Here is a 72,089-nt window from a genome sequence, read left to right as displayed (position 1 = left end):
CAACTTCCTCTAGTCTTGTACAATGAGTGTCCAGAATCTTTTTAATTTAGTCAACAGTTTCTTTAATTTCCATAAGATCATCCATTTTTTTATTTAGTCTTGCAATGTCTTCTTTATGCTCTTCTAGGGTCTTCTTGATCTCCTTTGTATCCCATACTATGATCTCATTGTTCATCTTTAGTTCTTTGAGTACCTCCTCTAGGTGCTGTGTCTCTTCTGATCTTTTGATTTGGGTGCTTGGGCTTGGGTTATCCATATCGTCTGGTTTTTTCATATGCTTTATAATTTTCTGTTGTTTTTGGCCTCGTGGCATTTGCTGAACTTGATGGGGTTCTTTTAGGATTTGTAGACCAATTGGAGTCCTTATCTCTAATTTATCAGATCAACAGCTTCGTGGAGTACACTTTCTCTAACTAACCAGCAGGTGGCGTCCACGAGCCACCTGTTCTCCACAAGCCAGTTCTCCCCTGCTTAGCCTTTGTGGTGAGTGTGGGAGTGAGTCTTGTGGGGTCCAATTGGTGTACCAAGCTTGCGTGTGTAGTTGGTGTTGCCTGCCCTGTATATGGGGCATGTTTCTGGGCAGTCAGGGAGGGGGGGTGGCCCTAACAATGAAATCTCCCTGGTGATCCTAGAGTTTTAAAGCTGCTGCAATAGTCTAATCCTTCAGTTCAGTCCTGCCACAGTTTGTCTCTGCCACTGACCCACAAGTCCTTGGTATTGGCGTATGGTTCCTGAGACTTGCAAGTGGGCCCCTCTTCCAGGCCGTGCACCCTGGGTCCTCTGTTGAGGGATGACTGTGCTATGTCCCAGTTGAGTGCCGTCCCCGCAGGGCAGTTCTGGGCTGCTGGGCTGTGTAGGGAGGCTCCCAGTCTGATGAAATGATGGCTGAATGGGGCTTTATTAATTCACACTGCTCCACCTTCCCAACTCTGGGACAATCAGCTGAGGTTGCAGGGAAGGCTAATGTCCACACCCAGTTTTGTGGTGTGTGCGTTATTTGAAGCACTTCCGTCACACTGGGTTGTCTGGGGCAGCTCTGGGCTATGGGGCTGGTGATGGGCAGGAGTGTTTCCTGTCCACCAGGATGATGGCTGTGAGCAGACACCCCCCTTTTCTTGGGAAGTTGTGGTGTTTAGTGTATTTTCTCAGCCACTGGATTATTGCCTTTTGTCTCAGAGCTCTCTTAGTTCTGCTCTTTACTTGACCTGCCCAAATTGCAAGTCTTTGAAGCTTTCTGTATTGGGCTTCTTAGAGTAATTGTTTTAGAAAAAGAAAAAAGGATTAAAAAAAAAAGAAAAGGGCCCTCCTCAGAGATCTAATGGGCCATTGAAATGCTAAGAGACAAAGCAGCCAGGGCCATTAAGGAAAGGTCCACAGGGCAGAGAGATCAGCTTTTCTTCGGGATTTGCATATGTGCCTCAGGGCCTGGGCTCTGCCCTTCCCCTTTCTATGTTCACCAGAACTCCAAAAATCCTCTGCTTTTATTTTGGAGTTTTTCATGTTGTTTTTTTTTCTATGCCTGTCTCCTCTCTGCTGGGCTGGCTGCTCTCAGATTCTCTGGTGTCTGGTCTCAGTCTATCTATGGTTGGAGTTTGGATCAGTAGAATGAGTTTCCGATAAGGGCTGCCACTGCAGTTCTCTCTTCTCCTTCCCGGAGCTGACAGCCCCTCCTCCCACGGGATCGAGCCTGGCACGGAGGGGCATGGGTCCCCTGGCCGCAAAAGCTTACAGATTTCACTGATCTCAGCAGTTCCATGTTTTCATGAGTGTTGTATGAAGTATGCCCAAAGTCAGATTGCTCTGTGGTGTCCAGTCCACACAGTTCCTGGCTTTCTACCTACTTTCCTGGAGGAGTAACTAAAACATACAGCTCACCAGTCCGCCATCTTGCCCCGCCTCCTTTCTGTCCATTTTAAAGAATTTTTTTCCATTTCCATTTAGAGCCACCAGATATAGGGCTTGGATATTAATTCCAATTGGGTATCTACAGTTGACAGTATCCAGCTATACTTGAGAATTCTCTGAGTTTTTGTTGTTGTTGTTCTTTGTCATGGCTACTTGCCAAAGTGTTTACTCTGAAAAAACAGTTCCCTGTGGAGCTTTATTCCCTGAAGAACTCTGGGCAAGCTTGTCTAAAGAGTTGGGGCATTTTAAACTTTAGGACATCTTAAACATTCCTACTATATTGTTTTATTCCTGTCAGGTTACTCTCATTCAAATGCAAAGAGTTTTGTATATATTTAATGGGATGCCATAAAAAAGGCATCTTTTAAATTTGAAACCATAAACCAAGTGTATGTATCAGAAATATTGATGAAACATGTATATGGATTAGGTACTATGAGATGTATGTTTTCTGCTATTTGATTTATAGTTCTTAAATTTTGTAGAAATGTAATCTTAACTTCCTAGTTTTATTATATCTTATTGTGAAAATATTTTAATTAGCAGCAAAATGCTCTCTCTGGCTTCCCACTTAAGTGGATATTTGTTTTAAAATGATATAATAATGTCTGGCTGCAATCTTGTTGTGACTTTCTGTGCATCTTTGTCTTCATCTTAGGGATTTCTTCATGGCTCTACCTCATTAGGAAGATGTTGCTTGCCAGATCTTTCAATGCAGTCTGTTATCCCTAAGATCCCTGCTCCTTGACTGGAACTTGTAAACTCATTTTACAGGGGGAGAGAGAGCAAAAAGCTTGCAAAGAAATTTGTAAGTCAATAAAACTTTTCTAATTTTGCATTGCTTCAGCTGTGGGAAGGATCATTTATTAGCAAGTTCAGACACACCCACAACTGGGACTGATTCCTTTGAAGTGAAATTAAGTCTTATATCTACCAGGAAATATACTTATTTCTTACCTAATTTTTACCTGCTTGAAATTAATCCTGAGGTTCAGCATGGAATGATTTTCTGACCAGTGAAAGGAGCCCCTGGGCCCTGTCATTCCAGGTCACCATTTTTGTCCCTTGCTACCTGTGGGAGTGGAGCTAATTGGTCTCCACTGTCTTTACCCCTTACAGTAATCACATTGTTGTGAATCTGATGGTTTCTTTGGGTCCCCCTGAGGGTCTTACCCTTCATGATGTATCTTCATTGTGCTTTCCCCATCCTGGAGCCTGAGGGTAGCCAAAATCTTTGTCAAGCATTTCTCCTAGATTAGCTTGAAGGTTTGTGAGATAAGTGACATGATGCTTTTGTTGTTTTTCATGAGTAGATTTCCAATTATGAAAATCCTTGAAGGGAATTTCTACAAGCTAACAATACTGGTTTACCTAATCCTTCTAGCCCTTGCAACTTGACAAATAACATCTGCACTCTGGCAAATAAAGGACTGAGTTACCTGCTCTGGTTTATTGAGCCATCTGGGAATAAATCTGTAAATTTACAGTAATCTTCTAATAATCACTCTAAAAACATAGGTAGCTTTTCTTCTGGATTTTTATTGACCTTACTTAAATTATTTTGTTAAGGCACTCCATTTCTTAGTCCCACAATTATGCATGCATTACAGTAATCTAATTTTGTCCTGTCAGCCTGTTCATTTGGGTTTCAGTAGCAGTCTAACTGTGGAATAGCTAGGTTTCCAGGAGCATACACTGGGTTTTCTGGATTATTATTCCTTAAAGAATTAGCATAATCATGAGCCTTTTCAATTACAGTTTTTATTTCTTCTGAGGTTGATAGCACATTTAATAAAGATTGTATATCAGACCAATTAGAATTATGCATTGCAAAAAAAATAAGTTAAACTGGTTTTCCATTTTTCAGAGATCATCTTGATAGCCGAGAATCCAACTTTTCCAATTGTATATATCTGAAGTGGAGAAAGGTGTATGCACCTACATATATCTGCTAGGTTGGCCTTTGTCATTTATTCCAGCTGGAAATTGCCAGGGAGGGAACTGTCCCTGACTTTGCCCTCCAGAGGTGGAGACATCCCACCTAAATGACATATCATTCTGTCCATACCAAGGGAGATTATTGGCATGAGGTGGTCATCCTCAGCTTTCCAGCAGAAGCCAGAGGGAGAAGAAGAGGAAGAGAAGGAAGTGGCAAAATTGTAGACTACACTGGGAAGGGAAAAGGGAGGGTAGTAATGACAGACTCAAGCAGGGAGGAGTTATAATAGGAGACACAAGCATCTGCACAGGAGTTTGGTGTGTTCCCCAACCTGGGGACAAGAAATCTTTGTCATTATTTTCTCAGCCTGGAATTCAAAAGCATCAACTACCTGGAGATTGGGAATCTCAGTCAGCAGTATTCTAACCTGGGGACTGGCACTTTTCTTTATCTCCTCTTGAGCCTAAAGCTCTAGAGAAGAGGCTAGGAACTTGGCTGGTGGGAAAAATACCAAGCCCAAAACATTTTCTCTGCTGCTTTTCATTCTGAGCTACAGTCATAAAACATTGAACATATAAAATTTCATCCAATTTGTTCATTCTATTACAAAATAAATCTTGCTGCAGAATAACATTATATTCTATTAATCCCTGGCTTGACCACTTGTGGCCATTCTCTAATTCATACCAAGGCCAAATTGCTTCACATTAATGTTTCAAGCTTCTCTTGCTCATGGGCTCATACCAGAATTGTTCCTAATGTTTAAAAATGCAATTTAAAGGTCCACCATTCTTATTTTCCTAGATTTTTTACTCATGTTGATTCCCATTTTTTCTTCTTTTTAAAATACTCTTTAGACAACTTTTGAGATAAAAGAGGCCAAGACAAAACACAAACTGAAAACTAACAAGACTAGGAACCAAATCTGAAACCTAGGTGCCAATCTTGAATGGCTTTTATTTGTGCCTAGGGCTTCAGCCTCCATAAACAGTTTGACAGAAATTTATGTGCCACTGAAGATGTAAATTATCAAATCCAATGCCTAGGCTTCCAAGTTTCAGCAACTTTCCTTTTGTCAGGGGATTCTCCCCTCCAATACCAAATTTCCAAGTGAGACAGGGTAGAACAGGGCAACAAGTCCTTGTTCTGTGGTCTTCTGTTTAGTTTGAAAGAGTTAATACAAAACGGCAAACTTCAGCTGCAAATTTCATGGGACAAGAATTTCCCCTAAAGCCCTGAAACCCCCACAAACCATTGAAACCTCCCCAACCATAAAAGCTTGTAAACTCATGGGCCCAAAGCAAACTATTAGTTATTTACAGAACACATAGGGTCATACAAATTATTAAATATCTGCCCAAAGACAAATTTTGGACACAGGACAGAAGTCCGCAGTTTCCAATAGCTATCTCCTCCTAGAACAAAGAAGTTACCTTGCTAATGCAAACCAAGTAAGCACCTGGTTAATAAAAACCTTGTAACTTCCTAGTGTTCAAAGGTTGCTATGGAAACTTCCCACCAGCAAAACCTTCCTACAAAACAAGCTAAACCACTCACAGTTGACACATGCTTCTCTCTTGAGCATGTCATAGTTATCTCTCTAACATGTTCTATCTCTTTCTTCTCAATAAACATTATTACTCATTCTTACTGGCCTCTCTCATCTCTGAATTCCTTCCATGGTTAGAATCCTGGACCTGGAATAAAATTCTGCCTGGTAGGTGGCCAGTAACATATTCTGGTAAGCCAAGCCAGGAGGGGACTCCTGAAGATTGCAGGTGCTTCCAGGATTCCATTTCCACTGATTTCAAGTAAGTAAACACCCTGAGGTATGACACTTGACACTGATGCTTTCCACACAACTTAGCCATGACTCTTGATCATTCATCTCCTTGGTGTTACATCCCTCTGTGCTTGTTTGAATCTATTGTTTCCCCCACAAAAGCCATGTTCTTAATCTGATCTTGTGAGTGCAGACCTATTTTGTGTATGAAGTTTTCATTACATTATCTCCATGGACATGTGAACCTGCCCATTCAAGGTGGATCTTCATTAGTTTACTGGAGTACTTAAGAGAGCCAGTACAGACTCAGAGACTTGGAGAAGCTGAGAGAGACATTTCAGAGGGAAGATAAGATATGTAATCCAGAATTCACCTCCAGGAGAAGCTAAGAGAGATACCTGGAGATGCAGACAGAAAGATGTCAGAGAGAAGCTGAGAGAGACATTTTGAAGAAAATAACTGAAACCAGAAGCTAAACCTTGGAGAGAATGTTGAGCAGAGCCAGCCGTATCCCTGCTCATGTGACAGAGGAATCCTAGATGCCACAGGCATTTCCTCAGAGAAAGTATCTACATCTTGATGTTTTATTTTGGACATTTTCTTGGCCTTACAACAGTACATTTGCAACTTAATAAATCCCCTTTATAAAAGCCAATCCATTTCTGGTGCTTTAGCAAACTGTAACACCCTCTTAATTCTTGCTTTTCTTATGGGTGCTTGCTAGCTAAAACTTGGGTCACTCCAAACTGTAGGTATTTGCCACCCTATCTCTCTAACTTATGAATGGTCCTTATATTCCCCAGATAGAGGAAGTCTCCCTTACTATTTATCACCTCCCTCCTCTCCTGGACCAAAATCAGAGATATTTGCATATTCTTAAAAATTTCTGCCCTGCACTGCTGCCATCCATAGTGGACCTGCTTCCCAATATTTCTTTAAAGACATCAGCTTAAACCCTGACAAAACCTAAAAGGTTTTGCACCCCCTATCCTCCTCCTACTCTAAATTCTCTACTAAATCCCTCTTCACATTCATGCCCTAACTTCTTTTTAAACTCCAACATGCTTACACAATCTATCTCATTTTCTGTCCTCTGATGGAAATGCAGCTCCACACTTTTGCACTATAGATCTTGTTGTCTCTCCATCCTTTCCTTTGCTCCAAGGATCAATGACTTCTTTTGTTAGTGCTTATCTGCATACCTCCCCACCTGGCCTTAGACCATACTGGCTAGGAAAAAATGATTGTGGGTTTGTGTTCAGTTCATGGATAAGGAACTATGATGTCAGGTGTGGTGAGAACCCAATGTTTGGCAAAGCCTGATTATACGTCCTCTCCCAAGACATGAAGACTCTTTGAGGAGGCTCCTCTATCACCTTTTCTTTGGTTACTTATCTTTCCCTGGGCATTCTTTCCTCCAGGGAGCTTGAAAACATTTAAATCAATTCTCACCTGTTCTAGTCTGTTAATGTTTCACTGGAGGATGGCCAATAGCATCTGGAAAAACTCTGTTAGCTGGGAAGACAGGTGGCTGGTGTCTGCTCCAAGTTCTGGTTTCAAAATGGCTTTCTCACAGGGTTGTTCCTCTCTACCCTTCAGCCTCTCTCCAAAATGTCACTCAGTTGCTCTTGGGGCATTTGTCCTCTCTTAGTTTCTCTGGAGCAAAATTCTGCTTTCAAACACCATCTCCAAAATGTCTCTGTAAACTGCAGTTCCTCTCTCAGCTCCTGTGCATTCTCCAAAGTGTCTCTCTTGACAGCAAGTTTGCTCCTTCTGTCTGAGCTTATATAGTGCTCCAGTGAACTCATCAAAGCCCATGCTGAATGCACAGAGCCACACTGCCACAGAAAATATCCAATCAGAGTCATCACCCACAGTTAGGTGAGGCACATCTCCATGGAAATACTCAAAGAATTACAATCTAATCAACACTGGTATGTTTGCTCACACAAAATTACATCAAAGATAATGGCGTTTTGGGGGACATAGTATATTAAAACAGGCATATCTCCTAAAGGGCAATCCAGGTAACTGGAAAAGAATTTCCCTTTCTTGAGTTCTTTGGTTTCTGGCAAGTCCTCTCCACTCCTCTCAGTTGCTCATCCCCATGGGACCCTTCTCAGATTCTCTTCTCTATGAAGGAATTAAAGAGGTCAGACCAACTTCACTAAGCCCTTGACAGAGAGAGTTTCCTCTCCTTTGCTTCCCATTTCAGGTGCATTCTTTTCCCTTTCTGCCCCTCTCTCCTTCCTTTGCTGTTAGTCTTGCTCAACTCTTTCTTTGCAAAATAAATACAAAAACCAGGAAAAATGGGTAAAATATTAATATTTAGAAAGGCAAAGGAGAATTATTGTAAGAAATCTAATGCACACAAGCTTAAAGAAAAAACACAAAAACATCCTGATGAACACATTGGGAAAAAAATTGTACCTGGGTTTGTTCACTTCACCCTTCTTGTTTGTGTTATGTTGATGAAGATGGCTATTTCATTCTTTAAATAATATTTTTTTCTCCATTGTATTTGAAGTACCTATAATTTATTTAATATCCATTGTTTCATGCTCTACCCTTTCTTGAGTACCTGATATTTATGTGTATCATGAGTGTGCACTCACTGTTTACTATGTTGTACTTGCAGTAAACTGATCTCCAATGATTTCCTTTAGAAAACACTTCTGCCCTTAATTTTTACATTCTATACTGTTTTACTAAATATTAAGTGCCCTTTGAAAATGTTTGGGTTCATATGTTTTCTGGGGTGGGTGGGTTGGACAAAAGTGAAATGCATCTGTCACCATATCAGAAAGTTTGTTTTAAACTCACAGATCAAATATGCCTTAAGGAACTTTTCTCATTTAGATTTCAATGATAGGATCACCATTTTAATACACATCATTGGACATCTGCTTATTTGTAAATAGCCTATTGTTCATTTGGAAAAATAAACCAGTAAAAAAGAGTACATTCTTAATTTCCACATATTTGTGAATTTTACATTTCTCACTGTTCTTGATTTCTAACTTTATTCCATTGTGGTTGGAGAAATTCCTTTGTATGATTTCAATTTTTTTTAATTTATTGAGACATTTTCTAGCCCCATATATGATCTAACCTGGAGAATGATCCAGGTACACTATTCAAGAATGTGCACAATATTTTTGTTTGGTGAGTTGTTTTACATAAGTCCTTTAGGTCTAGCTGCTTTAAGGTATCATTCAAATCTTTTACTTCCTTATTGATCTTCTGACTAGATTTTCCATTATTGAGAGTGTTGTATTGTGTCCTACTATTAATGCAGTACCCTTAATTTATCCCTTCAATTCTATCAGTACAGAATTGATTTATATTAATTTATAATTTTGACATTTTCCTGTTTAATTTTCCCCTTTATCAGTATAAAATGATCACTTTGTGCCTTTTGACTATTTTTGACACAAAGCCTATTTTAGATAAGATTACTAGGGATATCCCAGCTCGTTTTTCTTTTCCTATTTGCATGGCATGCACTTTTTCCAGATTTTCACTTTTCTATTTTAATATTTTCATTGTAGAAAATAACATATATACATAGAAGTGATAACTTTCCGAGTGCAATTTAACAAGTAGTTAGAGAACAAATTTCAAAGAATATTATATGTTACAGTTCCACAGTTTCAGCTATTTCCTTATTGTGAAATATAACCATATACAAAAAAGTGATAGCTTTCATATTACAATTTAACAAATAGCTATAGAACAAACTTCAAAGGATGCTATGGGTTAATAGTTCCACCATCTCAATTCTTTCTTTTTAGCTATTCTAATACCTAGCAACTAAGAAAAAATTATATAAAGATTCAATATTCATAATCCTTTAATGAAAATGTGAGATATGGATGGATTATTATGAACATAACATAAGCTATAGGAACTTAAGGACCCCTTACTTTATAAGTCAAGCCCTCAGTCTTGAGGCTTGCTCAGGTGAAACTTATGGTTGTAAAGGGGAGGATAAGCCCACCTATAATTATGCTTAGGAGTCACTTCCAGAGAACTTTTGTTGCTCAAATGTAGAATTTCTCTCTGTAAGTGTAACTCTGTGAATAAAGTCATCACCCTTTGCCCAACATGGGGCAGGACTTATCAAATGAATGAGTCCTCCTGGTTACATGGGACACATATTCCAGGAATGAATCTGACCCTGGCATTAAGGGATTGAGAATGTTTTTTGACCAAAATTTGGAAAAGAAAGTCAACAAAATAAGGTTTCAGTGGTTAAGAGAATTCAAATAGAGTTAAGGGGCTCTCCTGGAGGTTACTCCTATGCAAGCTTCACCTAGATATGTCAAATGACCACAGTATGATAATCCCAAATAAGCAATAGTCTCAAAAACCTTAAAGAATATCCAGATCCCTGTCTGAGACTTTAAAAGCTTCACTCACTAGTTTATTCTTCAGAAACTTAAATCTTTTGGAGAACTCCTATGCCAGATAAGTCACCAAACCCAAAGGAAATTGCTTCTTCAAGAACATCAATTAGATGTGTCCCCTTTTCTCATAAAGTTGACACTCCTTTCACTTTAAATCTACCTGTATCTTTGAATGTAAGATGAGTCTTTTGAAGATAGCATATAGTTAGGTGAGGCTTTTTTATTCATTATGCCAATGTCTATCAATTGCCATCTCTTTTCTTTTAAAATATTTACCTTTAAAGACATTACTGATAATACAGTACTTTCTTCTGCCATTTTGCTATTTAGCCTCTGTGATTCTCATACTCTTGACCCTCAATTCTTCCATTAATGCTTACATTTATATTTATTTTTTTCTTGTGTGGTAACCATACTGTCTTTATATATGTGTGTGTGTGTGTGTGTGTGTATGTATATATATATATAATTATATACAAATAATATATATAATTTATTTTTATTGTGGTTACCATTGGGGAAAGATTTAACACCCTGAATATATAATATTTGGTTTGATACCAACTTAACTTCAATAGCATGAAATAATATATTTCTATACCACTATAACCCCAACTTTCTTTTACTTGTTACCACTTACCTCTGTATATTGTATGCCCAAAAAACATAATTTGTCATTACTTTTTATGCATTTGCATTTTAGTACCTGTAGAAAGTAAGAAGTGGACTTATGTACCATATAATACACTACAATAATACTTGCATTTTTTATTACCTAAGTGGTTAACTTTACTGCAGAACTGTATTTCTTTATGCCACCTTTAACTACTGTCTAGTGTCCTTTCCTTTACATCTGAAGAACTCCCTTTCTCATTGCTTAAAGAGAGGTTAACTGATGATGAACTCCCTCAGATGTTGTTTATCTGAGAAGGTCAGAATCTCTCCAACATTTTTGAAAGAAAATTTCACAAATATAAAATTCTTGACTGGTAGTTGTTATCTTTCAGCACTTTACATATTTCAGTCCACTACTTTCTTGTCTCTAAGGTTTCTGATGAGAAATCAGCACTCAATGTAATTGGTACTCCTTTTACATAAAATGGTTTTATCTCATAGATTTCAAACTCTCTCTTTGTTCTTTACCTACAATCATGTGAATAATTTAAGACAGGGCTTAATGTTCAACCTACTTGTTATTCTCTGGGCTTCTTGGATGAGATTGTTTTTACCTCTTGCTAATTATGGGAAATTATTATTTCTTTGAATATACCTTCTTCTACTTTCTTTCTCCTCCTTCTAAGCCTCCTATAATATTTATATTGATGCACTTAGTGGTGCTCCAGAGCTGTCTTAGGCTATTTTCACTTTTAGTAATTATTCTTCTTCCTGCTCCTCATCCTGGATAATCTCAATTGTCTTTACTTCTAGTTCACTGATCCTTTCTTTGCCAGTTCCAGACAGCTCTTGAAACAACCCTCCTGCACATTTTTTCATTTCTGTTATTGACGTTTCACTCAGTTTTTTAAACAATCCTGCATTTTTCATCTCAGTTAATGACATTGAAATAGTCTTCCATATCATTAGTTTTGTTTGGTTCTGTTTTTAAAAATATGTCTATCCATTTAATTAGACTCCCATATTGTTCACTCATTGTTTTACTGATATCCTCTAGTTCTTTCCCTGTACTTTCCTTCATCCACTTGAGCATTTTTAAGACCAGTTTTTTTAAAGTCTTTGTTCAGTGTGTTCACATTCTTGTCTTCTTCATCAGTGTTTTCTTTATTTTTGTCCTCTTCATTTAGGGAGGCTATCATTTCCTTCTTCTTTATTTGTCTTGCACTCTTTTATTGCACATGTAACTTTTAATGTGCATTTTAACATTTAAAAATATTAACTTTGGGATATATCTCCTCAGATGTCTATTTCCTAATTTTTAACCAGGTGGTGAGAAGATAGAAATTTTTCTGAGCTTAAGCCCTCCTATTAGGAAGGCCTTTCTGAGCTTCTGTGATGTCTTGGCCCTTTGTTTATTCATTTTACTGGAGTTGTCATGTTTAAAGAAGTTTGGTTGTCCTCTCTGTTTCCTAGGAGAGATTTCTCCCTCTCCTCAGTGTTTGAAGTTGGCATGTCTTTGCCTCAGACTGTCTGCTTCTCTAATTTCTTATACTCCTTTCATTGTCTCAAGTTGTTTCCTGTAGGGCAAATTCTGGGATGGAGGGAATGATAGAAATGACTTTCCCAAGTCAGACTTTACTAGCCAAAGCAAGCTCACGCACCTACAAAAGGGGCAAATATCAGTTCCCAGTGCCATGGTTAGGGTATCAGTAAGAGCACCAAGAGCTTCTGTGACTGCTATCTAAAGAGATTTTCTGGCTTGCCCCATAAATGTAGCACTTCAGCCAATGGTCCCCCAAAATGCTGAGGAAAAACACTATCTTAAGTTCTATGTTGCCACCAACTACTGTCTAGGGATGATTTAAACAATGGCTGGAACCCTCTGTGTCTAAGGCTTCTTGAAGCAAAGATTGCTCTCAGAGCTGGGCCCCCAGTGATCTGTATTTATTAATCAAAAACTGTGATCAATAATCAGCCATGCCTTCCCCTTGTCTTGGGGAAGAAGGTTTTATTTCCCTCTCTATCACTAAGTTAGCCAGGAGCTGGAACCTAGAGTGGTCTGCCATGAAATTAGAGGATGTATGCCAGTAGCAGCCACATTGAGAGAGCAATTTACTGTTCTTTACCATAATTTATCAGACTCTTCCTCTTGATCTTCTCTAGATGCTGCCCAATGTTCTTCTCATCTCTGGAGTTTCAAAAGAGTTGTTTCAGCCTGCTTAATAGTTGTTTTGGAAGAAGGATTGAGTGCTGGAGCTCCCTATTCCACTATCTTCCCACAATCCCTCTCATTTTATTTGATATCAACTGAACTACAGTATCAAACACAAAAATTTTTCCTATACCCCATTATCCCCTGGCTTTTTGTTCTACTTGTTACATATTATATCACTACGCATTACATGCCCTATACTATAGAACTGTCATTATTTTAAGCATTTGCTTTTAAGAACATGTGCAAATGAAAAGTGAAGCTATAATATATATATCTTTTTATTATATATATAATTACAGCAAGATTTATAATAACCCATTGTTACCTTTACCAGAAGTCTTTATTCCTTTATGCTGCATTGATCCACTTTCTAGTATCCATTTCTTTCAGTCTGAAGAACTCCATGTAGCATTGTTTGTTGGGGAGGCCAAGGGTGATTATCTACCTTAGCTTTTGTTTAGGAATTTCTCCATTTCTTCCTCATTTTTCAGAAGTCTTTCCAAAAATAAACTTCTTGGTTTAAACTCTTTTCCTTCAGCACTTAAATATTTCTTCCAACTGCCTTCTTGCCTTATTGCTTCTGATGAGAAATTGGCTCTTAATTTTATTGGGACTGCATTTTACGTAACATGATGATTTTTTCTTACAGCTTTCAGAATTCTCTCCTTGTTCTTGCATTCTACACTTTGCATTCAGTCTGGGCATATTTCCCTTAAAATTTATCCTGTTTAGTGTTCACTGGGCTTTGTGAATATGTCATCATGTTTTTCATTAAAGTTGATAACTTTTTGGCCGTTATATCTTTGACTATAACTCCTGTCCCTTTCCCTCTCTCTTCCGAGATTTCCACTTTGAAGGTTTCCCACAGTCTCCTAGGTGTTGTTCTCTTTTTTACCATCTTTATTCTTTTTCCATTTCAGCCTGAATCACTTCAATCACATCATCTTCAAATTCACCATTTCTTTTCTCTATCCAACATCTGGCCTTTTTCTTTCATGATTTCTGAAAGTTTATCTTGTTCCTTCCAATGGGTCATAATTTGTTGTGTCTTTGCCTTGTAAATCTTTGTTGAACACAGTATACTGTAATGTTGTAATGTTTTAACTCAGGGATTTTATCCCTGGTCTCTTTGTTTCTCACATTGTATCCAGCTAGTGATATGAAAAATACTTCCTTGAGTGTCAGGAGATAGCAAAAACAAACAAACAAAATAAAAATATGTTTTCCCTTTATTTGAAAACAGACTCTGTGTTGACTGGACCTGTCCTTCAGAGTTTAACTGTCTTATCAAGAATATAAGCTTGAGGCAAAATTATATCTTCATCTTCTTTTCTGAGGCTATGTCTTGTCCTGGGTATGGGTTCTGGATTTAGAATTGGAATGCCTTCTCTATCCCTGTGAAATAGACTTTCTCTTTTTTAAGATGATCTATTTTTTGTCTTCAAACAGGGAATATTTTGCCCCAGGCCACAATGAATTGACTGTTTCCTTCACTTTTTACCAAGATGTTTTGCCTATATTACAAGGTCTGAGAGAATGAGACTGAAATGTGGGTCCTGGGGCAGACTTTCACCCAGCCACTGGATTTATTGGTACTGACATACATGCCCCCTGTATGCAATATTAGTATAAGAGTTTCTATGCATTTTCCAAAACATAACCAGGTACCTGCAATGGAAGCACAGGGAAGGGGTTCAGGGAGAGGCCAGCTTGTGCTACAAATTTTATGATGCATTTTCTTGATTCAGTAATTATGTAGTTGCTGCAATCCCTTGACTTGTGTCTGGAGTTTTGAAGGAGATGACTATAAAAGTTTTGAATAGTTTTTCAAAAGGTTTGTGAGCAGACAGAATTCTGGAGTATCTTATGCTACCATCTTGGCTGCCTAGAAGCAATTATATTAATATTAAATGCACTAAAATATTTTAAGGATGTAAATTTTATCCCTTATAAAAATCACTAGCAATGGAATGAGATATGTTTAAAAACGACCAGTAGAATGAATCAAACTTAATATTAAATATTTTACTAAATAAAAAGACCCAGGACAGAAGAATCAGAATTTCAAAATGCATGACATCAGTTGAAAAGAGCAAAGAGTAATCATTCTAAGTATAAGTGGGCTAAATATTTCAATTAAATAGGCATATTAATGGACTTTACTAAAAAGTAGGACCCAACTCTGTGATGCTTATTAGAAATAAGTGACTAGTACTAGGATGTACAAATATACATCTGTAAACAGAAGCATTTGGATACTTTGGGTAAAGTCCTACTGTTAGGGAAAGTAGACATCTGTATTCCAGAGATATGAAGTATTGTATAATAAAAGTAGAGATTTTTTTTTTTCAGAAAATCATAAAGATCTTTATTAGAGCTTCAGAACAAATAAAAAATGGACACAATTAAAGGGAGAAATAGAATTTGTTTTTAACTGAGTAAATAATTGTCAGGAATAAAGTTCCAATTTTGTTGAAGTATAGGACAAAGAAATCACCTATCTATTCTGTTTCCTACTTCTGTCAAAATTACTATTCTGTTAGAGATGATGTATTAAAATTCCACAAATACATTTTCAGCAAAAACAGCTTAGACATAAAATTAGTATTGGTAATATTTCTTCATCACTTACTTAAGCTACTTTAAAGTACAAATAGCGACTTTGAAAACCTGATTTAAATCCTGAAAAGAAAATCTCCTTCACAGTGATTATTCAAGGAGTAAGCAGACCCCATTGACATAGAATATCCTAAACCCCAAGGTCACAAACTATGAAATAAACTGATGCTGGCTTTTTTAATCTCTAAATAAGCTTTTTCAATATCACTGAGTTTTTGATAAAAACAATTTTACTCCCAAAAGTTCATAAAAATATGATATAATATTTTTAAAATTCTTTTTCCATGCCATCAAATTCTCTCCTGAAATGCTGCAATGTGAAAAGTTTTGCTCAACAAGTTGCTTCCAAATCTACATGAACATTGATTTCATGCTCATTAATTAATGCAAGATTCACAAGGATGCATTTATGATGGTTAATAGAGGAAGTTTTTGCATCATTAAATTAATTTTAAAATGCTTACTCTATCAGCACAGATTTTACTTTGTTTTCTCACATTTCCTTTAATAAAATAAAATCCAATATATTAAAATAATAAACAAGTTGCCTATTGTTATGACTAAATACAACAATACATCCACTGGGTAGATGAATTAGGTGACACTGACAAACCTGACTAGAGAAACTCCACCATGTTTTCTCTGAAATGTCTCAAAAATGCCAATGCCTTCATTGCTCAGATGTGGCCCTCTCTCTCTAGCTAAGCCAACTTGAAAGGGGAAATCGCTGCCCTCCCCCCTATGTGGGATCAGACACCCAGGGGAGTGAATCTCCCTGGCAATGTGGAATATGACTCCCGGGGAGGAATGTAGACCTGGCATCGTGGGACAGAGAACATCTTCTTGACCAAAAGGGGGATGTGAAAGGAAATGAAATAAGCTTCAGTGGCAGAGAGATTCCAAAAGGAGCTGAGAGGTCACTCTGGTGGGCACTCTTATGCACAATTTAGACAACCCTTTTTAGGTTCTCAAGAATTGGGGTAGCTGGTGGTGGATGCCTGAAACTATCAAATTACAACCCAGAACCCATGAATCTCGAAGGCAGTTGTATAAAAATGTAGCTTATGAGGGGTAACAATGGGATTGGGAAAGCCATAAGGACCACACTCCACTTTGTCTAGTTTATGGATGGATGAGTAGAAAAATAGGGGAAGGAAACAAACAAACAAACAGACAAAGGTACCCAGTGTTCTCTTTTACTTCAATTGCTCTTTTTCACTTTAATTATTGTTCTTGTTATTTGTGTGTGTGTGCTAATGAAGGTGTGAGGGATTGATTTAGGTGATGAATGTACAACTATGTAATGGTACTGTGAACAATCAAATGTACGATTTGTTTTGTATGACTGCATGGTATGTGAATATATCTCAGTAAAATGAAGATTAAAAAAAAATGCCCATGCATCAGCTAGTGCACACTCCTAGAAAGAAGTTAATTGTGCTGCACCAGCTATTGAAAAATACATGAAATTGTGGGTTTTACAAAAGTCTAATATAATATAGGTGTATTAGAAATATTTAATAATAAAATCAGGTTATTACTGAAAATACAGTGGGATAAAATTATATACACAAAAAGTATACCTATAAATAAGCTTTATAGGCACAAAGGAAAATAATTGGAACAAAATACCTCTAAAGGTTAACATTTATGAATGAGCTTCAATTTCTTCTTTGAATTTTGTTGTATTCTAATTTTTGTGTAAAGAACAATGATTACTCTTGTGATAGTCACCCAATTAAATTAAAAAATGTTTCATTTTGAAAAATGTGCTATTTCATCCCTGGTGGTTAACAATCTAGTCTTTAAGCTACAGATTAATTATTTTTTCTATAAATACCTTCCTTTAACCCAGTCATGAATTAGAACATCACAAAGGAATACCAAAAAATGCTCCTCAACATTATGTGGCTACTAGGGGGAGACAACTGTCTGCAACAAACCTAGCACAGATGTATTATTGCTAAAATATTTATATCTGGAATCATGTCAAGCAATCTTCCTTGGAAATTGGTCCCAGAGATCACTAAATGATACATTATCAGCAATCTTCACTAGAAAAGGTGCTCTGGCATTGATAATGATATGGTAAAGACAAGGTACAATCTGCTTGCGTTCAGAGTAGCTCTGTGGTATACTAGTGAGACATGTTTTCCTGGTATAATCTGCTTGTGTTCAGAGTAGCTCTGTGGTATACTAGTGAGACATGTTTTCCTGGTGAACTTTGCATTTTACCAGGACCTGAACAAAAATTTTATGCTGATTTATTTTACCTCAGAAAAGTGCACATAAACTAAAAATGCATGCACACACAAAAAACAGAAACAAGCTATCTAAATGGAAACATATTACATCACAGAAATTTTAGGCTTCTTAAAAAGTTTACATATTTTATTTTTCTGACAAACTTGAGGTTGACAAATTTCTAGACAGACAAGCCATAAGAAGTTTTTCACTAACTTTGGCTCATGCTAAGTGTTAATCTCAACATTAGAGTGTTTTAGTTTGTCTAAAAAAGGGGGGCTATTATTAGAATGGTGTGCACATACATATACATATCATGTAGGCCTAACGTAAGTATTGCCAGAATTTCTAGAAATGGAAATATAGAATTGAGGAAATCAGAGTCATTAATCACTGTACATATGTTGGAAATATACTTAAGGAGGATATTTGATTTTTAATTTATGATCTGTCATTTGTATTAAATAATTCTACATACCATAGAACAGTAAATAATGCATGGATGTCTCTATCATAGGTTGTTATGTATATGGTATTTTTTCCTGTTTTCCTGAAATTAATTTTAAGTAGGAAAATAGGAAGGATCTCTGTACACAAACTGAGTAGAATCACACTTAATTGTTTTGACTCTAGATGAGTTAACTTCTTTGCTGTTATTTTCATCTAAAATAGTGTACAAAAGTAATTCCTATGTTATAATATTTTCATGTGGATAAATATGTTAAAAATGTCAAAATCATTATAATTATGCAATACCTATGAGTATTATGTAATGCCCAAATGATGATTTATACCTAATTTATAGTTAGAAGGCAAGTAAGTCTTTTTTCAGTCATATTTTGGAAACCATTCTTTTATCATGAATTTCTAGAATCACAAATCTATTAATCTAAAAATATGATACATCATTCCTATAAAGAAAAACTCTTTTGAAGACATTCAACTAAGTATTACTTTGATTTCTCAACAGTTTACAACAGTTGAATGCTATTATGGGAAGCAGGAATAGCGCAAAAGTGCCTGACTTCATCCTTATGGGATTGACAACTCTGAAGAGATCTGGCAGGTCCTCTTGATGTTATTTCTCCTGATATACCTGACTACCAGACTGGGGAATGCAGGGATGATACTGATATTTCACTTGGATCTCCAGCTTCACACCCCCATGCATTTTTTCCTCAGTCAGCTGTCATTCCATGACCTCAGTTACTCAATGGACATCACACCTAAAACCTTATAAAACTTACTGACTTAAATGAGTATATGTCATTCATGGGCTGCTTCACCCAGATGTATTTTTTTGTCATCTTGTGTTTCACTAAATTTTTCTTTCTCTCTTCAATGACCTATGACCAAAATGTAGTGATCTGCAAACCTCTAAACTTCTCAGTTGTTACATCCAAGATTCTGCCACACCCTCCTCACTGGGTCCTAGGTGATTGACTTTACTGAATCCTTGGTCGTTGTTCTTTGCAAGAACAGTTTGTATTTCTGCAAACCCAATGTAATCTATCATTTTTTTTCCTGTGCCAACTCCAATTTTATTACTGTCCTACATGGACACTTGTGACACTGAAATCATGATATTCATCATGCAAGTTGGAATGTTTCTGTGTCTCTTATCACAATCTCTGTGCCCTGTGAGTCCATTCTGTCTGCTCTCCTGAAAATTAATTCTAATTCAGGAAAGTGCAAAGCCTTCTCTACTTGTGCCTCTTACCTCCTGGGGTACACCATATATTACAGCACTATAATTTTTACTTATTTAAACAAAGCAATCCTACTCCTTGGGAAAGGATCAAGTGGCCTCTATGTTTTATACTATGGTGATCCACATGCTGAATCTACTCATTCATAGTCTTAGGAACAAGGAAGTGAGAAATGCTCTCAATAGAGTCATGCAGAAGAGAGAGAGCTCTGGGCAACTTAAGTGACAATGATGCTGAACATTTAATTTTATCTTTTCTTTCTGCCACAGTTAGGTATTTACTTGGTAACTCTTTATCTACACTAGCATCCTTTAATTAGTTTGCTTTCTTTTAAGTCATCCTCAATTAGATCTTTCATGATTTGGAACATTTTCAAGCATAAATTTTAGAAATCTGCAAAGTAAGTGGAATCAAGGAAATATGCATTAAACCTGTGATTTAGATATATGTGTGTTGTAGGGCAACTACTATTTTTAAAATGTGGCATTATCCTTCAAATTGTATCACAGAAATACCTATGCATTTCCAAGAATTTTATATGTTGAGCTCTTTCAGAAGTAATTCCATTTATTCTCCAAAGAAGAAATACAGCAAGTTGCAAAGAGTGCTACTTTTGACTAGACAATCTGGAGTTTTGTTTCTAGATCTGCCAGTTTTTAGCCTATGGTGACTCAACTTAGTAAGTCACTGAAACTTTAAATCTCTTTTCCTCAACTCTACAAAAAAAGACTCTAAATCCATAGAGTTGTGTTAAAGATGGAATCAGATGATAGATCAAAGAATTTAATGCTGTACTGATATATTATGGCCAGATCACCAGAATACTTAAAATTCTTGCACAACTTTGAATTAGACAATAGTTTTGTTATGAAAACGTTCACTGGTGTTTTCTAAATACTTTTGGACTGATTCATAAACAAATAAACAGCTAAAAAGGAAAAAGAGTACTTCACTATTTGGTCTTAGAGCAATGTAAAATATTGTGATAGAATTAACATAGAAAAAGTAGATGTTTATAAGAACATTCAAGAAAATGTGGAAACTATTTTGACTGATTAAAAAAATAGAAATATCCTAATCATTTTTGAAAGTTTTTTCATGGTCTTCTAGGCTAATCTTATATATGCATATTATATAATATGTATATACACACAATTTTAGAATTTTTGTCATTTTCTATTTTGCAGTTTTTGGTTTTCACTCACCATTATAATCTCCATAATCACTTTGTTGTTTAAACTTGAGGGATTAACATTTTCTTGCTATATGAGTGAAATTAAGAATATCATCTTATGATGCTTTAAGACCTGAAGTTTTATAAATTCATGAGGTTAAGTTCTCCTTGTAGTAATATTTATTTTTTGTCTACCTGCTAACATGCTGTGATGTGTCAGTAAGCTTCAGTAAATGATATTCCTTCATTTAATTTTGGTATGATTAAAATCATTTCCTTTCTCAGGATTTCTATAAGTTTACACTCTTTAAAAAAGAAATAAATTCTTAAGTTAAGTTATTGGCTCATTTGTTTTGAAAATTTTAATACAGAAAAGTTGCAAAGCTAAGAATTGATAATGAATCCAAATTTTTGTGATATTCCATAAATTTTAGACACTTGCAAAAATTTCCTTTTAAAAATTCCTCTACAAAATCTGGAAGGACAGTTTTAATCTTTTCTACTCTTCAATGTATATTTCATAAAGTATCTTTTCTTCATTATTTTATATTTGTTATTTTCATTTATACTTCAGAAATGGTTATTATATATATATGTTTGCTTTCAAGAGATTTGTATTATTTTAATCTATGTTAAGGGTTTCTTTGTAGAATTATATTTATTCAATTTCTTAAATTAGATATGGAAGAATAAAATAAATTTAAACCTGTAGCAAAGTAAACTGTTAATATCTTTTGCTAGTTCATCACTGTCATTTAATTTATTCACATAATTAAAATGTGCATTATTTTCCTCCACATCCTGAATTCATATGAAAATTTAACTTATAGTATACAATATCCATTTTGATTACTGTATTATGTCTTATTTTTGCTCTGAACTCTATATTTTTTACAACTAATATTTATTATATTTCGTCTTTTTTAGACAATTAGAAGTGCCTTTGATAAGCAGTTAGCTTTTGATTATAAACACTTTGGACTAATCTCTCATCTTGTACATGCATTGTGACTTTTCTTATATCTATAAACTTTTTACATTTTCTCATTTTTTGTATGAACTGTGCATGCCTTACTCTCATTTATGTACATTTCTGTGATTTAGGAAATGGATGCTGTTGGTTTATGTTGGCGATTATGGTCATCAGATGCTCTAATTTTTCAGACAGCAATACATCGAGGAAATGCATATGTTTTTATAAATTCAGGCTACTCTACCCTCATGTCCCTCTATTTTCCCTATTTATATCAATGCATATAATTTTTTATGTAAGTCATGGTCTGAAATATTTTAACACAAAAAAATTTTATTCATATAGCATCTGTCTCATTGATGAAATTTCTCATATATTTGTGTAAGTATATGGTAAAATTCTATGTGTTGCAAAATTTGAAGTATTTAAATAATGATAAAAAGTAAGACTGGAATAGAACATGACAAAATATGACCAAGAGTTTTTGTTTGCAAATGATCCGTTATATAATAATGGGTTAAAATAGGTTATATTTATTTAGATCCTAGTGTGTGCCAGACAATTTTCAAACAAATATAGTTCATCTTCACAAGTTCACTCTCTGGTAGGTTCTTTCAATACCTAGAAAATTCTCAGGTAATGAAAAGCTATCCTGCTACTTGTTCAGACAAAGACATATTCTCTATATCAGGCAGCTCACATGGGTCCATCAGCATATCATATTTGGATTGTGACTATTTTTCAGTACCCCATTTGCTACATTATTGGCCTAAAGAAACACCATCTCAGTCTTTAAATTATTGCTGAAGATTCCTGGATTATCTCCCTGTTTTCTGCCTTATCCCCCTTGAGACTAATCTCAATTTAGAGGCCAGAGTGCTACTGTTAAAATGTATATTGTGTCTTGTCACTTTCTTCATAAACCTACAAGACTTACAATCACATAAAGAGTAAAAATCAAATTCAAAATTTCACAAGAGCCTACACATAAAATATGACCTTGCCATACTCCTTACTTTTAGGAACACATCCTTTATCATTGTGTCTATCATGCTTAATTATCCTAGGGATTATTATATGCATGTTTAATTTATCATAGTCTACATAATATAATATACCATGTAATATCATTAGTTTTGTAATTTAATAGAGATTCTATTGTTCTTTCCCATTATGCTATTTTTGGCATAAAATTCATTTTCATATGGTTTAATCCCAATACTACAACAACCTAGTTTTGCTTTAGGTAATTATTTTTTAAAGCAATTAAAAAATTAAAAATCAAATATTTGATTTATTTACTTTCATTTTTATATTTTCAGCATAACTTCTGTCTATGTTAAGACCCATGTGTCCTTCTGTTATCATATACCTGACTGGCTCATATTTAAAGACAAATCTGAAAGCAAAATATTATTTCTGTTTGTGTGGGATGGTGGTGTTTATGTGTTCAATTTCCTAAGAAAGTCTGTACTTTATTCTTATATTTGAAAGTTATTTCTATTGGATATTGAATTCTGGAATGAATTTTTATCTTTCAATACTCTAAATGTATATTTCCATTAGCTTCTGCCTTGTATTATTATATATGGCAAGTCTTTTATAATGACTATGATTTTTTCTTTGTATGTGACATGAGTTTACCTCTGCCTCCCTTTGTAATTGCATACCTATCTGTTTTCTAGCAGCCTGAAAATTTATATAGTTTTATGGTTGGTTGATTTGTTTTTGTATTTATCCTTCCTTGGGATTTGCTGACATCTGTGACCCTATCTTTTGATGTCTTTCCTTATTTTTGGAAAAGACTTAGCCACTATCTATTTAAATATTTCCTCTGCTCCTTCCCTCTCTATTCTTGTAGAACTCTAACTACATGCATATTAAAATGTTTGATATTGTCCCACAAATCTTGGGAATTTTTTCCCATTCTGTTTTTTTCTTTAACTTTCTGTTTTGTCAATTCCTATTGGATTGCCTTCAATTTCACTCATTCTTTTCTCAGTTATGTTGACTACACTGATGATCCTGTTGAAGGAATACTTTGTCTCTGGTATTGTGTTTGTGTGTTACTTCTACTGTTTCATTGGTACCTTATAGTATCTGTCTCACTGATGAAATTTCTCATATATTTGTGTATGTTGTTTACCCCTCCACCAGACATTTTAAGCTAGTAATTTTTAATGCTCTATAGCTAAAGACAACCAAGAATACCTGTGGTTCAACAACTTGACTCAATGCAGTGAGGAAGAACAAAGTCATGTGGAAATGTGCAGTTTCTAGGTAAGTTTCTAGGTAAGAGAGTGTGATAAAGAAACTATGTCAGGATTTAGGCTTTAAAGAAAAAAAAAGTTGGGTGTGGGGTATATAAGAAAGCAATGTTCTGTTACAGATTGGATGCTGTCAGAAAGCAGGAGCAATTCTATGATTAAGTATCTCAATAAATCTTATCTGTCATAAGAGTGTCAGTGTAGTGGTAGATCTAGATAGAAATCAAATATTAAAATATATTAAATGATTACTCTGTTAAATGATAGAAAAGAGAGGTCCAATATGAGGAATGGAAATCAAATAATTCTTCATTGAATTATTATAATTATTCATTACAGCAGTCTAAATTAAGATTAAGTTGTAGTTGGAAAAGTAATAGTAGTTGCTCATTTGGTAAGACAGGAAGATGTTTGACATTTTGGGGTTGCATGTTGACCATGTCAGGAGACCTCCCAGCCTGCCCCCAATCTTTCTCATGAACACTGGTATAGACATGCAAAAAGACATTGAGAATTAATGTAAAACATTGATTCTAGGTTTATTTGCTTTTCCAAACTGACATTCAAGTTCACACTTGTCTATAACAATTCTTTATAATTTAGCTGATTTCTTCATACCAGCTTGTACTATGGCCACTGTTTTCTCCCATCTTCTGACAAAGGTGAAACAGTTCAATTATCCCATTTCCTCTGAGGTTGTTCTCCCTCTGTGGAATTCAGATTACTTGGATTATGCAAATTCAGCATTCTGGTGCGTTCATGAAAATCTGTGATTTTTTTAATTACCTGGATTTAAAAAATTGTTACATTGTTGCAATTTTTTGCAGATTTCTACCTCCTAATTAGAAATGGAAGTTCTATATTTTCAAGTGTGTTTGCTTCAAATATGTCCTTTCTTCATAACTAAACTCTTTCCCATATAATATCTTTTGGGGTGCTAGTTCTGTACGTTTAAAATAGAATGGAACCTCAGAATCATTATGGTTATAACTGATCTCATCCACTTTGCTTTTCCAATGTTCTTCCTCTTCACCTTTTTTCTCCATTTCCTTCTCATTTTCTCCTTCTACTCCTTCTCCTTCTTCTACATCTATGTTTATTTCTACTTCTTATTCTCTTCCCTCTCCTTTTCCTTCCCCTGCTCTTCCTCCTCCTCCACCTTTTTGTATTTTTACACCTATTTTTTTATGTTTTCATCTTATTGATCACCCAGAAAAATACTCTGCAATTCTACATGTATCAATAAAATGAATGATTTGTCAAATCTAGTGGACACTAATTCTCCCCTACTTCTTAAAAACATTCCTTTCTCTCTTATTTCTACCAATGACTTAAAGATCTTCACTGCTTTATAAGATGTGTCCAAGAGGCCTGATGATCAGTGGACAAAGGGGAAAGATCACTTTGTTCCTGCATTCTGTATACTGAAGCACTTACAGGCAGGGACACTGTAGCCAGGAAACTTAATTTTGAATACTGGTGTCACTCATATGAGCAATATAGTCTTGAGCCCTTTATTCAAAGTTTATATGCCTCTGTTTTCTCAACTGTGATTTGTTATGAGGATATAAGTAGTGTACATAAAACATTTATAAGTCATTCAGTAACTAATAAGTTGCATAGAAGTACCAATTATTGACTCATTACTTGACTCCATAAATATTTTTTGAGTAAATTATATGTTACAGGAATAATGTTATGTCCTAAAGATACAATTGTGTAGAGAGACAAAATCCTGCTTTTATTAATGTTACAGCATCAGTGTACTGGTAGATCTACATAGAAATAAAATATCAAAACATATTAAATGATTACTGTGTTAAATGATAGAAAAGTGAGGTCCAATATGAGCAATGGAAATCAAATAATTCTTCATTGAAGGAAAGTTTGTTGAGCAAAGACAAGAATGAAAAGTTATTTCTCTGAGAGTTAAATATATCATTTTTCATATTTCCTGATGAATAGAAAATCTTGGGAGATTGTTTATTCTCACCATTTGGTTTCTACTTTACTGAGAGAAAAAGGAGGATAGTGATATTTTCATGCAAATTAAATTAATATTAATTTGTCTAGTTTGAGGACTGAATTGCTGGTCAGATATTGATGGGTTTATATGAGTACATCTGTGAACTCATGCTAATCTCTCTTTTCAAAAACAGACTATTTTTGTCAACTTTGAAGAGCAACTACATTGATAAATCAGGGTACAAATGTGTCCAAAACTTTTCCTTAATAATTTGAAAACCTGATTTGAAAGTTAGAAACCATAAAATGATCCTGGAATGCTGCAACTATTTTAATTTTTGTAGGAGATGTATATTTCAGGACACATTTGAAGTAGTTTATTTCTTGATACAAAAGAAATCACCTCAAAAATTCATAATCATGAAAGTAAATATTAAGATGTGCAGCTTCAAATAGATCAATTTTTTTTTAATTTAGTTTCATTGAAATATATTCACATACCATACAGTCATCCATGGCATACAATCAACTGTTCACAGTATGATCATATAGTTATGCATTCATCACCACAATCTATTTCTGAACATTTTCTTTACATCAGAAAGAATCAGAATCAGAATAAAAAATAAAAGTGAAAAAAGAACACCCAAACCTTCCCCCATCCCACCCTGTCATTTAGTTTTTATCCCCATTTTTCTACTCATCCATCCATACACTAGATAAAGGGAGTGTGAGCCACAAGGTTTTCACAATCACACTGTCACCCTTGTAATCTACACTATTATATATTCATCTTCAGGATTCCAGACTACTGGGCTGGAGTTTGGTAGTTTCAGGTATTTACTTCTAGCTATTCCAATACATTAAAACCTAAGAGGTGTTATGTATATAGTGTGTAAGAATGTCCACCAGAGTGACTTCTTGACTCCATTTGAAATCTCTCAGCCACTGAAACTATTTCATCTCATTTTGCATCCCTTTTGGTCAAGAAGACATTCTCAATCCCATGATGCTAGGTCATCCCCAGGAGTCACATCCTGCATTGCCAGGGAGATTTACACCCCTGGGAGTTGGATCCCACATGGGGGGAGGGCAGTGTATCCACCTGCCAAGGTGGCACCATTAGAGAGAGAGAGATGGCCACATCTGAGCAACAAAGAGGCACTCAGAAGGAGAATCCTAGGCAAAATTATATGCAAGTTTAGCCTCTCCTTTGCAGTAGTGAGCTTCATAAGGACAAGTTCCATGATCAAGGACTTGGCACATCAAACTGCCAGTCCCCATGTTTGTGACAACATCAACACCAGTCCAGGTGAGGAAGTCCAACATTTTTGCACCTTCCACCAGCTCCTCAGGGTAGGGAGGGGCTGTAAATATATTTTTTATTCTCTGCCCAAATTACTTTGGGATGTGTCACTATTTCACTCTAACCTGTACTAACTACCGTATCTCACTTCCTATTCAAAGTCACATGTAATCGTGGTATTTGAACAAACCGACCGTAGAGTTATACTGTTTAGAAAATATAGATCCTGCACCAAATAGACATCTCTTCCCTTGCTCTCATATGGAAGTTGAAGTTTTAAAACACAGTGAGTTTCAACCTTTACCCTTTGGCCCAGTTTGCCTTAGTCTTAACCAGATCTGCTTCATTCATATCACTAAATTGTAGTCTGGGCTTTTTTTCAGCTTTTTTTTTAACAGTTGCTGTATGCATTAATGTCATTTCCATGTTGGATGATTTTCATTTCTATTTTTAACACTTTCTTTAATGTTGTTAATCCATTATAATTCAGGAAGGTATATTTTTATTCTTGTGTTATTAACCCCAGCCCATTGTCCAAAAAAGGATTCACTTTGTTATACTCTCCCATTTTTATCATCAGACTTTCATTCTGTTAACATGCATGATCAAACATATCCCCTTTCAAACACATTCCTATACATACTAGAGCATTGTTAATTTCACTCAAAATAACATTTGACCATAACCACTACCCTTATTGAAAACTTTACAATCAATCTATATGTAAACCAAAATCTCAACATTGCAGGGTATCTGTTGTTAAAGAGAGGGCATTAATTTGAAAGGAATGTGAACCTGAAAATTGGAATGGGGATATGTGGGGTGATAATGATGGCAGTGGGGACATTGAAACCCTAGATTCTGCTGAGCTTTTGAGTCTTTACTAAATAAACCTGTAATGATCTGCCCTGAGGAAACAACCATCTGACCTCCAGCCTGCCCTGAGGAGACATCAACTGGTCCTCCAGCCTGCCTTGAGGAATCTCCCATCAAGGCAGTTAGGAACCCCTTCTAACTGTTAGGGGAGGTTAACCCTACAGTGCTTGATATACCTGTACCACCTGCCCTGATGAAAAAAGAGAGATTAATCCTGTTTCAGCATTTGAATCTTCAACATAATGCCCTGAGTTAATTGGCTTGAAAGACACTTCTAATTCTTTTCATGAACCACTCCCACTACCACTCTGCATTAGTCATGGTCCTCCAGGAAAACAGAACCAACAGGGGATAGCTGTAATTATGTGGTTGTATAAAAGTGTCTCAAATTTGTCCAAATTCCATAGGGCAGGGGGCAAGCTAGGTACTCTGATGAACATTCTTAATGAACTCTGCAGGAGAGGTTGACTGGCTGAAGAAGTGAAAGTTCTTTCTTCTCCCTTAAAATATTAACTGGCTAGATTAAATCCAACTTATTGGTTTCTTTCATTGCAGAAGACAGTCCCTTAGTTGAACATTGTAATAAGACACAGATGCAATCAATTGATTTAATAAACCAACATCTAGTTTATTTACCAGTCATGAAATGTCTGTAGGAACAGGCCAGTGCATACTTGACCAGACAACTGGGTGCCAGCATGTAGCCAAGTTGACACATGAAACTAACCATCACATCTTCCAGACCTATAACTAAACTAAGCTCAACAGGCCCCAAAAGTGAGGTAAAAATTGTGACCCATGAAGAGGTACACTATACTCTAAAAGAACTGCATGAATTTTCCAGTTTGTATAGACAGAAATTGGGAGAATATATGTGGGAAGGATATTAAGAATGTGGTATAATGCTGGAATGAACATTTGTAGATATGGATCCACCAAGCAGAGATTCTGGATACAATATTGTAGCTTAAGAGGTTAGAAAGGGCTTTATCTGGGTGGTTTGCTGAAATATGGATCCAAAGGTGGCTTCAATTACATGAGGTCAATATGCCAGAACTGCCATAGTATACTTTAGATAAGGGGATCCAAGGGCCTACAGAGATTGGAATGGTAGGATGGATTTGTCATGTAAGACCTACTCACCTGCCCCAGGAATGTGCAGAGGGCACACCTTTCACCAGAACTGTGAGGAATAAAGTTGTGAGACTACCTCTATCATCTCTGAAGAGTTCTGTAGTCACTCTTTTCTGAAGGGCAGATATTACTGTGGGAATTTCTGTCACTGAACTGGAATCATTAAACATAATGGGTATGAACAGATTCCAAATTGTCAGAAGCCACATGGAAGCCCCTAATTTCCAAAGACAAGGAGGTCATGGCCACCATAATGGACAGAAGTCTCAAAGCAGCAATCAAATAGTCTGACTTGCAAAGATATGTGGTGTGGCTAGTAGATCATGGGTTATCTAGAAGGAAAATAGATGGATAGTCTACTAAATTCTCACTTGATCTGTACTAGCAGAAGATTTCTAGGTCAAGTGAATAAGTCTAATTTGAATTACAAAATGAGAGAATCATGGCCCCTTAATCAGTTCTCAGACTTGAGACAGTTTACTCTCAGACTCGTAGCCCCTTGAATGAGGGGAAAGCTGGATCTCCTTGGGGAAGGACCCAGTTACAATGTGACTGTTACCCACCTGTCAGAGTAGGGGCTTATAGTGATCAGGAAACTCATGGAGTTTTATTTCAGGCCCATCTCACATTGGGTCCAGAGGTTCTCCAGACCCATTCTGTCATTATTTCCCCAGTTCTAGAATGTATATTTGGGATAGACATACTTAGCCACTGCCAGAATCCCCACATTGGTTCCCTGACTTATGGAGTGAAGGATATTATGGTAAGAAAGGCCAAGTGAAAGCCTCTAGAATGGCCCTTACCTAGTAAAATACTAAATCAGAAGCAGTAACAGATTCCTGGATGTAATTCATATACTAGTGTAATTCTTTAGGACTTGAAGATTTCAGGGCTATAGATTCTCATCACATCCCCTTTCAACTCTTCTATTTGGCCTGTGCAGAAAACAGATGGGTCTTGGACAAATACAGTGGATTATAATAAACTTAACCAGGTGGTGACTACAAATGCAGCTCCTGGTACCTGGTATTCAGCTATTGGTCTTGTAAATGCTTTTACTTAATTGCTGTTAGTAAGGGCCAGAAGAAATTGTTTGCTTTCAGATGGCAGAGCCAGCAGTATAACTTCACTGTACTACCTCAGAGATATATCAACTCTCCAACCCTATGTCATAATCTTATCTGCAGGAAATTTCATCATTTTCCCCTCCCACAGGACATAACCCTGGTCCATTATATTGATGATATCAGGTTGATTTAACATAGTGAGCAAGAAGTAGCAACTACTCTAGTCTTATTTGTAAGGCATTTGTGGGTCAGAGGATGGGAGATAAATCTAAGAAAATAATACAAGGGCCTTACATCTCAGTGAAATTTCTAGGTATTCATTGGTAGTGGGCATGTCAGTGGAAAGGATAAGTGGCAAAATCTGTACTCTCCTGTTACCAAAAGCAGGCAGAATACCTAGTTGGCCTCTTTGGATTTGGGAGGTAACATATTCCTCATTTAGTTGTTCTACTCTAGCCCATGTACTTATTGACCATAAATGTTTCAACCTTGAGTGGGAACTGGAACAAGAGGAGGATTTACAACTGGCCCAGGATGCTGTGCAAGCTGCTCTGCCACTTCACTCATATGATCCAGCACATCCAATTGTGTTGGAAGTGTCAGTGGCAAGTAGAGACACTGTCTGAAGACTTTGGCAGGGCCTTATAGGATAATCACAATGTAGGCCCTTAGGAATTTAGAGCAAAGCCTTGCTATCCTCTACAGATTACTTTTGGCCTGTTACTTTGCCTAAATAGAGACTAAATGCTTAACCATGGGGCACCAAGTTACCAGGAGACCAGATTTACCTATCATGAGCTAGGTGTTGTCTGACAACCAAGCTATAATGTTGGGCAGGCACAGAAGTGCTTCACCATAAAATGGAAGTGGTATTCAAGATAGGACTCAAGCAGGTCCTGAAGGTACAAGTAAGTGAAATGAAGAAATGACCTATATGCCCATAGCCTCCACTCCTGTCACATTGTCTTTTCTTTCCCACCTCAAAACTATGGACTCTTGTAGAGTTCATTACAAGCAGTTTACTGAAGAGTAGAAAACTTGGACCTGATTTATAGATGGTTCTGCATGATATGCAGGTATCACCTGATAGTGGACAGCTACAGCACTGCAACCACTTTCTCGGATGTCCCAGAAGGACAATCCTCCCAGTGGACAGAACCTTGAGCACTGCAACTGGTTCATTTTTCTTAGAAGGAGAACTGGCCAGAGGTACATTTGCATACTGATTAAAGGGCTATTGCTAATGGTTTGGCTAGATAGTCAGGGAGTTGGAAGGAACATGATTGATAATAGATGACAAAGAGGTCTTTGGATAGACCTTTATGATTGGGCAAAAAAAAAAAAAAAAAAACATGAAGATATTTACATCCCATAAGAATGCTCACCAGAAGGTGATTTCAGCTGAGGAAGATTTCAATAATCAAATGGATATGATGATGAATTTTATGGATACCAGTCAGCTTCTTTCCTCAGCCCATCCTGCCACTGTTCAATGTGTTCATAAAAAAATGATAATTGCGGTAGGGATGATGTTTTTGCATGGGATCAGCAACATGGATTTCTACTCACCAAGGTTGACTTGACAACAGCCATTGTTGAGTTCCCAGTCTTTCAGCAGGGAAATACACATTAAGTCTCCAATATGGTACCATTCCCCAAGGTGAACAGCCTGTTACCTGTTGACAGGTTGATTACACTGCATCACTTCCATCATGGAAGGTGTAGCAGCATCTTCTAACTGGTATAGGCACATACTCCAGATGTGGGTTTGCCTTCCCTACACACAATGCTTCTGAAAATACTGCCATCCTTAGTGTTATAGAATGCCTTATCCACCCTGGCATTGCTTCTGATCAAGGGTCCCACTTCATAGCAAATGTAGTGTGGGAATGGGCATACACTCATGGAATTCTCTTGTCCTACAACATTCCTCATCATCCTGAAACAGCTGGATTGATAGAATGATTAAGCCTTATAATCATGATTAAGCCTCAATTATGACACAAACTAGGTGATAATACCTTGCATGGCTGGGGAAATTATCTCCAGGAAGCTAGTGTATGTTCTAAATAAACATCCAATACAAGGAGCTGTCTCACCCATACTGGGATTCATGGGTCCAGGAATCAAGGGGTGAAAATGGGAGTTGCATCACTCATTATTAACCCTAGTGATCCAGTAGAAAACTTTTGCTTTCTGCTCTGCTGGTCTACAAGTTTTAGTTCCAAAAGGAGGAGGACTTCCACCAGGAAACACAATGATTCCATTGAAATAGAAGTTAAGATGGCCACATACCCACTTTGGGCTTCTTATGCCTCTGAATCATCAAGCAAAGAAGGGGATTGATGTACTGGATTGGGTGATTGATCCTGACTCTCAAGGAGACATATTGCTGCAGCTACATAATTGAGGTAAAGAAGGGTTTGCCTGGAATACAGTTGATCCCCTAGGACATCTCTTAGTACCACCATGCCCTGTGATTACATCAATGAAAAGCTGAAAAAACCCAATCTAGGAAGGGCTACCATTGGCCCAGAAAGTTCAGGAATGAAGATTTGGTTCATCCTACCAGGCATAGAACAACAGCCTATTGAGGTGCTTGCTGAGGGTAAAAGGGACATGGAATGTGTAGTGGAAGAAGGTAGCGATAAATACAAAACACAAACATGATCAGTTACAGAAATGAGTTGTAATGATATGAGTATTTCTTCCTTGTTTTGTTATGAGTCTATTCATATATGTATATAAACCAAATATCTTTGTTTTCTTCTCTATCTTATCCCCTTACCTGGCACAAGTTGTACTGTTCATTTCATAGTGTTTGAATTGTAGGATACCAAGTTTAAAAGTGTATATTACCCAAGGAGGTGCACTGTACTCTGAAGAGACATAGCGCATTCCCTGTTGTACACAGGACAGTTGAGTATTAGGCAAAAATATGTCTATTGTTTTTTATTTGGAGATCAAGTATGGTTTAAGGTGAAACATATAGTTGACAAAGGGTGGACTTTGATTGTTCAGGTATTGGTCACCGTGGTCTTGTCAAACAAGCACAAGCCTGTTACTTTGAGGACATTTCATAGACTTAAATCAAGTTGATTGCATTTAGGTTGATTATATTTCCAACAAACTAAGGAGGGTCTCTTCAGCAGAGATATTTTCATTCAATCAGTTAAAGGCTTCAAAAAGAGAAATGATGTCTTCAGCTGTCAGAAGGGAGAATTTTCATCTCTACTTCAGCCAGCCAACTTCTCCTGGGGAATTCATTGAAAACTGTCATTGTAGTTGTCAGCCTGCAGCCTGTCTTAGAATTTGGACATGTGCATCCACACAATTGTGTGAGACACTTTGACAAAATCTCCTAACATTTGCAGATACCTCCTATTGTTTCTGTTTCCCTAGAGAATGCTAGCTAATACACTCTTTAACTCACTGGTTAAGAGTATGTTTTTAATTTCCACATTATTGTGGATTTTACATTTCTTCATCTGTCATTGGGAGTTCAGCAGAGAAAACAATCAGGTCTCATCCCATAACAAAGCCATTTCTGTTGGAAAAGACTTAATATTGAAATTTTCAATGCATGGAAAAAGATGAAAATAAAATTAAGTACTTCAAAACCTTAGACATTCTATAAACTTCCAAACTTGGAATAAATAACAAAATATTGAAAATGTATTCTCTTTTTTTTTTACCTCCTGCTTTCTCTCTTGCACACACACACCTTTTATAAGTTAAACAAGATGATTACTTGAAAGCTAATGAATATATTTTAAAGTAACATCTCATATTTCAAAACAAACCATATTGTACATTATGAATTAAAAGAAATTCATGAATGATCCAGTTGTGTCACTCTTTTTGGTGCTATTGACAAATACATGGTTTGAACATTTTGTTTCTGTGGAGGTATTTGATTTAGATTAAAATATCTGCTTTAGAAAATTTACCAACACTAGAATTATTGAGGGGTTTTTGAATTCTATTTTTAGAGGGGTGATGGTTCCAAGTCACACATGCTCACAGTAATGGATGCTACTTCCCACTGATCCTGGTTGAAGAGGTCACAGGGACACTTGAATATCAACTTTTGCTTCAGAAGACAATGCTTCCAGTTGCTTAGGCTTCTTAAACATTTGGTGATACTAGGTCTTGTGCTACAGTTTCTCCTTGAAAATTAAAAACTGCAGACAGCATTTGGAACACTGGTGAACATTCTTTTCTCAGTGCCCTCTACAATAACAAATGTATGGTGAGGTCTTTTTTTAAAGTTTTAGAAAAAAAGGACAAAGCAAAGTTTTAGAATTTCATGGCATATTCTATAATGTGTTTCCACATCATCAAAGGCTGATGATCTATAAGTGCAAGACTGTCAAATGTAAGGTTTTTCACCAAGTTTGTGACTGTCCTTCATGTGTTGTAAGAGAAACTGGTCTGTTTCAAATGACATTTTACAGATTTTACAGAGAGTGGAAGGTTCCTGAGGGTGTGCACACTTTCAATATGGCACTGTAGCTGGAGAGGAGAGGGGAATTGCCAGTGGCCATGTTGGCAGGTGCTGTGTCTTTCCCAGCTGTAACCCCTTTGCTTCATGTGATTCATACAATTAATATCTTTAGAACTTTAAAGCAGCTTAGGCATTTAAGGTTTGTGTCAGTCTTCTGTTCTGTCTGCCCATTTTCTTTATGTTCTTCATAGTAAAACACATGAAGTAACACAATCATACTTCCTTTCTTGGAATCAGCAGTTTCTTGACCTGCTATATTTGAAAAATCTATTTTGCTAGTCCTCCATTTTCCCTGACTGGATTTACAGGCTTGAAATTGTTCTTTGCAAAACATTGTAAAAAGTGCCCCATTCTGAACATGATTTAACAAGGTATGACAACCTTTGGAGGGTATATTTTGCTGATTTTTTTTGTATGAGATATACCCAAGGGGGACAAAGCTAAAGAATGTCCATCACTGCATTTAGGCCTTTTGGGATTAATGATATTTACTTCAGAAGTGGAAAGTAACTTTGATATACAAGGATTTTCATCTTTACATCCTACAGAAAGTGCTGCTCCTGCAATGGACTCACAGGAGAAAATAGCTCTGAAGTTATTAGGCATGACTTCTGGTGAATTAATTTTATAATCAGGTTCAGACAAAGTCTCAATAATAATGGGACTACCTGTTGCTCTTGATTCAGATTGAGAAACTGGCAAGATGGCCACTCTTGATGTAAGGGTCAGAGGACTTATAGCCTGCAATGCATGACAAGTACCTTATCAGAAGTGACCATACTATTTTCTCCTTTAATTAGACCTGGGGTGACTCTGTTAAAAATGTTTGAAACAACTGGTTTTGAATTTGAAGTGAGTCCAAAAATATCAGCTCAGCATGTTCATTTACATGTTCCACCCCAACAAAGATTGTCTCATGGTCTTCATCATCCACTTGTTTGCTTTCTTTCATACTTTTCTGAGGTTCTGGCTCTTGTACACACATACCAGTGATTCCTTTACATAAAATGCAACCTCAAGTGTGCACTGATACTTCTAAATAAATTGAGATATTTTAGGGAGAAGGTCACATCTGGTCCACATCCATGGTGATCCTGGAGCTCCCAGTGTCACACCAGCATTATGGCACTACCCAGGCAAAGAACCCAAGGTCTAATTTTTATGATATTACTATAACTACCCTGGATCTCTTTTAGCTAATATTTTCATGTTATACTTTTTTATCCTTTCACTTTCAACCTACTTTTATCTTTAAATTTAAGGTGAGTCTCTTGTAGACAACATATACTTGAGTCAACTTTTTATGGCTAACTGATTTTGTTTTTGTTTTTGTTTTTTGCATTTTTATTGTGAAATATAATACATATACTAGAAAATGATAACTTTAAAAGTAAGATTAAACAGGAGTTTAAAGAGCAAATTTCAAAGAATTGTATGTGCTACTGTTCTACAATTTCAGTTATTTCCTTCTAGCTGTTCTAATACACTAGAAACTAAAAAATATATTTATATGATCCAGTATTCATGGTCCTTTGTTAAATCCTATCTTCTCTGTTGCTACCTCTCCCTCTCATTGGACTACTGTTTTAGTCTTCAGGGATATGTGGGCACTGACAACCCTATTTTTTTCATATTGTAAAAGGGTGTCAATAATATGGCAAAGGGGGTGCATCAGGTTGATGTTTTTGAAGAGGCTGTTACCTCTGGGTGTGGGGGCATATCTGGCATAGGAATACTCTGGAGGATTTAAATTTCTGAGAAATAAACCTAGCGAGTGAAATTTTGGAGTCTCAGATTGGGACCTGTGTATTCATTAGAATTTTGGGGACTAATGTTGATTTGGGCTTGGCATACTGTGGCCATTTAAAATATTTAGATGATGCTTGCACCATAGTAACCTCTAGGAACAAACTCTTGACTCTATTTTAAATATCTTAGCCACTGAACCCTTATTCTGTAAACTTTCTTTTCCCCCATTTAGGCTAGAAGGCATTCTCAGTCTCTTGATGTCTGGGTCAGGCTCCTTCCTGGGAGTCATATCCCACATTGCCAGGAAGATTCACTCCCCTGGAGAGTCATGTCTCATGTAGCAGGGTGGGTAATGAATTTCTTTGCAGAGTTGGTCTTAGAGAGAGAAAGCCCACACATAAGCAACCAAAGAGGCTCTCTGGAAGTGACTGTTAGAAATAATTATAGGTGGAATTAGGCTTCACTTCACAGCCATGTTTCACAACAGCAAGCCTCAATTTAAAGGTTTGACTTATTAAATGGGGTGTTACTATTTTCAAACAGAACATATTCTGTCCAAGACAAGCAATGTCTCACATTATTTTCACTTTGTTGTTCATCACTCTCACTTTTAAAAAATTATCACAACCCAAAACACTCCAAAGCTCTTATTATGCCCTAATTATTTATTCCTAGTATTATTGTGGTTCTAGGAAGGTATTCCTATTAAATATAGCACATGGTATGTCATCACTAGTTTTCCCCATATACAACTATGTTGTTAACTCTGTACCAGTGTCATACCTTATAAGCACATCATGCAATCACTGATTTATATTTGTAGTGCTTATCTGTGAGATACATGGCATTAAACAACCCCTTTCAATGATGTTCACCTTCAATACAGCACTGATGCTTTTAATCCCATTAATGAGATTTTGTCATCCCTGTCCTTTCCCATTCCTTTAAGTTCAACCTCATTTACAGGTCTGTATATATTAGGTAATCATTCCCCTTAACTAGCTTCTGTCTATATCTGGGTCCCCTATATTCTACATTTTAAGACACTGATTTTACATTATACAAAAAAGTTCATATTAGTGATAATATGCAATGTCTTTCCTTTTGTGTCAGCATTATGTTAGGCTTCATCTATTTTGTCACATATTTCAGGACTTAATTCCTTCTTACTTCTGCATAATATTCCATCATATGTATAAACCTTTCATTTATCCACTTACTTGTTGAAGAAACTTGTATTGTTCCCATCTTTTCTCAATTCTGAAAAGATCACTAAAACATCAGTGTGAAAATGTCTGTGTCACTTCTTTCAGATCTAGGTATATGCAGAGTACTGAAATTGAAGGATCATAGGGTAACCTAACATTTAGTGTTCTGAGGAACTGCCAAACTGTCTTCCACAGCATTTGTAAAATTATACATTCCCACAAGAAGTGGATAAGAATTACAACTTTTCCATATCCTTCCTATCATTTTGTAATTCCATTTGTTTAATGGCTGCCATTCTTATTCATGTGAGATGATACCTCACTGTGGTTTTGATTTGCATTTCCCTAACTGCTATTAAAATGATTATTTTTTCATGTGAATTTTAGCCGTTTGTGTTTCCTCTTTGGAAAAATGTATTTTCATATCACTATTCCTTTCATAATTGGGATGTTTGTACATTTGTTGTTGGGCTGTAGGATTTCTTTATGTATGCAGGATATCAGTCTCCTATCAGATATATAGTTACCAAAACTTTTCTCCCATTGAGTTGTCTGCCTCATTGCCTTTTTGAAAAAATCCTTTGAGCACACAAGCTTTTGATTTTGAGGAGTTCCTATTTATGTATTTTTTTTTGTTTGTTTCTTGTGCTTTGAGTTTAAGGTCTAATTAGCTGCTTCTTATAATAATTGTATTGAGGATATTTCCCTATATTATCTTCTAGGGGTTTTGTTGTACTGGCTCTTATATTTAGGTCTTTGATCTAACTTGAATTAATTGTATACAGTGTGAGGTAGGGGTTATTGTTCATTCTTTTGGATACATATATCCGGTTCTCCCAGCACTATTTGGGGAAGAGACTACTCTGTCCCAGTTCAATGGATTTGGGAGCCTTGTCAAAAATCAGTTGACCAAAAACCTAGGTGTCTATTTCTTATTTGAAGATTTTATTCCATTATCAATGTCTATCTTTGTGCCAGATCCATGCTTTTTTGACTACTGTGGATTTCATGTCAAGAAATATACGTCCTCCCACTTCATTCTTCTTTTTAGAATTTTTTTTTTTTGCAATTCAGTTTCCCTCTCTCTTCCAAATAAATTTGATAACTAGTTTTCTAAGTCTGCAAAGTAGGTCATTTGAATTTTTATTGGACTGCACTGAATCAGAAAATTAATTTGCATAGAATTGACATCTTAATGATGTTTAGCCTTCCTATTCATGAACATGGGATATCTTCCCAGCTATATAGGCCCTCTTTGATCTCTTTTAATAAAGTTTTGTAATTTTCTGTGTAGAGGTTCTTTACATCTTTGGTTAAGTTTCTTCCTATGTACTTGAATTTTCTATGAATGGAATTTTTTTGATTGTTCAGTTAGATCATTACTAGTATAAAGGAACATTAATGATTTTTGCACATTAATCTTGTATCCCTCACATTTTGCTGAATTTATTAGCTCAAGAATCTATGTTGTCAATTTCTCAGAATTCTCCAAATATACATTCATATCATCTAAAATTAATGAAAGTTGTACATCCTCCTCTCCAATTTGGATGCATCTATTTCTTTTACTTGCCGGATTGTTCTGGCTGGAACTTCTAGCAGAATGTTGATTTGTAGTGGTGACATTGTACATCCTTATCTCATTCCCAAACTTAAGGGAATGATTTCATTCTCTCACCATTGAGGACCAGGTTGCCTTTGGGTTTTTCACATATGCCCTTTATCAACTTGAAGAAGTTTTCTTCAATTCTGACATTTTGAATAGTTTTTTATCAAAAAGTGATGCTGAATTTTGTCAAATGCTTTTGCAGCACCTATCAACTTGTCATTTGTTTTCTCCCTTCCCAAAATAGCAAATATAAAAGTAAGAATAAAAATAACAGTAAGAAGAACATCCAAAACAACCCATTTCCCCCATACTCACCTATTATTCATTTACTTTTTGTTCCCATTTTTTCTACTCATCTGTCCATACAGTCTATAAAGGGAGTGTGAGCCACAAGAATTCCTACAATCACAAAATCACACTATATAAGCTATAAAGTTATACAATTTTCTTCAAGAAACAAGGCTACTGGGTTGTAGTTCAACAGTTTCAGGTTTTTCCCTCTAGCTATTCTAATACACTAAAAACTATAAAGGCATAACTTTATAATAGTGTAAGAATAATCCCCAGTATGACCTCTTGACACCATTTGATATTTTTCAGCCCTGGAAACTTTACTTTGTTTAACTTATCTTCCTCTTTTGGGTCAAGAAAGCTTTTTCAACCCCATGATACCTCATATTTGAAGGACAGTTTTTCCAGATACAGGATTCTTGCTTGGTAGTATTTCTCTTTCAGTATCTTAAATATATCACTCCACTTCCTTCTTGCCTCCATGGTTGCTATTGAGAAATCCACAGTCTTATCAAGCTTCCTTTGTATGTGATGTATTGCTTTTCTCTTAGTGTTTTCAGGATTCTCTCTTTATCTTTAGCATTTTATAATGTGATTATTACGTGCCTTGACCTAGGCCTATTCAGATCTATTCTGTTTGGGGTACAATGTGCTTCATGGATCCATAATTTTGTCTTTCATAAAAGATGGAAAATTTTCATTATTTCCTCTGTTATTACTTCTGCCCCTGTTCCCTTCTCTTCTTCTTCTGGGACACCCATGACATGCATATTCCTGCATTTTGTGCTGTCATTCAATTTCCAGAGATGTTGCTTATATTTTTCCATTCTTTTCTTTATCTCTTCTTTGGTGTGTAGGCTTTCAGGTCTCTGGTTCTCCAGTTCCTGAATGTTTTCTTCTGCCTCTTGAGATCTGTTTTTATATGTCTCCATTGTGTCTTTCATCTCTTGTGTTGTGCCTGTCACTTCCATAGATTCTGCCAGTTGTTTTGAACTTTCAATTTCTACCTTATGTATATCCAGTGTTTTCATTATATGTTTAATCTCTTTTGTCAGATACAGACTTATCCCTAGGAGTCATGACCCATGTTGCATGGGAGATTTACACCTCATCTCTATATATTATTGAAAGTTCTTGTTCTATGGTGGTTATTGATTTCAAGCTGCATTTCATTATGGTAAGAGAATTTGGTTTGAATTATTTCAGTCATTTTAAATTGAGACTTGTTTTGTGCCCCAACATTTGCTCTTTCCTGGAGAACATTCCATGAGCACTAGAGAAAATTTATATACTGTTATTTTGAATGCAATCATATATTTCTTTATATATATATAAATACATATTAAGTGTAATTCATCGTATTTATTTTGCATTTAAAACCTATTTCATCTGATATATCTATGGCTACCCCTGTTTTCTTTGGTTACAATGTCTGTGGAATATTTTTTCTATCCTTTCACTTTCAATCTCTTTGTGCCACTAGGTCTAAGATGAATCTCTTGTAAACAGCACATCAATGGATCATACTTTTCAATCCATTTAGTCAGTCTATATCTTTTAATTGGAGACTTTAATCCATTCCCCTTCAAATTCATTACTGTGAAGACTGTTCTTGAACTAACCACATTATCCTTTTTTGTTTTAGTTCTGTTTTTCCCTCCTCTCTCTTTTTTCCTTTAAGTTATGTTTTCTAATACTCTTATGTTGTGTACCTTTCTCCAGATCTCTCTCTTCTGACTTTTTTCTCCATGGGCAGAACTCCATTTAATATTTCTTACAGGGCAGGTCTCTTGACAACATATTCTCTCAGCCTGCGTTTGTCTGTGAAAATTTTAAACTCTCACTCACTTTTAAAGTACAGCTTTGCTGGGTAATGTATTCTTTGCTGGCAATTTCTGATCTTTCAGAATTTTAAATATGTCATAACTCTGCCTTCTCACCTCCATGGTACCTGTTCAGTAGCAGTACTTAGTTTTACATGGTTTCCCTTTTATGTGGTGAATCACTTATGTCTAGATTTCAGGACTTTCTCCCTCTCTTCAACATTTGACAATCGATTAGTATATGTCTCAGAGTGGTTCTATTTGGATTTAATCTATTTGGAGTTTGTTAGGCTTCTTCTTTGTATATTTATGTCTTTGTAAGGTGGGAAGAGTTCCCAATTTTATCCTCAAATACTCCTCCTAGCACTTTACTTTTCTCTTCTCCTTCTGGGACACCAATTATTAAATTTGTGGACTTCATTTCTGTCCAAGCATATTTTTCTGGGGTGAATAATCTTTTACTGGGGTCATGGGGGATTCTAAGGGTGGAGATCCTGGAAGAAAGGTGTCAGGAATCCCAGGAAATGAGGTGACAATCTTTTACTGTCTCAGCTTATTCACATTCTGAATTATGTTCAGCTTGTATGGTAAAATGTAATGTTTTACACAACACAGAAGACTCAATACATTTTGTCTTTTTCAACTTCACAATGTTATTAAATAATTACTGATTCCCACAAATAATATCAAACTTCATAAGTAGAAAGGAAAGATGACAGCAGCTGTTATTCTTATTTTATAGGCCTGAAAATGTACACTATGGTGAAATTAATGAATGCATGAATCATCTAATCAATAGATCAGTCCATCACATTTTCAGATAAGGTTATCAAACATAGCTACTTTTAACTTCCACATATAGAAACATATATTGATAGTAATAAAATGAGTAAAAATTAAAAAATATACATAGTACAAAGTATAATGCAGAAATAACTCAGTCAAGTAAACTCCCCCAAAGCATCAAATTTTTAGAATTTTTATAATATGTACAGAGACCTTAATTTTGAAATAATTTTAAAATGTTAAATTAATGGTTTGGAGACATTTCTAGGAGTCTTTTTCTCTGGATTTCATATATGCCATATACTGCATCTAGCTTGGTCTTAGTTCAATAACACATTAACTGAACTTAAAGTATTTTACAGTAAAATGGTGGAGATATAAGAGATACTCAAGTTCAATCAATTTAAAGTAATAAAGAATCTTTCATAAAAAGCACTATGACTGAAGTGTTAAGAGATGCCAGAAAGGTATACTTTATATATGAGATCAACAAGGGCAATTTTTAAAAAATATATTGTGAGATTCATCTTACTTTCTTGTTCTGGATTGCTAATGCTGCCAGTATGCAAAATACCAGAAATGGATTGTCTTTTATAAGTGTGGTTTTCTTTTGTTACAAAGTTACAGTCCTAAAGACATTAAAAGTGTGCAAATTAAGACATTAACAGTTGATGAAAGATGGCTGATGGCTTCCAGAAAACCTCCATTATCTGGGAAGGCATGTGACTGGCAACTTTTGATCCCAGGTTCTGTTCTAGCTTCTCTCTCAGCTCCTGTATATCCTTGGTTTTTTCTACCAGGACATTTCTCTCTAAGCACCTGAGGGTTCTGTGTTAGCATATCCCAGGGAAAGCTCTGGGCTTCATCTAGTAGCTAAATATCCATCTGTCTGCATCTCCAAATATCTCTAAGTGTCAGTGTCAGCTCTTATCTTCCCTCCAAAATATCCCTCTCTGCTGCTCTGAGTTCATTCTATTTGTGAGTTCTTTTCTAGGATGCCAGAGATTAAATCTAGACCAGCCTTGAATGGCAGGGTCTATATATCCATGGAAAATATTTAATCAGTTGAATGAGTCATATCTCCATGGAAACACAATCAAAAGTTTCCAACCTCACCAACACTAATACATCTGACCGCAGAAAGTTGCATTAAAGGACATGGCTTTTGAGGGGACAAAATATACCTAAACTGGCACATTACACCCCTTGATTTCCAAAAGACCTATTATTTCCACATACAAAATACATTCATCCCATCACAATATCACAAAAGCTGAAATCCATTAAGTAACAATAGGTAAGTACAAGACCCCATCAAAATCAGTCACAGATGTGGTTTTGTCCTAAAACAAATTTCTTTCCTCTCTGGATGTGGACCTGTGAAACCTATAATTAGTTATCTGCTTCCAATATATAAAGGAGGGACTGTCATAGGATAAACATTCCCATTGTCTAAGGAGAAACTGAATGGAAAACAGGGTTCACAGTACCAAAACAGTTCCTAAAACACACAGAGCATGCATCATTAGACTTCAAAGTCTGACAGTCATTTATCAAATGATGTTTTATCCTTGGGGCTTGTGAGTGGAGTCCAATTTCCAAAGTCTTATATGGCAGCTCTTTTTCCTCCAAATGCTAGGGTGAGAGCTCCAACATATCCATGCACTGGAGAAATGACATCCTTCTCAGCCCTACCCACCACAAGCACCAAGGTGGCACCTAACTCTCTCCTATCTCCAGGGAACAGGCTCAACCCTCTTTAAACAGGCTCACCACAATCACCAGGAAGTGTGCTCGAATCTCTCTGAGGCCTCAGGCAGCAGCACTCTTCCTGAGCATTGAGGCAGAAGGCCACACTCTGACTCCAGGGCAAACTCACTATTTCCATATGCTTCAGTTGTTCTTTTCTCCTTCCCAGAGATTTCTTGACTCCAGATCTCAGTTTCCATGGTTCTGTCTTTGAAGGAATTTTTCCTCCAATTTTTTTCTGATCCATTCCCTCCAGCCCAAACTAGCAGTGATTCCATTTATACAGATATTGCAAATGATTGTTGGCTTGGCACAAGCATATAGAGGTCAAAACAATCAGAAAATCAGACTTTCCACAAATCCTTTCTTGATAACACCATCTCCAATCCTGGCTTCTACTGAAATGGCAGTCAGTTTCCAAGTATGATTAAATCCTCACATGGGGCACTGTCCTCTGGGGTATCACTTTCTGGTAGCCCAGAGATTTGCAGTCCATTGATTTCTTGTTACTTTATACCCAAGGCTTCAATTCTTAGCATATCCCTTTCCTCTCGTATTTTACTATAAGCTGCAAGCATTAGTCAGGCTGCCTTTTCAACTCTTAGTTTTGAAATCTCTTCAGCTAATAATCCAAGCTCACCATGTTCAAATTCTGCCTTCCATCCAAAAGCATGACTCATTTCACAAAACTCTCTGCCCCTTTAAATCAAGTACAGACTTTCTTCCATTCAACATTTCTGTTCAAGGCCACATCAGAGCTATCTTTAGCATCCATATTTCTAGCCACAGTCTCTTCAAAGCCATACTGGTGAACTGGTGATCAGACTTCAAGCAGCAGACAGGTGGAAATGCTGGTTTCACTCTGGGTGACTGATGTGCACAAGCTCCTTCTGTTTTCCAGGCACAGAAAGAGCAAGAATCACTCCCTGCAGGAGCATTACATGCTGCTGAGGGGATTGCAGGGACTGCCTAGGTGGCAGCCACAACAGCCACTGCATATGTGCAACATGCTTAGACTGGTGTTTCTCAAAACCCAGTTGACCACCATCATGGGTGCAGCTCTTGGTGTCTGGTGCAGCCCTGTTTATCTCTGGAGTTCAGAGATATGGAGTTACTCTTGGAGCCTGTGCTGGTTTCAATGTGTTATGTCACCAAAAATGCCATGTCTTTGATGCAATCTTCTAGGGGTGGCTATATTAGTGTTGATGAGGTTGGAAGCTTTGGATTAGATTGTTTCCAATGATATGTGAACCACCCAACTGTGGATGATAAATGATTAGACAATTTCCATGGAGATGTGGCCACGCCCATGCAGTATGGGTCTTGATTAGTTTGCTAGAGCCCTTTATCAGAGCTCATACAGGAGCTTTCTGCTCCAGCTTACACACATTTTAAAGACAGCTTTTGAAAGCTGATGTTGATATCTGGAGAAAACCACTCTGAAACACAACCTGGGAGCAACAGATGCCAGCCACATGCCTTCCAACCTAACAGATTTCTGGGATGGCATTAGCCATCCTTCAGTGAAGGTACCCTATTGTTGATGCCTTAGCTTGGACATGATTATGGCCTTAAGACAGTAACCTTCTAACCAAATAAACCCACTTTATAAGAGTCAATCCATTTCTGGTACTTTGCATTCTGGCAGCATTGGCAAACCAGAACAGAGCCCATGGCTGGGAAATGTCATGGGGCAAATCATGCCCAGAATTGCCCAAACACCCATCATCTCAGTCCCCTTAGGAATTGTCCCATCATTGCCACTGCCTGAGTCACCCTCCTGGAGAGATAATGGCAACACATTTTTAATGCATGGCATGAGCAAATGCCTGATCAGGATTGTGGGGATTTTCCATTCCCATGTCCCCAAATACCCCAGGACTTACAATCTTATTATTCTAAGATTTAATTTTTCTTCCATTTTAAGTTGAAAGACCAATAAAAACATTTAAAAGGGAAAATGTCTGTATTACCAGAAATGACTCCCAAGTTATCTGTTTATTTATCTATGTTCTGCTCATTATTGCTCTGTACATACTTGTTAACAGTATATAAGAATTATGACAGATCATCTTTGGTTGTACATTTGTCAATTAACATTTAAAGATATTTTGTGATTTAACCTAGTCATCATAATTATGTTTAGAGTTGTATGAAAAAACAGAAGTTGAAATTTAGAATTTTCAGCCGTTTTTTACCTCATAAATATGTGCATGTGCTACTCTGTTGAAAAGAACTCTGATTTCCCTGCCTACAACTCATTACAAAAGTCTGCATTCAGCAGTTCCAGATCACTTCACAATCCCACATTTTAATTTATTTTTCATTAACATGTCAAAAGGGAAAACTCTGAATTCATGTCTGAATTTTGTTGTAACGCATTCTTGATAGTTATTTTTCCCAGTCTGATATTCCTGGTGTGGACTCCAGCTGAACACCTTTTCACCTTGATTTTAGTGTTGACATTTCCTCAGTATGAGAAATTTAACACTGATGGGTAAATTGAAAACACCAAAGACCTTTCTTCATTCTATATATACATAGACTTTATTATACAATGTGAAACTTCACATGTATTCTACACATTGCTTTCTACGTAAAGAATTTCTCACATTTTCTCATTGAGTAGACACTCCATTAAATATTAGATCTTGTTCTCCTAGAATATCCTCTTCCTAGTAGGATATTTCTGCCCATTTTTATGGTTTAGGAGTTATTCCTACTCTGAGCTATACTTGTATACTGAAGGATGGAGCTAAGCTGAAACTTATTATAGGTAATTACAGATTTTTAGTTCATCCTAAAATAGTAAAATCATGTTCTTTAAAGATATATTGTGAATAAAAGCATTTACCCATTTATTACATTGAAAGATATTTATTACACTCCTGTGTGAATTCTTTTATTTTAAATGGTAGAACTGTGGCTGAAGGCTCTTCCATAAGCAAAACATACTTAATGAGTTCTCTGATGTCCAATAGCAGAATGTCGTCTAAAGGTTTTCCTACTTAGATGGGAAAAATGTTTTCTGCCCAGTGTTAATTACCCTATGTCATCTGAGACTATAAGTGAAGCATTTCCCACATACTTGGCAGGTGTATAGTTTCTTCTCACTGTGAGTCCTTTCATGTAACCTAGGTTTACCACATAAATGGAAAGATTTCCCACATAGATGGCAGACTTATAGTTTCTCCTCAGTGGGAGTTCTCTCATGTTGCCTAAGTTTTCCATGTAGATGGAAAGATTTACCACATAGATGGCCAACTTATGGTTTCTCCCCAGTGTGAGTTTTCTCATGTTGCCTAAGTTTATCATGTACATAGAAGGATTTCCCGCATAGATGGCAGACATGTGGTTGCTCTGCAGTGTGAAATCTTTCATGTCGCCTAAGACTACTACATCGACTGAAGGATTTCCCACATATGTTGCAGATATTGGGTTTCTCTCCAGTGTGTATTCTTTTATGTTGCCTAAGGGTACCACAATGATTGAAGGATTTCCCACACATATTGCAAACATATGGTTTTTCCCCAGTGTGAATTCTTTCATGTTGCCTAAGGGTACCACAACAATTGAAGGATTTCCCACACATACTGCAGACATATGGTTTCTCTCCAGTGTGAATTCTTTCATGTCGCCTAAGGTGGCCACGATGACTGAAGGATTTTCCACATATATTGCAGATATTGGGTTTCTCTCCAGTGTGTATTTTTTCATGTTGCCTAAGGGTACCACAACGACTGAAGGATTTCCCACATATATTGCATGCATTGGGTTTCTCCCCAGTGTGAATTCTTTCATGTTGCCTAAGGTTACTATATAGACGGAAGGATTTCCCACATATATTGCAGATATTAGGTTTCTCTCCAGTGTGTATTCTTTTATGTTGCCTAAGGGTACCACAATGTCTGAAGGATTTCCCACACATACTGCAAACATATGGTTTCTCCCCAGTGTGAATTCTTTCATGTCGCCTAAGGGTACCACAATGACTGAAGGATTTCCCACACATACTGCAGACATATGGTTTCTCCCCAGTGTGAATTCTCTTATGCTGTCTGAGTGTAGAACTATTAGTGAAGTCTTTCCCACATACATGGCAGACATATGCTTTTACTTCAGTATGAGTTCTCTCACATTGTCTGAGGGTGGTACTATTCGTGAAATCTTTCCCACATATATGGCAAGCATATAGTTTCTCCACATTGCGAATTCTTTCATGCAGCCTAAGGTTAAAACTTTGACTTAAGGAATTCCCACATAGATGGCAGATATATGGATCCTCCACAGTGTGAATTCTTTCATGTTGTCTGAGGGTAGAACTACCAGTGAAGTCTTTCCCACATAGATGGTAGCCACATGGCTTTTCTCCAGTGTGTATTTTCTCAAGTTGTCTAAGGCCAGAACTACTTCTGAAGACTTTTCCACATAGATGACACTTATATGACTTACATTCAGTTTGCATTTTCTTATTTTGACCAATGAATGAATAATAATTGAGAACTCTTTGAAACTGTTTGCTTATATTGGGTTTCTTTCCCATGTCAGTCATTGTGGAGTGAGTGACACATTCTCCCATATCATTACTTTCAAGGGGATCCTCTTCAGTGTGAGAAATCTGCTGGTATAAATGACAAGAGAGACTGTTAATGATGTAGCCACATATATTTATTAACATAACTCTCTAGTCTAATCATTTACAGTCTCCAGTTATAATTCATTATAATAGTTCCATATACATGGGATACTACATTCTTGTATGAACAGATTTTCTCTTTTGTATCATCTCAACTGCAGAGCTATCTAATTGATTTTGAAAACTTCATTATGTTTCAAAGAATAGGTATATGAACCATTTTTATGCAATTTTCCTTTTATAAAACTTCAGGTTATGGTTTTGAGCTCAGGTTAATTTTTTGCTTAACTGAAACTATCCACAAATTGTGATGAGTGAATAATACCATCTACAATTACTCAGGTGATTGTTATGACCTCCTAAATTATTAAATCCTATCTCTCTAATTGTGGGACAAATGCTCACAATCATGAAACTTACCTTTGTCTGGTTGGTAGATGTGTCCTTCTTAGGGATATGTTGCATGGTTATCATTTCTTCTTTTTTATGGTCGGTTTCCCTGCCTGGAACAATTTTAAAAGCATTATAGAGTGGCATAAGCAGAATGGAATATTCAAAAATTCTCAATTATCATATGATTGTTTTTCAAATATTGTCATTTAGATTGGATAACAATGTAAAATTAAGGTGTACTTTAGGAGGTAGAAACACTTTTCTGGAAATTTGACAAATAAAATATTTTCAGCATTAAAGTAAGGGAAAATAAGAAGATAAGAAGATGGTATATTCAGTGGTAAAGAGAGGGAAAATCCTCAAAGAGTAGGACCAGAACACAGGCCATTATGTGAAAGTTTAACTCCTGTAAGTACACCAATATCCTTTCCCTAATTGAAAGACAATCATGGATGGATTCTTGAATAGAAATTGATACATATATGGAAAAATTACACATTTGAGGAGATTTTCCCCCTAATTCATAGCCTACATTTCAGAGAATATCATTCAGTTCAGGAAATCTTTTGTTGATACTTCTAAGGACCTGCTCATTCAGTGACAATTCCCCTCCTCATAGAGAAGCACAGAGTCTTAGAACTCACCTGGACTCTGTACTTGGAGAAATCTTAATCTTCTCCACAGTTCTCCTTGTTCTGAGTGTGAAAGCACTTCTGATATGCAGACCTGATACCCTATTTATGAGAAACAAAACCACAGATTTTGAGATCTATAGTGATATAAGTTCATGATCATCAAGTCCAGGGCAGACTATGAGGAATGGTAGGTAAGCTCTTATGAAAAGCATAAGGAAGTATAATTAAAATACAGTATATTGAAAATCCTTTTCCTGCAAATGATGATTCTTGCCCTTCAGTCAAAAACACTAAGGATATATTGACACCCATGTCTAAATTCATAGACTACAGTATCCTCAATATTTTCATACCAGAAGAAATTATGACTCCAAAATGGTTGAAGTATATTTTATAAAAGCATTCAATAAACATAAACTCAACAAAAACAATCTATGTTCTATGTAGAAAATAGTATGCCTTCTGTGTGCTAAAACTTCACTACAGTCCCTAGTTGATAATAATTATCTAGAGAATATTTATTTTTTCCATAGAATAAAATTCATTGCATTCTCACATTGTTATTATTGGAGATTGAGAAGCAAGAAAGACCTGACATTTTAGAGTGGAAAATCAGATGCCACTGGTGGGACATATAAGACATAAGGAATAAACAAAAACACAAAGTTTCTTTTAAGTACCCATAAGAGTTATGAAAGAATCAGAGTAGAGATCAGTGTGGCACATGGGACCATTGTCTAGATACTTGAACAACTTGGTGCTGGATTAAACAGATGGATGGCTGCATGAATAGATAGATAGCTGTATATAGATAGAATATTTTGAGAAACTCACCTATGAACACCAGATGATTGATATTTTCCAGCATAACATCTCTGAACATCTTTCTCTGGTTCATGTCCAGCATGGACCACTCTTCCTTGGTAAAGTTGATAGCTACATCATTGAAGGTCACTGATTCCTAAAATGGCATAGGCATTTTGGTTCAGTCAATGCCATCCCTGCCAATATCCAGAGTATATTGGATGAAATGAGAGCCCTGAGGAAGGGTGGTGGTTGTGTACAAAATGCTCAAACTGTGCTTGGGATTCCAGTTGGATCATTCTTACTGCTAACCCAGCATCTATCAGATACACTCACAGAGATGTATACACTCTGAATACATAAAAATTCACCATATAGCAATATTGCATAACAGGTGGAATGATATAACCTGAAAATTTCCCAAAAATTCTGATAATAACTTCCAGATGGTGATCATAAAATTTTCTCTTGGGAATTCATAACTAAATCTCTTTCATCAAATTCAACTAAATCCACAGATGCATCATAAGGGATACTTTGTGTTATGCCTCAGAATCCATCTTATTTTGGCCAAGACACTTGCCTCAACACTGACCTTTGGGCTAGCTAAGAATTTTCCATCTCTGCAGACATAACTCCTCAGGTTTCAAACCTAAATCTTTTGTCATCTGCCTCATCACTGACATGCTTCACCCAGAATACACAAATGGTCTCAAATTGTAAGGTAATGATCACCACAAACCTGGGTCCCTTAGTATCCTTCCCTTTTCACAGGTTTTTGCTTTAAACTAATCACTGACTCCTGTGGAAAATGTACTAACTTATACTTTTGGTCCATATTAAAAGCACAATACCAAGGGTCCCTTTTGCTCAGCTGTGTGCTGCCCACACAGAATCAGGGCTGTACATGTTTCTCACTGGTTCCACATGGCAACCCTCTCTCCCTAGGGTCTTGGAGTAATGAACTACTTTTTCATATATTATTCTTGCACTCCTTAATTATGTAATACCTGATGTGCACTCAGATATAAATTTAAAATCCAACTTCACCAATTTGAGGCATCTGCAATAAATGACCTCAGTTTCCCTGTCTAGGAAATGGTTTAACAAAATGTAACAAGTTTGGAAAAATCCAATGAGCTGATGATTCCTATGTAACCAACACTTGTTAAGTAAAAGTGATAAATCTATTATTCATTAAAATGGAAGATACAACTGAAGCAAAGTAGATGATTCTGAAGAAGTGTACAGTCTTTATACAGAACTTCAGGAGAGTATTATTCCCCTTCCACCTCTAAAAAACTCAGGTTTTTATTGAGATATGAGGGCAAGCTGTTTAGTAGGAAAAACCAGGGCCCCCTGAGACCACTATACTAAAAAGGACAGTCCTAGGGTGACTCTTCCTATGGTAGAAGTCCTCCCATACTCAATAATCACCTGGACCTCCAAATTGGAGCTTACATTGTGTCTCTTGTACACTCATCTTGATTCTGTTCAGTGACAAATAGACCTGTTATTTGTTCTGCTCTCTTGATATTTCTTCAAATATTTTCACTGGTCCTAAAATTTTACAATACATACAATACCTCTTCTGTGTGCACAGCTTAAAATAAGGAAACAATATTACCTGTTCAGTGCTTCCACTTACAAAGTTGTACACATGTTTTTTTTTTTTTTTAAAGAGAGAGAATGTTTAACTGGTGACAAGATGGTAATGAGAATTTCAAACACCTTTTCAAAATGTGAAAATATGAAGTATTGAACAAAATACTTTCCTTTTCATTGATTTTACTGTCACCTTTCTTGTGGTCTCCTGAACATGGCATAGTCATGACCCCAGCATTCATAACACTGGACTCATTGAGCTCACCTGATGAACCATCTGCCTCCCTATTGGACTAAGTTGTGCAATTTCTCATCTCTATCCCTTATTTTCACCACAATCCTAAGCACAGCACTACAACTAAAATAGTGAATGAATTACTTCCACACTGAGGCCATAGGATGCATGAAGAAAATAAATCCTCTCATACCTCTTCTGTGAATACACAGCTTTTATAGAGGCTGGACAAATTAGTGTAAATGGGGGAGAGAAGATTATTTCTTACCCACTCTCTCACCCACCATAATTATAGCAGAGTCCTGTGTATACACAAGTGGACCTCAAATATGTGAGTATCCCATGACTGTATTTAGAATGTGCCAGACCAGTATGGGAAATCTGCATATCTTGGAAAGGTTAAATTTCAGTAGAAATAGCAATTCCCTACTCACCACTGGTCTCATTGTCAGTAGTTCTGCCACCAATTTTCTTCCTCTGGGTTTTCACTCTCAGACAGTCCAAGCACTAAGCATCCAAGCTGAGGATGGAGCAAGAAGCCATGAGAATCAAAACTTGTCCTATCACATATACCCAATCCTTCACCTGGAAATACTACTCCCCCAGTTCAACCAAGAGAAACATGTAGTCTACTCTAAGAGAAACAGGGGAAGCCCTTCATCTCCTAAACTCATATGTAAGAAGGCTATGGATTATGTTGCTAATAATCAAAATGTGACTACAGATATCTTATAAATAATTACATGAAAATCATTGTTTCATGTGTTAATTATCCCACGGTGCTCAAAGCCTTTCAATCTCTCCATGATTCAAAAATAGGTATCTTACTTGAAGAATTAGGCTGCTTTGCATCTACCCAGGATCTAGAACCAATTACAGCTTCTTAACTCAACTGTGAATGAACTCCCTTAGGCATTTGGTAGCCATGTAGCCAGTAGTTCCAGACTAGGAATCCCTGAAGTGGGTAAAAGTGCAGACTGTTATCTGGAGGTGAAAGTGTATGTTTTGTAGGGAGAGTGCATCTCATTCTGGGCACTGGTAGGCACATTTAAGGAATCCCAAATCAAAATAGTGTCATCATGGGAGCTGCTGATGATTTGAAAGTCATCAAACAAGCTGAAACACATAACCAGAATGTTCCACCAACATGCACAAACACAAAGTGCTTGCTGGTGTGCAGAGGTCATGAGTGGCTTGCAAGTTCCAAACTTTAATTTTCCCATCATAGGCCCTGCTGACAATCCTCTTGTTATCAAAGTGGATGCATGTCCCTCTAGGACTCTTAAACAGGTGCCACATTCAATATCCCATAGCCTAATGGTATTATCTGATGAACCACTAACAACTAGCTGATCCCTGCCTTGTGCCCATTCAGATTACAAATTCACTGGTACCCATGCCTCACACTTTGATGGTTCTGTCACCAGAGGAACAAATGATGCACTTATCATCAAAGTCGACCTCATTGACAGTAGTGTGGTGGCCAACCAGGACACAGCTTAAAGTGATATCAGTGGCAGAAGCCATGTCCCACATGGTGATAAAGTGGTCTTTGGAGCAGGTCACCATTGCTAAAGTGTAGGAGCAATACACTCTCATTGTGGTGGATCACCATATTCAGAACTTCACCTATGTTCACACCCCAGACTCTTACTGTAGAGACTGAAGAGCCAGTTACAATATGTTCATCATATTGGATGCAAAGGAGAGAACCTATGTGTCCCATTAACACTTTCAAATATTCCAAGCTGGTTTAATCCCAAATCTTAATAGAATTATCTCATAGGCCACTGATAATTTTTTCATCACAATACAGTCAACAGTAGACACCTTTACTATTTTCAGAGTGGCACTGAATCCTCTGCAAGTTGTGTCATCCACACCACCAGTTAGATTCTATAGTCTCTATATAATCTGGAAGCCCAGAGACATTTTGTTGAAAGCTATTTTCAGAAGACATGTAGATGCTCTTATATAGATAGTGGTGAAGGTGGTGAACACATAAATGTATGACCGTGCAGAAAACCATCCATTATTTACTTGGGAAGCAATGTATGGTGAGTGAACAAAACCATATTAAAAAAAAATGGGTTGATGACAAAACCTCGAGGGCAATATACTGAGTGAAATAAGCCAGACACATTAGGACAATTATTGCAGGGTCTCACTGATAGAAACTAATTATAATATGTAAACTCATAGACATGAAATATAAGGTACCAAGATATAGGACGAGGCTTAAGAATGGGGAGTAGTTGCTTAGTATGAGCAGAATGTTCAATTAGGATGAACTTAAATGTTTGGAAATGAACAGGGGTGTTGGTAGCAAGATGTGAGAATAACTAACAGCACCGAATGGTGTGTGAATGAGGTGGAAAGGGGAAGCTCAGAGTCATATATGTCACCAGAAGGAAAGTTGGAAGTCAAAAGATGGGAATGTATAAAACTGAATCCTATGGTGGGCAATGTCTGTGATCAACTGTACAAATACTAGAATTCACTTCCATGAACCAGAACAAATGTATGACAATACAATTAGAAGTTAATAATAGAGAGGCATATAGGGAAGAACTATATACCTATTACAAACTATATACTACAGTTAGTAGTATTTCAACATTTTTTCATAAACAGTAACAAATGTACTATATCAATACTACGAGTCAACAATTGAGGGGGGTTGGTTAGGGATGGGGAGGATTAGAGTTTCCTTTCCTTTTTTTCTTTTTTCATCTTTCACTTTATTTCTTGTCTGGAGTAATGAAAAGTTTCTAAAAATTGAACAAAAATTAAGTGTGATGGATGCACAGCTGTATGAGGGTACCCAGGGGCAAGTGATTGTACACTTTGGATCTTTGGATAATTGTATGGTATCTGAACAATCTCAATCAAAATGAAAAAAAAAAAGCAAAAAGAAAAAAATCAAGGCTGGTGTCCTCACTAATCACTAGTGATCTACCCATACTCACTTGGAACAAAATTATTGGATCACAGTATCCTTTTTAGAACTCACTTTTTCCTTTCTGTTTCTGATATCACATCTCCTGATTGTACTCAAACTACTCTAGACACTTCCCCATGTCTGCTACAAAGCACTCCTCAAGAACATTACTAGAACATCTTGAAACTAAATTCTAACCCCATTCTCTCCTCATTTGATGTGCTCTACTAGTCTGTTCTCACATTTATTCAATTTCATTAATTTCTTCCACTGATATTTCTAAACCAAAAGCCAGAAAACACTTTTCTAGATTCCATTTCAGAACTATCATGGCTACTTGCTTAATTGTGTGCACCTAAAATGAAATATATCACAAGATATTATCTTCTTAATAGCCAAAATATAAATATTACTCCTTCCCCTGTGTCTAATCTTTGTTAAATTCTCCAAAAGGCATTCAGTGATTCATCTTTTACACATCCTCTTGAAATCACCAAGCCTAATTAAACATTGCTATTATCTCTACTGAGGACTATTTTCACCCTACATTTCCACCTCAATCCACAAGCATACCTTTTCACACTACATGCATCTCTTTTCAATTTTAGTTTAAATGAAAATTCCTCAGAAATTCCTTCAATGAATAACAACCAAAGTTAGCTTTGCCCTCCCTCTCCCACTTAATTACTATCCTAATAATCCTTTAGGCAACTGAACAATTTGCCAGTATGAAAACAATCTATCAATGTATAACTCCATCCAACTACCTAGCTATGGTCTCTCTCCCCTACTTGTCTATATGCAGAAAAATTAAAATGCTGAATGTTAAGATCTGGCAAGATTCATTTAGACCACTAGGGATACATTTTAAATACAGAGAAATATCAAGCTACAAGTCCTAACTTACCCTCAGAATGTCTGCCAAAAACACCTAAGTCAGATTAAATGATGATCTTCTGACTAAACTTTAGTTTATGAAAAAAGGGAGGTGTGATCATCTGGGCAAAAATTCTCCCCAATGGTCACAAGAATTCAAATTAAATTGGGAAAGAAAAACAATTAAATTCTTTGTTCCTGTTTGCTAATGCTGCCATTATCCCAAATACCAAAAATGGATTGTCTTTTATAAATGAGGTTAAGTTGGTGACAAATTTCCAGTTCAAAAGTTAAAAGTGTTTCCATGCAAGGATATCAAAAAGGGGGTACCTTCACTGAAAAAAAGGTTGTTATCATTGGGAAAACTCTGTTACCTCTGAAAGCATGTGGATGGCACCTGCTCACTCCCAGGTTGCATTTCAAAATGGCATTCTCCAAAATGTCTCTTGGCATAGATTCTCATGGCAAACTCTAGGCTAAAATCTCTGAAGCATCAGCAAAATCTGTTTTCAGTGGCTGTCTCTAAAATGTCTCTCTCAGCTACAGCACTGAGATCCTTCTTTTTTAGCTCTCATAGGGCTCCAGTAAGCTATTCAAGACCTGTGCTATATAGGTGGGGCACACCTCCATGGAAATAATCTAAAAGTTTATCACCTAGATTTTGGTGGGTCACATTTCCATGGAAACAACCAAATCCAAAATTTCCCACTAAATCAACACTAATACATCAACTCCCACAAAATTGCATTAAATGTAGCTTCTCTGGGGGACATAATATATCCACACTGGCACACTCCACACCCTGGAACCAAGAAAAGCATGACCTTTCCATACACAAAGCACATTCATCCCATCATATCACAGAAACTTAAATCCTTTCAGTGACAATAGGTAAGTACAAGATCCCATTAAAATCAGTCACAGGTGTTGTCATGTCCTAAAGCAAAATTCCCCTCTAGCTGTGGACCTGTGGAACTTAGAACAAATTATCTGCTGCCAATATAAGAAGGAGGAACATCCATAGCATAAAAGTTCCTATTGCCATAGGGAGAAACTGAAAGGAAAACAGTGTCCACAGGACCAAAACAGTTTCTAAAACCCTTAGGAAAACATCATTGGAATTCAAAGTCAGTGAGTCACTTATATAATAATGTATCCTTAGGGCTTCAGAGACCAGGAGCACAAACTTTTCCAAAGATTCATGCAGAAGCCCCTTTTTCTCCAAATGCTAGGATGAGTATTCAAACATATCTGCACATTGGGAAGACCACCTTCTACTTGGCCCCACCTTCCTCCAACATCAGTGTGCAACATGAAATCTGCCTCTTCAGGGCCAATGCTCTGCCCTCTCCAAATAGTGGGGTGGTGATCAGGTTATCCCCAATCCATTGGAATGTGCTCACCGACTCTGAACCTTAGGTGGCAGCCCCATTCCTGAGCACCAAGGCAGAGATCCTACTTCCTAATTCTTGGGCACACTGACCTTTTCCATATGCATTGGTTGCTCCACTCTCCTTGCCTGACATTTCTTGATTCCAGACCACAATTTCCATGATTTTTCCTTCAAGAATATTTTCCTTCAATTTATCCCAATTCCATTCCCTCCAGTCCAGACTGCCAGTGATTACAGTTATACAGAGCTCACAAAAATTGTTGGCTTGGCATGAAGCATGCAAGGGTCAAAACCATTAGACAATATGACTTTCCACAAATCCTATCTGATAAATACATCTCCAATCCTGGCTTGTACTGAAATGGTGTTTGGGTTCTATGTTTGGTTAAATCCTCATGTAGGGCCATAACTTCTGAGATCTAACTTTTTGGAAACCAGAATTTTCCAAACTATCAGTTTCTGTTTTCTTTGTACCTAGGAGTACATTTCTCAGCTTACCCCTCTCCTCTTGCATTTTACTATATGCTGCAAAGAGAAACTGGGCTACATCTTCCACATGTAGTCTGGAGATCTCTGGAGCTAAGTATTCCATGTTGTCACTTTCAAATTCTGCTTTCCATTGGACACCAGGATCCAATCTTGCCAAATTCTCTGCCACTTTGGAACAAGGTTCACCTTTCTGCCAGAATGCAATACCATACTCAACATTACTCTTTAAAGTCTCATCAGAGCTATGTCTAGAGTTTATATTCCTACCATCAGTTTCTTCAAAGCCTACTAGGCCTTTTCTATCAAGCTCCTCACAATTCTTCCAGAATCTTACCCTTATTCATGTAGAAAGCTACTCCAAAATGTTTGGTATTTGCAAAGGCAGCAAAATCCCTCTCATCTGGTAAAAAAAAAAAAAAATCTATTCCAGTATGCTAAACCTGCTGTTTGGCAAAATGCCAGAAATTGATTGGCTTTTATAAAGGGGGTTTATATGGCTAAAAAGTTCCAATTCAAAAGCCAAAAATGTACCTATGCAAGGGTATCAACAAGGGTGTATCTTTACTGAAGGAAGGCTGTTTACATCCAAAAAACTCTGTTAGCTCCAAAGACACATGGATGGCAACTGCTCACTCCCAGATTTCATTTCTAAATGGCATCCTCCAAAACCTCTCTTGGCTTAACTTCTCATGGAAAACTCTGGGCTAGTATCTCCAAAGCATCAGCAAAAGTCTACTTTTAGCAGCTGTGTCTAAAATTCTCTCATCAACACTGAGCTCCTTCTGTCTGAGCTCTTATAGGGAGGGCTTCAGGAAACTAATCAAGACCAGCACTGTATGGATGGGCCCACACCCCCAAGGAAATAATCTAAAGAGATTTATCACCTAGAGCTGGGTGGGTCACATTTCCATGGAAACAACCAAAGCCAAATTTTCCCACTGAATCAATATTAATAGCTCAGCCCCAGTAAGAATGCGTTGAATATAGCTTTTCTGGGGGGCATAATATATCCAAACTGGCACATTCTGCACCCTGGACTCCAGAAATACATCATCTATCCATGCACAAAATACATTAATCCTATCACATCACAGAGACTTAAATCCTTTCAGTAATAATAGGCAAGTACAAGATCCCATCAAATTCAGTCACAGGTGTTGTCTTGTCCTAAAGCAAAATTCCCCTCTAATTGTGGACCTGTGAAACTTAGAACAAGTTATCTGTTGCCAATATACAAATGAAGAAGAGTCATAGGAAAAAGGTTCACATTGCCATAGGTAGAAACTGAAAGGAAAACAGGGTTCACAGGAACAAAACAGTTTCTAAAATCCTCAGGGAAATCATCATTAGATTGCAAAGTCTGAGAATCATTTAAGTAATGATGTTGTATCCTTGGGGCTTGAAGGAACAGGAGTCCAACCTATTCCAAACACTTATGCAGAAGTCTTATTTCTCCAAACACAAGAAAGAGTGCTCAAACATACCCATGTGCTGGAAAGATCACCTGCATGGCCCCACCTTCCAAAAACATCAGGGTGCAGCATGGAATCTGCCTCTCCAGGGCAAACATTCTGCCCTCTCCAAATACTGGGGTGGTGGCCAGTTTCTCCCAAATTCCAGTGGAATATTCTACCCCCTCTCTGAGACCTTAGGTGGCAGTGCATTTCCTGAGCACTAAGGTGGAAAACCTACATACTAATTCTTGGGCACACTTACCCTTTCCATATGAATTGGTTACCCTACTCACCACCTTGCATGAGATTTCTTGACTCCAGACCTCAACTTCCATGAATTTCCTTAAAGAATATTTCCCTTCAATTGGTCCCAACTATATTCTCTCCCAGGGCAGACTGGCAGTGATTCCAGTAACACAGTTCTCACAAAAAAAGTGTAGGCTGGGGATGAAGCATACAAGGGTAAAAAAACAATTAGACAATAGGATTTTCAAAAAACCACTCTGCCTGTCTCTCCAGATTGGAAGAAGAGCTCTAGGATCTTGGTACCATGGCTTTGTGTACACAAGTGTGGAATGTGAGCAAGGATAGTACTGGCAACTTCTCCAGCCTAAATATGCCCTAAGCAAACCTCTGGTGGTACTGCAGGAAGGGTGTCCTCCAGCCAACACTATCTGAAAAGTGGGGAGGAACATGTGCTCTGGTTCAATTGGCTGTCTCATTCACCCTGGCATATGAAAGTAAAGAAAAGGTAGCAACCCAAGGAAAAGGAGAAAAGAGAAATGTACAAAATTTAACTGGTTCCATCAATGGAAGAATTTATGTAGATAGCATAGGGGTTCCCTGGAAAGTTCCTCATGAGTTTAAAGCTAGAAATCAAGTAACTGTAGGATTTGAATTATTCTTATTCTGGTGGGTCACCATCAATAAAAATGTGGATCATCAGCTAAGATTTATCAACTATACCAGGGATGTCATTAAGGGAACAGCAGAACAGTTAGATGCCACTAGACAAATGGCATGGGAAAATAGAATGGCCCGAGACATGATGCTAGCCAAATAAAGGAGGTGTCTGTGCTATAGTTGGCAGAGTTGTTGCACATTCATCCCCAATAATATGGCACACAATGGAACTATCACCAAAGCTCTACAAGGCTTAACAGCCTTATTTCAGGAACTAGTAAAAAATTCTGGCATTAACATCCCACTCACAGAATGGTTCAAAAACTGGTTCAGGAAATGGAAAGGAATTGCAACATCTGTTTTAACTTTCCTTATCATTTCAGCTGGAATATTTGCAGCAGCTGGGTGCTATATCATCCTGTGTGCCCAGAGGCTACTTCAGAGACCCATCAAAAATACTCTAATCAAGAACATCAGCAGAATAATGTGTACCTCCCTTAAAATAAAGAGTCCTATGATGAGGAATGTGAAAAAGCTCATAGCAAATTTGAGAAACTAAAATGTGAAAACTAAAAAAAGAAAGAGGAGGCAATCTGTAAGAAAGGGTTAAGTTTAGTTTTTCACATAAAGGCAGCATGGAACAGGGGAAATGGCAGCAGAACTGGCTTAAACAGGCCTTGTGGTAAAGGGAAGGGAGAGAGAGCCATGACATAAGCCTAGAATCTGTGCCAACTCCTTATATGGAAAAATAACCAGGGTTACTGGAATGTAAAGGGATATGGGGTATAATCAGAGGCAGAAACTCCCAGCAGGAAATTTAAATGGAATGAACTCTCTCAGATAGGCTGTACAATTCAAAATCTCAAAGATGGACTAGTTAGCTCTTGGATAGGCTGTACAAATTAAAGTCTCAAGGATGGGCTAGTTAGCTCCCTCAGATAGGCTGTAACCTCTGTAGTACCCAGCCAATGGGGAAACAGGGGAGGGACATGTGCATTAGGAATAGGAGATTAAAAGATCACCAAATTCTTTTTCCCTTGTACCTGCTCACCAGATTTCTGGCTGTGCAAGATCCTAACTAAATTCTTTTCTCCTCCAGAACCAAGTAAGCATTTATTTCCTTAAAGGTATCACTTTATTTCTGACACTTCCTAAATAACACATATACTACTTATTCCTTATGGGAAGGAGATTGTGGATATTTTCAGAAGAATGTAAGCAGCATATTACCTGAATGTGTTAACTTTATTAAAATTAAGAATATTCTTCCTTATACATGTTAATTTTGGAGACAATTCCCTGACCCAAACAATATACAAGAACAAGTTAAATGTCAATATGAATCACAGTCTTCTCCAGGTGAATTCTGCCTTTATTATGCAAAATAGACTGTCTCTGAAATTAAAAGGGACTGCAGACAATTAGCATACTCTAAAAAGTTCCCTGCACTAATATGTAAACAGGAAAGGAAAATTGTAGTGCCTAAATATAAGGTAAAATCACTATATCAGAAATGCATAGCAAAAGCTAACAAACATCACATAGAGTGTGTAGCTAATTAAATGAACTTTTTATAACCAATTAGAGAGTAATTCTATTAACATTAAAGAACTTCCAACTGAAGATAAGAGATGAGGGTTAGTTAATGAAGTCAATATGTCTAATATATAAATTAAGAGTAAACAAAAGGAAGTAAATCCTTGTCCCTTAAAATGAGGATGAAAAAGCCCAACACTCAAAGACTTGAGAAATTAAGACTTATGATGGCTAATTCAACAGCAACAGTATCTAAACTTTCTGACTTAAATGAGTATCTGTTTGCTGATGGATTACATATATTATACTAAAAGAGCATGTGGTGACTCTCTTGGAAACCAACATGAAGGACACTCAGCATATAGATGAATTAATTACAGCCATGTTGATACTATCTTATATACAAAATTTCAGAATACCCTCCACAGAAGGGAGAATTGACTGAAGAATATTAAATGGAACATGGATTAATGAAGGTCTTAATATTCCTCATCATGGCATGCAAATAGTTAAGTGAATGTCATGCAGCAATATATGTGATATAAAGAAAACTTACACATCTCCAATTAAAAGTATCTGGAAAATAGGGATTTATTATCAAATAATTCTACCTAACAAAGTGTTCTATACTAACTGGCAAGTATTAAACATTGGACATTTAGTAAAAACAGGAACTCAGCTTACTTTAACAAAAGATACATCAACTTTATACACATATTAGTCACTAATTTTCTGAGTTATATTCTTTAGAGCCTAAAAGATATGAACAAAGAGATTAGCTTATTTGTGAAGAAATTAATCTACATCAAGCTTGTAACAATAAAACTGGATTAAATATCCAGTAACTGGAAAAGCAGTTTCATCTCCTTACTTAGAATTTATTCCTTTAAGGAATGGCAGTTATGTAGTTATGTCATATGCTATAGACTGTAATATACCTCCATATCAATCCTCAATTTTCACTACCAATGATACAGTGGTATGCTTTGAAAAAATATTAAAGAAACATTTGCCTAAAGAGCAAACTGTTGTTTTGGGTAACTTTCATATACCAAAATACAACTGTTACCACACCTGGCTGGAATCTTAGCTAAGCTGAAGATTGAAGTCAAGGCCACTGATACATGGGCTAGCATTGAAGAGTAGATAGAAGATACAAAGTCTGAACTTCTCAGACTGGAATTACATAAAGGGGACACTCCAGAGTGGATCAAGCAATGAGGAGAAGCATTGGAGGATGCCTGGCCTGCTGCTGCCTCAGCTACTAAAACAATTGCCAGCCTTGTGAGTTCTGCTACCTAAGGCATCTTTGGTGGAATAATTCATATATTAACTTAGACTAAGCCCATAGTCACCCTAATAATTGTTACCATATTTATAGTACTGATTTTCAGGATTCTGAAATGTCTTCCAAGTTCTGAGAAAAAGAAAGAACAGTAAGTGACAATGGAGAGACACAAGTCAATACGGCTGTTTTACAGCATCTTCATAAAATCTTACTACAAGGCATTTGTAGTGAAGAATGTAAGTGGAAACTTCAATCTCCTCTATTAATTCTGTACACTCTCATACTGTTAGGAAGACAATGCATAATTTTGACACTATCTTTTTGTAGCTAAGACTAACAAACTTAGCCTGAAATATATGTGTAAAATATGTGCAGAAAAGTTACTGTATAGAAAATATTTGTTTTATGATACCAATCCAAATTCTGAGTGCTTCCTTCCAATAAAAACAGAATATAGCACCCATATTACAATTCAAGAGTTAATGTACACTTTGTCTTACCATCACCTATGCCTTCTAGTAAGAGCTATAGGAGATAAAGAACAGCCAACCAGGCACAGAGCTTTGCAAATGAACATGACTGGCACCTGATATCAAGCATGTATATCCCAGCAACAAATCTGTTTCCACTGATGAGCAAGGTACCATGTCTGCTGAGCATTCTGATCTGCCAGAACACCCATGCTGCCAGGAAGGAGATCCTGTACCCATCACCATGGAGGAGATCTTCCAGGATGACAGCCTCAATAACCTTCAACTCACCAGGACTTGGGGATGTGGTTATAATTTTGAGGCCATATGGAACTCTGATTTATCTTTGCTGTAAAAATACCACTTGGTGTGGTGGAAAGTTTAAATGTAATCCTAAACAACGTTTTGCTGTATAATATAATTACTGGTTTTGGAACTTCCCCAAAGAGAGGAACAAAGTAATTATATGGCATTTGGACTTTAATCACTGAATAAACCAGTAACAGAATACTGCAAATATCCTTTAGATTTTAATCCAGGTATAAGAATTCTACTGTCAGAATGTATGGATAATGTAAGCCTATATTTTGAATAAATCGGCTACTGACTCTAATTGAATACAACCTACCCATGGTATGGCCAATTCCTGAAAGGACAAGAATTTCAGAGAGCAATGTTGATTGGCCCTTATGGAATGAACATTGCAGAACAAGGAGAGCCAGATATTAATGAAACTAATGATGGAACGAATTATAGAGAATTTGGAGAGAGAAATCAGTAGAAGAGGGTATCACGGGATCTAAGAAATCTGATAATGAGAATGCTGATTCCTTCTATCCATGCTGCTCTCATACACCACCTGATGTTTTCTGTCCTGATAGTAAAGAACCAGTAATTACTCATGATATAGAAGCATATTTAACAGAACTGTTACCTAAAAACACTCAAGTACAATTTTCAAATGACAAAAAGTGAAAATGCCTTCCTACATTAACTGGGACAGATGATTCATATCCTTCAAGTTCCATATTAGAACTTGAAGGAGAAGCTAAACAATTAAAAAACCTGTGAATATTTTCAAAAAAGCAGAAAGACCCTCTCAACCTTCTTATGTATAGATAACATGTAATCACCTAGTCCTCTGTGAAAACATGATGGAGCTGCAGCTGTTACTTTAACCATAAATAAGTCATAAATAATGTAGCAAGGTTAAATAGAGTCCTAATCAAATATATGTTTATCAGTATGATGAAATGGCTAATCATAGAATGAAATGAAAAAACTATATTAATAAGTTAGAAACAAGTAGCAGTAATCTCTTTTCCAATTTTTAGTCTTTATGCAAGTAAAAGTATATTATATTGCTCTTACAGAAATCATAGCTTAATTAGTAAAAATATTATCAGTAGAGTTTCATAGGCATTCAAGGCTAAGTCTCTGATAATGCAGATACCCTCCTTTGATCTTGACACTCATGGATCAAGATGCTTCAAATGAGATATTCATGTTCATGAGGCATCATTTAATGTAAAAATAGAATATAACTTAAAGTTACTCTAAATCAAGATGCTATAAATTGTCTGTAACTCAAACAAAAAGCTCTCTCTAGTCTCAAAACCAGCTTTGTCTGGAGGAGTGGGGGCCCCCTTTTGGTAATGTATCAATTAATTTTTACACTGTAAACTTGTTTCTTTTAGCTTAAGTGCTCCTTTAATAAAAATGTGTTAAAGGTGAATTCTTTTCTTAAGTGTTCTTTACTTTTAAACAATTGCCTGTCCCTGATACACTTAATTGAGTGGGAGGTAACTTGATGTAGCCCAAACCTATTAAATCAGGACCTGATTAGTTTCAGGCCTTTTCTAATGGAGATCATAGGCATGAGGTGTAAAGAAATGAACCCCTGACACTAGACAGAGACACAGATGACTGAGCAGGAGAATTAGAAGCCAGAGTTGAGACAGAGGAGGACAGATTGCCATGTGACATGGTTCAGGGGCTAAGTTATGTCTGTGAGTCACCACCAGGACTCTACAGACATCAGAGAAGGCAGGACCTGCCAATACTTTGCTTTTGGAATGCTAGCCTCCCAAACTGCCAACAATAAATTGTTGGTGAAGCCAACCAGTCTGTGGTATTTATTATAGCAGCCTGGCAAATTAACACAGCATTTATTACACTGTATGGTAGCATCTTTATATGAACTTAACTACTTCAATGGATTCATGAGTTTAGGGACCCTTGTTCAGTGAGGCATTGTCCTCAGAGTATAAGGTATAAAGAAGAGCACTGTGCAGTGAATAAAATAGGCAATGAAATACTTCTGAAGAAATGTCTGAAATTTAATCATAAGATGCTTTCTAAAACAGTGATAGGGAATTAGTGAGATTTTAGATGCATTAATATCCCAGTATTAAATTTTTACCTGAGCTTCTTCTCCCACTAGAAATCCCTTCTTTACATGTCAGAAATTCCAAAGTTGTAGACATATATTTTCTAGAGTCTAGTATACTTATTATGTGGTTTGATGCACATTAGTATCATACTTATGGGAATAACAACAGTCAAAACTAGCTGAGCCTAAAACACAGAAGAAAGTGTGAGATATTATATCCTTATATTTTTTCTCCTATATCCTGTTATTCTCCAAACATTGAAACATTGAATCCACAACCTGTGCCTATTCTTCCATCTTCAGCCAATCCTGGTTGGAATATGACTACATTGGATTCTTCCTTACCATTAGGAAAATTTATGAAACTCCTTTAACATCAGTTTCCTCATCTATCTAATAAGATTATTATAAAGATTAAATTATATTTTCTATGTAAACACAGCACAGTGGCTGGAATATAAAAAGAATCCAAGGAACATAAGCTAAACCACAAAATACTATCACTTAGCAGTGGATACACAATAATTATTTTCTCCTATTTATTCTCTAAATCATCCCCTTAAATCTTTTTCCTCCTTTTTTATCTAAATCCTATTACTTTTTTCATTAGTTTTATTAGAGAAATAGTAGGTTTACAGAAAAGCTCACGCATAAAGTACAGTTGTTCCCACATACCACCCTATTATTTAAATTATACATTACTGAGGTATATGTATTACAATTCATGAAAGAATATTTTATAGTTGTACTATTAACTATTGTCTATCATTTGCATTGAGGTTCACTGTGTTGTATTGCCCTCTATTTTTAAATTTTTGTTCTAGTAACACATAAATTTAAACATCCCCCTTTTAACCACATTCAACAATAACATTCATTGCTGTTGAATGTATTCACAAATGTGCTATCACAACTACCATCCATTACTAAACCTTTCCATCAACCCAAATAGGGCCTAGTTCCAATAAGTAACCTCCTCTCTCTTCCTCCCAATTTCTCTCTCTCTCTCTCTGGCTCTAGTTTTATCTCTCTATGTTTAATAAATACACTTGCCTGCTTTAATCTGAAGCTAAATTTTCATAAACTCTGGGAAAATGGCTGAAGTTTGGGAGGAACATGGGCTATACATTTATAAAAACAAAACATGATTCTTTAGTACTTGGAGCTTCATAAAACTGTTAAATGCTATAAATATTCTAGTTTGCATTTATCTGTTAAATGGACAATAAATGAAAACTAAAAATCAATATTCATAATATTTATAATCACATTTGGAAACTACAAAATCAGTACCCTATTTCCCAAAATCTAACTTAAAGATCAAAAATTATAAAAACAAGAGGGAAAATCACAGTTTATGCACACATGGAAAAATATTTAAAGATTGAATTGAAGATATAATATTGAAAGGACTGGATTAAGTGAGAGTTGCAGCACATGTGGAGGAAAAGATAGTAAAATAACAAGAAAAAGCTGAGAAAACAATAGCAAGGAAATAATGAGATCATGATATTAGGATATTGTTTAGAAATGATATATAATTGATAAATCCATGTAAAATAAGATTCTTTAAATAGAACTAAGATGTAGATCCATTTAATTTCTTTAAATAACCAACATACTCCAATGTACATCAAGAGAGAAAGAGAAGAAAGAAACACATATGTAGTATATTGTGCATGATGCATAACCTCAGATTCAGAAGAAATTAAAAATGTGCAATGTGAGACCAATAGACTAAATGAATGTTAGCTGTATAAGAAAACAGACAATTTGTAAGCAAAACCTCTGGTGAGACAAAAGGCTAATGCTGCTGCTTCTTTCTGGTTAACTGTTCTTTTTTTCTATTTTATTATTCTACAATGAGTAAATTTTGATTGAATACCAAAAAGATAAGACAAAACATTCTAATTGAGTAGAAAAACTTGATATTCTCAGAGTTTTGTACATGCACATCCTTGGAAACCTCATCCAAACATATATGAAGATAGTTATCTCCTCCTTGGAGGGAGTTTACGATATTTGCATGAACTCAAAAAATTTCATGTATTTTGGACTGGCCTATTTGGATTTAATAAAATTATACCATGAAACTGCATATTCAAGATTAAATTAGATTTTCTATATGTGTGTATGAATGTGTATATATATGTGTAATATGTGTATTTATAAATACTTAAACTATATACTTGTATATATACATTTATATATATAAACTATATATTTATATATATATTAAACTATCTAGATATATTTCTGAATTGATAAATCCCCAGGAAGGTGAAATTTATGCATATACAAAATGATAAAAAAATAAAGATAAGTATCTTTCTTATACTCCATAGTCATCACTGCATTGTATAATATTTACTTCCATTATACTGTCTATGCTAGATGATCAGATGGAATAGGATAGCTATAATAAACCCAAATGTTTGGGGAATGTTCAACTTTGCATCCCTAAAATTTGGAGTTCAAAATTTAATTATATCATATTGTAGCCAACAAGGGATGTTAGAAAAGAATGCTTTAGAACAAAGTTAATTTTTTCTTAATTTTCCAACATAGATTCAAATTCTCTATAAACATTTTGCAATGACTCAATATTATAAATCTAAGTCTTTTCTGGTTAAGCAAGAAAAGTGCTTAAAATAGTTATAACTGCATGGCTAACTAACTTTTTTTTTATCTTAGAAATATTTTTAAAGTGGTTTTCCTTCCAACAGTATGGTTTGTTGATATTTTGAGTACTAATTAAAATATGGTGCATTCTGGAAAATTGCTGAAATTTGTTTTCTCAGCTCACTAAATCATAGCAACATCAGTCTTTGCATCCAATGCTTGAAAAGGTCATTTCAGAGTAGTGAATAGGGAGATCAGCATTAAAGCATTCAAGAATTTCCAGAGCCTAGGCCTTCTCAAGTTGGAGAGTAGAATTGTAAAGTGGTCATCAGCATTCCTGGGACTAAGCCAAGGTGTAGGGCCCCATTCCCAGCAAAGAAATGAGAGCAAATCAGGAAATTATAGCTGCCATCCATCATGATCCTCAAGAGATATCTTTTCAAAATCTCTTTTACATATAAAGCTTGATTTGCATCATGTTTTTAATTTCTCTTTTCTTTGATAGAAAACATGCTATTTTGGTATGTTCTCAAGTACACTGAATTTTGAATGTTTCTAAGCAATGTTTCTAATAAGCACTTCCAGGATATTTTAAAAGAGCATAATGCACCCCAAATAAATATTTTTAAATGTATAAGAATATATTTTGTGTCATCTTAATATTATTTTCCGTAATAAAATTCAATATTTCATAACTAAATTATAAGTAAGAGAATGCATCCTGGTTAAAACATTTAAAAACTTCAAAATTTTGAGAATCAATTTTCAAATAAGGATACCAAAACCTTTTAAAATGCATATCTTTCTTTGTATGCCTGCTTATCATTCAGAGTATGCTGATTACTGACCTCAAAAAAATTATATAGAGTTTAGAATGAAAGTACCCTCCTGGAAAGAGGATTTCCAATTGTTTCTACCTTCAGGAAGGTATCTGGCCCACTTTGAAGGGCTTTTACCTGGTTAACTCTGGTTAACCCAGTGCAATCTCACTTTTGAGAAAAGCAAAATTACTGATCTGGGACCTTAATTCCATCTGCAAAATTACTTCACCTTTACCATATTCTGTGGGCTACCAGTAAATCACAGGTCCCACCCACACTCTAGGGGAGGGAATAAAAAGTCATGAACAGCGTTAGGAGGGAATCATTCCAGCCTCCTGCAGTCCATCCACCATACTAGCTCACCAGCCTCCTCATATCCACAGTGCTAATCTGCACAGAATACATATGCCAGGGTTCTCAATGGTAGCCTATTTTTCTTTTTCTCCCTTCTGCTATTCTCACAGCCAAAGCAGCTTTTACTCTAGACTGCTGGTGTTGATATGAGGGGAGATGGGCTTATTAAATGACTACTGAATCGTTACACATATACTTCTTCTTAGTTTTAGAACAGCAGAAGGAAATATATGAAATTGTGGAACTGTAATATACTTTGAAATTTGCTCTATAACTACCTGTTACACTATATTTTGAAATTTATCACTTTTCTTGTATATATATTTCACAATAAAAAGTGTTTAAAAAAAGATTTGAGGAAGGTATACAAGGCCAACACCATATAACCTGCACCATCCCAGCATCACCTGGGCCAGCATCCCTTAGTCAACCCCACACTTTACATCACAAATCATCAGATAAGTGGGTAAATAAAGACCATCAATAGCATCACACCAGCACAGGTCAAGTTTGCTGCCAAGTGAGGACAGGGCCTTGGGACCTGGGATGAGCTACCTAGACACATTGTGGACCTTTGGTCTGCACTCAGGGCACCCCTGCTCTCCTCTGCCCTCTCCCATCCACCCCAGGCCTACCTCCTGGAGACCACAAGCAGCCTGGGGCTGCTCCTGCCAGGCCAGCATGCATGTGAACACTGGCAAAACATCCTCACTGTCCACCAGGTGCAGACAGGTTTGGCTCTCCAGCAGAGCCTCCACCAAGGGTTCCACCTTGAGCAGATAATCCTGCAGGTCCAGGCACAACCTTCCCACAAGTGCCACCAGCTCCAGGGCTGGTGGGTAGGTATCTGCTCTCCCACAGCAGTGTCAGGAAGCTATAAAACACATCTCAGGCCAGGTTCCCATGCTGCCAACATGGGGAACAGTCTTAGAATCACCAGCCAGATCACCACACCATGCACATGGCACCAACCACATTCTACCCATCCTCAGACCATTTCCACATGTTGCCTCAGAGTCACAGGAGTCCACCTGAGAAAAGGTAGGGGTGAGGGATGCCAGATGCCCTGCAGAATTTCCTCCCAATCCTCTAAAGAATGCCATCTTCTAGGAACTCTATCTGAGCACCACACAGGTGACCAGGGCCATCTTACACATCTCACCGCTGTCTGTGAACCTCTCCTTTGTCCACATTGGTCATGCTTACCCTGGTACCCTAACCACACAGCTCCACCTAGACACTCTTTGCACTTCACATCCTCGACCCTCATCCTACAGTTTGCAATTGGGTTTCTCTCTGACTCCTTCTCTGGGCTCTCAGCTCAATGGGGGATGCTGTCTGCCTCACCAGGATTTTCCTGGCATCTGCCACAGAAGCCACATGCTTTCCCATGTACTTAGGAAGCACCCTGGCTAGGGTTGGCAGATGCCATTTCCAGTTGAGCAAAGGAACAACTAAAGCTGCAAGACTACTGTCACCATCTGCATATAAGCATTTTGATTTTGGAAAAAGAAACAAAAAAATTTTACTTGACAAATACTAGAAAACATGAAGAAGTAAAAGCTGCCCTTGTCCAGCCAATAAAATAGATAGGCCAAGAAAGGAAGGCCCCAGTTAGCAGTGTTGCTTGTGGATTCTGGCAGGGACAGGTCCTGCATGGGAGCTTTAATCCAGTTTCCTTCACAGGAGCATGTGAGGTGACTCCTAGAGCTTCCCCACTTGGCAGGTGAGGACATCCAGCTCAGAGAGTTATGGAAACATCCAAAGGTTGCAAGGTGGTAACCACAGCAGGCTGACCTCCATGCCTGAGCACAGAACTCATCTAAACCCAGAAGTCTACTCTGCCACCTGGGGAGTCATGTGTTCTCCCCCATGGACCCTCTACTGGGCTCCTTGAGAGGTAAGCCCTGGTTTGTTGGATTCTCAGGATTTCTGATTTATTCCTCAGTTTATACAAATCTAACTATGGGCACATACTCCCATTTTAACCTCAGAGATAGGCCATTGCTTGTGCCACCCTCAATCTGCCTGACAATGGCACATGAGTCTTTGCCCATAAACACAGTCCCACCATGTGTTCCATCAATGGTGGACTACAGGTGGTTGAAGCAGGTCCCTTCCCCCATGGACACCTAGGTGACATCCTGGTGCCTGCCTTTTCAAACACAACACCTCTGTTCACAACTGAACTATTTCCACAGAAGACCTGCAGAACTGAAATTAAAGTGGAGAATTAACAAAATTAATATGGACATCAACAGTTTTCATTGATCATGCCAAACTGCATTTCAAAAGGCAGCAAGAACCTAGTGTCCAAAGA

General features: G+C 36.7%; 1 protein-coding gene and 2 pseudogenes across 1 annotated transcript; all 3 read right to left on the bottom strand.

Annotated features, from left to right (window-relative positions):
- Positions 1–34,188: 34,188 nt before the first annotated feature.
- Positions 34,189–35,058, bottom strand: LOC119511405 (annotated as a pseudogene).
- A 331-nt stretch (positions 35,059–35,389) lies between these two features.
- On the bottom strand, positions 35,390–53,314 carry LOC119511404 (zinc finger protein 596-like). Its single transcript, XM_037805793.1, has 6 exons — positions 52,665–53,314; positions 50,421–50,547; positions 49,596–49,685; positions 48,979–49,061; positions 47,847–48,543; positions 35,390–35,448 (listed from the first exon to the last, which is right to left on the bottom strand). Exons 1-6 carry the CDS (start codon positions 52,674–52,676, stop codon positions 35,390–35,392), a joined length of 1,068 nt encoding a protein of 355 aa, XP_037661721.1. The 5' UTR covers positions 52,677–53,314.
- A 23-nt stretch (positions 53,315–53,337) lies between these two features.
- On the bottom strand, positions 53,338–70,969 carry LOC119511403 (annotated as a pseudogene).
- Positions 70,970–72,089: the final 1,120 nt, after the last annotated feature.

The sequence above is a fragment of the Choloepus didactylus genome, chromosome 16 (assembly GCF_015220235.1).
Source record: "Choloepus didactylus isolate mChoDid1 chromosome 16, mChoDid1.pri, whole genome shotgun sequence".
NCBI classification, from domain to species: domain Eukaryota; kingdom Metazoa; phylum Chordata; class Mammalia; order Pilosa; family Megalonychidae; genus Choloepus; species Choloepus didactylus.
This window is presented reverse-complemented; position numbering and strand designations above follow the sequence as displayed.

Coding starts and splice junctions, on each gene's coding strand:
- LOC119511404 (XM_037805793.1), bottom strand. Junction 49,686..50,420: donor CAATCATCTGGTGTTCATAG/GTGAGTTTCTCA, acceptor TCTCATAAATAG/GGTATCAGGTCTGCATATCA. Junction 49,062..49,595: donor TCTCCAAGTACAGAGTCCAG/GTGAGTTCTAAG, acceptor AAATTGTTCCAG/GCAGGGAAACCGACCATAAA.